Source organism: Theropithecus gelada, chromosome 1 (genome assembly GCF_003255815.1).
Source record: "Theropithecus gelada isolate Dixy chromosome 1, Tgel_1.0, whole genome shotgun sequence".
Taxonomy (NCBI): domain Eukaryota; kingdom Metazoa; phylum Chordata; class Mammalia; order Primates; family Cercopithecidae; genus Theropithecus; species Theropithecus gelada.
Genome location: NC_037668.1, coordinates 60,557,400 through 60,623,617, shown reverse-complemented (window position 1 = coordinate 60,623,617; position 66,218 = coordinate 60,557,400). Strand labels below are relative to the sequence as shown.

The 66,218-nt window shown below is 46.2% G+C and overlaps 1 protein-coding gene and 1 pseudogene across 4 annotated transcripts; one reads left to right on the top strand and one right to left on the bottom strand.

Annotated features, from left to right (window-relative positions):
* Positions 1–12,653: 12,653 nt before the first annotated feature.
* On the bottom strand, positions 12,654–13,377 carry LOC112606992 (annotated as a pseudogene).
* Positions 13,378–29,408: 16,031 nt separating this feature from the next.
* On the top strand, positions 29,409–62,812 carry RNF19B (ring finger protein 19B). 4 transcript variants are annotated; one of them, XM_025368633.1, is made up of 10 exons: positions 29,409–30,617; positions 46,130–46,335; positions 47,543–47,687; positions 50,003–50,165; positions 50,940–51,054; positions 52,379–52,519; positions 54,376–54,583; positions 58,326–58,457; positions 59,592–60,081; positions 62,595–62,812. In XM_025368633.1, exons 1-9 carry the CDS (start codon positions 29,977–29,979, stop codon positions 60,043–60,045), a joined length of 2,205 nt encoding a protein of 734 aa, XP_025224418.1. In that variant the 5' UTR covers positions 29,409–29,976; the 3' UTR covers positions 60,046–60,081; positions 62,595–62,812. The 4 variants fall into 4 exon arrangements, with proteins under 4 accessions (XP_025224418.1, XP_025224426.1, XP_025224433.1 ...); XM_025368641.1 differs by lacking the exon at positions 62,595–62,812 and having other exon boundaries at positions 47,546–47,687; positions 59,592–60,417; XM_025368648.1 differs by lacking the exon at positions 62,595–62,812 and having other exon boundaries at positions 47,546–47,687; positions 59,542–60,417.
* The last annotated feature ends 3,406 nt before the right edge of the window (positions 62,813–66,218 follow it).

Here is a 66,218-nt window from a genome sequence, read left to right as displayed (position 1 = left end):
CAGGCTGGAGTGCAGTGGCCGGATCTCAGCTCACTGCAAGCTCCGCCTCCCGGGTTCACGCCATTCTCCTGCCTCAGCCTCCCGAGTAGCTGGGACTACAGGCGCCCGCCACCTCGCCCGGCTAGTTTTTTGTATTTTTTTAGTAGAGACGGGGTTTCACCGTGTTAGCCAGGATGGTCTCGATCTCCTGACCTCGTGATCCGCCCGTCTCGGCCTCCCAAAGTGCTGGGATTACAGGCTTGAGCCACCGCGCCCGGCCCTTCAACGCATTCTTTTTGTTTGTTTGTTTTTTGAGATGGAGTCTGGCTCTCTTGCCCAGGTTGGAGTGCAGTGGCATTATCTCGGCTCACTGCAGCCTCCACCTCGTGGGTTCAAGCGATTCTCCTGCCTCAGCCTCCTGAGTAGCTGGAATTACAGACATGCACCACCACGCCCAGCTAATTTTTTTTTTCTTTTTTTTTTTTTTTTTTTGTATTTTTAGTAGAGGTAGGGTTCCGCTATGTTGGCCAGGCTGGTCTCAAATGCCTGACCTCAGGTGATCCACCCACTTCAGCCTCCTAAAGTGCTGGGATTACAGGCACGAGTCACAACACCCGGCCTCCATCGCAAATTCTTATCCAGCCCCTTCTAACCTGACAGCCACACTGGGTCATGACTTCTGCTGGACCCTGGGAACACAGAAATGAATAAGGTGGACATGGTCCTGACCTGGAGGAGCTTAGAGGGTAGAGGGGCACTGTGTCATGTGTCTGATGCTATAACACAAAGATAGACATGGGACAGCAGCAAGACAGAGAGGGAGTGTGATGTATGGGAGCAGCAAGGCAGGGAAAGATACAAAGGAGGACAGCATCTGCCTTGGAGGAAGAAGGGAGCAGTAGTTGGCCAGATGAAGAGTTAATAGTAGCAACCCCAATACAAACTCTGCAGGCATTTACTGTGTGCCAGAAGCTTTATTCTCATTAATTTCTTTTTCCTTTTTCTTTTTTTTTTTTTTTTTTTTTGAGATGAACTCTCACTCTGTCACCTAGGCTGGAGTGCAGTGGCACGGCCTCCACTCAATGCATCCTCCGCCTCTCAAGTTCAAGTGATTCTCCTGCCTCAGCCTCCTGAGTAGCTGGGATTACAGGCATGCGCCCCCATGCCCAGCTAATTTTTGTATTTTTAGTAGAGACAGGGTTTCACCTGTTGGCCAGGCTGGTCTCGAACTCCTGACCTCAGCTGATCCTCTCACCTCAGCCTCCCAAAGTGCTGGGATTACAGACATGAGCCACCTCACCTGGCCCTCATTAATTTCCATCTTTACAACAAACCTGGGAAGCAGATATTATCAGCCCCTTTTTACAGATGAGGAAATTGAGGCTCCAAGAGGTTAAATGAATTTCCAAAGTGGTATAACTCAAAAGCACAAAAGCCAGAATTTGAACCAGGTTTGTCTATCTCCAAATTCAGTGCTAAATTTAGACCTAGAGTTAAGTTAAAAAATACAGGATGGTAACTGCAAAGGAGTGGAGGCTATATCCAAAAGATTAACAATGGTAGTCTCTGGGGGGATGAGTTTACATTGTTATGCATTGATGTACATTTGAATTATGAGACAAGAGATGTCCATATATGCTGGAATTCACAATGATTCCTATGGTACATTAGTTTCGTTTTCTCTGATTCTTTTCTTTGCCCCAGAAATGGAAATTGCCTAAGTGGGTGTTTTGTTTTGTTTTGTTTTCTTGAGTACAAAAATACAGGATCCTTTTTTTGAAAGTCAGATGTCAATTTTAGGATGACCATTACCAGTGAGATTTTTTCCCCTTTGTGTTTTCCTAACTTACTATATCAAGTATGTCTTTCATAATTTGAAAGTAATGTTATTTTTAAGAAATGAATTGCACACATCAAGGACTGGAGTGACCCAGCCGACGCAAGTGCCTGCAGTTCCTGAGAAGAAGGCTTGGGGGTTTTGGGTGACCTCAAACCAGAGTGAGTCAGCGGGGTGAAGTGGCTGCCAAAACACCAGGCAAGCAAGTAGAAACACGGTCCCAGATTTGAGAAGGAAACCTCCCCTGCTCCTCAGGGCTGATCAAGCTTCATTTGGGGCTCAGACATACAGGAGAGCTACCCTAAAGCTGAAGAGAGACCTAAGCACAGCTGAGGGACCTTGGAGAAGAGGCCTTTAGGGGAAGGTCTTTACAGTGCATACGCAGTTGGCATGCCTGTATGAACAGGCTTGACCAGGGGGTTTACCCTGCCCAGATAAATAGTGAGCTACCTATTACTGGAAGTACGCAAGGAAAGACCAGAAGACTACCTTATATTAAAGGGCAGCTGTGTGGGTGATAGACTGCATTAGCAGGCAACCCAAATATTAAGACAGACAGCGTTTGTAGGACATGAGGGGGAAAAGATAGATAACCAACTTAACATCTCAGAGGGAATATGCTAGAACTGTCAGTAGTAAGCAATAGTGGTGACAGAATCATTTGTTGAGTACCAATTGGGTACTAGGTGTATTACATAGATATCAGTGGTTTTCAAACTTGAACTACACCAGAATTTCCTGGAGGGTGTGTTGTAACACAAATTGCTGGGCCCCATGCCCAGGGTTTCTGATTCAGTATGTCAGAAGTGGGGCTACTTCACAGGTGATGTTAATGCAGCTGGTCTGGAGACTACACTTTGATATACATGATCTTATTTATTTGTCACACCCACCTTATAATGGAGGTTCTGTTATCTCTATTTTCCAGGTCAAAAAAAAAATGAAACAAAAACATCATCTGAGGCTTCTCAGAGTTAAAATTACTATTTATAGCTAGTAAGTGGTAGAACCAAGATCTTTGAATCCAGATTTTTTTTTAAGCAGGCTTAATTCATTTTATTTTTTCTTGTGTAAAAACTCTGTTGACCAGGGGCAGTGATTCACACCTGTAATCTTAGCACTTTGGGAGGCCGAGGCATACGGATCACTTGAGCCCAGGAATTCCAGACCAGCCTGGACACCATGGCAAACCCTGTCTCTACAAAAAACACACAAAAAATTAGCTGGGGACGGTGGTGCATGCTTGTAGTCCCAGCTACTAGGGTTGGGGAGTGGCTGAGGCAGGAGGATTGCTTGAGCCCTGGAGGTCATGCCACTGCACTCCAGCCCGGGCAACCCTGTCTCAAAAAACAAAACAAAACTCTATCTTGTATACATAGCTGGAACCTGGGTCCTCCGCACAGAGAGGAGATGGTCAGTGAACTCCTGATAGGGAAACTTGATGAGATGGTCAGTGAACTCCTGATAGGGAAACTTGATGAATATGGTGTCTCTCCAGAGGTTGGGGGTCAGATAGCTATAATTCTTGGAGATGGCATCAAAGGTGGCCTTGGCGAAGTTGCCCAGGTGGCAGTGCAGCTTTGGGTTATGCTATGCCCATGATTTCTCAGCTCTTTTTTTTTTTTTTTTTTTGAGATGGAGTCTCTGTTGCCCAGGCTGTAGTGCAGTGGCGCCATCTTGGCTCACTGCAACTTCTGCCTCCCGGGTAGCTGGGACTACAGGCGCATGCCACCACACCCAGCTAATTTGTTTTATTTTTAGTAGAGACAGGGTTTCATTATGTCAGCCAGGCTGGTCTCAACCTCCTGACCTTGTGATCCGCCCGCCTCGGCCTCCCAAAGTGCTGGGATTACAGGCATGAGCCACCGTGTCCAGCCGATTTCTCAGCTCTTAACAGCTCCAGGGTGCTCGTATTGTGGGCTCTCTGCTGGGGCAGTACTTTTTCTTTCTGTTACGATGGAATACACCTGGCTGAGGTGTAGCACTGGTCAATACTAGCCATCAGCAGCATCTTGGGCACAGGGACCAAGGTGACGCCATTGCCTCAGTGGAGCAGGGATAAGGCGCACCAGCACAGAGCCACGGCAGCCTGTCACCTTGCAAGGGATGGTGTGGGGGCTAACTGATCTTATTCCCCCAGTGGCTTCTCTGCACAGGGACAATGGAGAGCCTGACCAGGGTCATGGCCCCTCGGATGGCAGTGGCTACCTCCTCAGAGCACTTAACACCCAGACCAATGTGGCCACTGTAGTCCCCATTGGCAACACACACCTTGAGCCTGGTGTGCTGGTCAGTGCAGGTCTGTTTTTACACAGGCGTGGTCTTCAAAACCTCATCCTTGAAAGATGCCCCCAGGAAAATGTCAATGATCTCAGACTCCTCGATGGGCAGGGAGAAGAGCTAGATCTCCTCCAGGGACTTGATCTTCATGTCCTTGACCAGGTAGCCCAACTTGGTGACAGGCATCCATTCCTTGTCTTCACCCTTGCCTCTGCAAGCTCCATGGCCCAGACCCTGACCCCAACTACTACCCCAAGGCCCCATCGCCACTGCCAAAGCCTCCATGGAAACCACTATGACCTCCCATTCCTGGGCCCCCAGGGCGTCTGAGTCAACTCTCTGCACCAGTCATCTGCCATTTGGTGTTTTCTCAGGGAAGATGTTGAACCCAGATCTTTCTGACTCTGAAGTTCATGTTTAACTAAAACAGTTGGTTCCTTTTCTCAATTAATAAATAGAAATAAAGATTCTAGGCGGGGCACAGTGGCTCATGCCTGTAATCCCAGCACTTTGGGAGGCCAAGGTGGGTGGATCATCTGAGGTCAGGAGTTCAAGACCAACCCATCCAACATGGTAAAACCCTGTCTTTACTAAAAATACAAAAAATTAGCCAGTCGTGTAGTCCCAGCTACTCGGGAGGCTGAGGCAGGAGAATCACTTGAACCTGGGAGGTGGAGGTTGCAGTGAGCTGAGATCACGCCACTGCGCTCCAGCCTGGGCAACAGAGTGAGACTCTGTCTCTAGGAAAAAAAAAAAAAAAAGATTTAAATTGTTTAATAACAATAACACATGCAAGTTATTTCTTCAAGATATAAGAACAGAAATTTTGATCCCTGGAAGAGGTTGGAGCAGGAGTGACCAGTATCGGGGGAAAGAGAAACAGCAATGCCCTGAGTGTTGGGGAGCTTAGTGATTCAGCTCCTCCCCTGTATGTTGGGAGAGCTTTGGGTTATGCTATGCCCATGATTGCTCAGCTCTTACAGCTCCAGGGTACTCAGGTTGTGGGCTCTCTGCTGGGGCAGTACTTTTTCTTTCTGTTACGATGCAATTCACCAAACATGTATTGAGCATCTTGCTCAACAAAGCAAAATATGATATCCTGCGGTAGGCTGAGTAATGACCACCTAAAGATATCAGGTCCTAATCCCCAAAACCTGTGAAGGTTACCTCGGATGGTAAAGAGATTTTGCAGATATGATTACATTAAGGATCTTAAAATGGAGAGATCATCCTGGATGATTATCCTAGTGGGCCTGATGTAATCACAAGGGTCCTTATAAGAGAGAAGATAATGTATGAAGATAGAACAAAGAGAGATTTAAAGATGCTGTGTTGCAGGCTTTGAAGATGGAAGAGGGGACCACCAGCCAAGGAGTGCAGCCCAAGAAGCTGGAAAAGTTATGAAAACCAATTCTCCCCTAGAGCCTCCAGAAGGAATGCAGCCCTGCTGACACTTTGATTTTAGCCTCCATAAGACCCGTTTTGGACTTCTGACTTCCAGAACTGTAAGACAATAAAATCGTCTTGTTTTAAGCCACAAATTTGTGGTAATTTGTGAAACTGATACAGATGTAATTGCCAAAAATATTATAGAAAACTGGCTCCAGTTTTCACATAGTGTAGAGTGAATAAACACATACAAATCCACATTCACCTTCACTCTGCCTCTGGCCTGGTGTACTTGGAGGAACAGGTGCACAGTGGTGCCTATGTGCCTTCTTGTCTTGAAGAGTGAGAGCACCTGTAGCCACCTAGACCCACACAAACCACTCTGGTCTTATTTTCACAAGTAAGCATGTTTGAGTTGTTCCTTCAGTAAACATTTACTGAGTACCTGCTTTGTGTCCAGCATGATGCTAGGTGTGGCTACAGTGAGATGAGCCAAACAAGTTATCATGGGACTTTGGGTCTGTGGAGAGATGTGTGTGTAGAAATTCAATACTCTTTCATATTTATAATCATAATGGGGGTGTCTCTGAACGGGGTTCAGTTTTAAAGTCAGCAGTCAGGTAGAAAAGACATACCCAAAACTACATTTAAATCTCTTAGGGCTGGGTGCAGTGGCTCACACATGTAATCCCAGCATTTTGGGAGGCCGAGGCGGGCAGATCACCTGGAGTCAGGAGTTCGAGACCAGCATGGTCAACACAGTGAAACCCCGTCTCTATTAAAAATACAAAAATTAGCTGGGCATGGTGATGGGCGCCTGTAATCCCAGCTACTCGGGAGGCTGAGGCAGGAGAATTGCTTGAACCTGGGAAGCGGAGGTTGCAGTGAGCCGAGAGCACACCATCTCCAGCCTGGGCAACAGAGCAAGACTCTGTCTCAAAAAATAAAATAAAATAAAATAAAGCCCTTAAATTACCTGTACTGCATAATACTTCTTTTGTGTGCTCAATGAGGATTGGTTTTCATAACTTTTCCAGCTTCTTGGGCTGCATTCCTGGGCTGGTTGTCCCCTCTTCCATCTTCAAATTCTTTTGTATGCTAAAATAAGTAACTAAAGGAAAGGCTGTCTTGAGATACCTGGACATTGAAGCCTCTCTGCCTTTAAGAAAATGACCCCATCTCTAGGGATGCATTGAGGTTGAGCAGAGAATTCAGGAGTGCTCCTGGTATCTGCAGGGGTGACTCCAATTTGTTACTATATTCAGCATCTGTCAGCTTAGCGCATGCTAAAAGATGAGTTTGGTTTTGTGAGGATAATACCAAATTCTGGGGTGGCATCTTTGGAGGTCAGTGGTTGGAGGATAAGTTGTAAAGCTGGTGTTAGTTAAATGTGCCTCTGATATGAGTCCACAGGGCAAACCGAGGTCAGTGCTCTTATGGAAAAGAGCGAGGGCCATGAGAATCTATAGGGGTTCACAGAGGCCTTCCCAGAGGAAGTGACCTCGAACTAACACTTGAAGACAGGTAGTCATTAGCTAGGCGAGGCAGTTGAGGACATTCTGGACATACATATCACCTCCGCCAGTAGCTGCAGTTGCAGCTTCATCTGTAGGACCAAAAGAGTGACACCCACAGGCCCCTTACTGCCTAGAGGAATGCTGGGACTCTGCCCTAACCTCAAGAACCTCTGTGAGATCCTTGTCTTGTGAACCTCGTGCACTGTTTGACTTCCTAGGAAATGCTATGGATTTCTTAAAATAAGATTTCTGATTTATCCGCTGCTTCTGCCTGGGGTACTTTTTGTTTTCTGGAATAGTGTGGTGAGCCTTTGAGCAGAGTGGTCCTAGAATCTGCTCTAGCATTAACTTGTTACATGACCTTGGACCAGTCACTTTTTCCCTCTGGGCCTTGATTTATCCATCTGTAAAGTTGGGAGCAGGTGGAAACCCTTCCAGCTCTGATGCTGTCTGGTGGGACTGTGAGGAAGCAGTGACCTGTAGTGGTTAAACCCCAGGCTGTGGCCCTGAGTGGGAGTCTTGTCTGCACCATTTACTGGGACCTTGGGCAAATCACTTCTCCTCTCTGAGGCTCCATTTCCTCATCTGTACAATAGGACCTTCATTCCTATCCCCCTGAATTATATGAGGATTAAATGAGATTACAGACATAAAGCATTTGAGGCTGTGCCAGGCCCAGCAAATGACAGCTGCTGTCATATTTTGTAATGGATGTGAAACAGAAAATGTTAACTCTTCTGATTGCTGCGAAACACACCACCCTCAGGGTTTACCATCAGTGCAATCCCTGCAAACTGTCAGAAGGTCCTCTGATGGGTGTCCAGGGAAACACCCAAAGCTGGGTAGCTTCACTTCAGCAGGAACTGAGGAAACTCCCCATGGGGAAAAGTTGGCCGAGTAGGTGGTGGCTGTGCTAATTTGTGGGTGTGAAGACAATTCCTAGACTCTGAGCTGCAAGGTTGAGCCTGGGATGGAGTCTGGGTGGCCTGAATTAGCTCAGGGTGGGAAAGGAAATGTCCCTTGCCCCTAGCTAGTAACCAGAGTCAGGATAGCCTAGGGCAGGATGGAAAGGAGAACTGAGTCTTCCCTCACCCATGACCTGCCCCGGTCCTCTGCCTGTGCCATACTATCACTCTAATTCTGACCACCTGGTGCCTGTTCATCTTGTCACTTGTAAGTCTGACTGCTCTTTACATAAAAGATGGGAAACGAAGGCTCAGAGAAAGGCAGGGACTTGCCCAAGACCACACAGCAAATCAGAACCAAAATCTAGGTCTCCAGGCCTCAGATCCAGCTATCTCTGTCAGCATCAGACAGCCTCCTTGATTCTGGCAAGAGAGTGAATGGCTGGTTGTTGCCTGGCAACCACAGCCCCCCCAGATGTTTTCTATCTCCACATTTTCATGAGAATCAGGCCATTCCACGATAGCTGGGCTCAGACCTCACAGAGAAAATGTCTCTGGTCTTAGGGGCAGTAGGGACAGGACTCCTCATGTTGAAGCACTTACCTAGGCAAGGCCTATGTTCCCCTCCAGGTTCTAGAACTCTCCCAGGCTGCCCCGACCCATTTCTCTTTCTTGCTTAGGGACCAGATTCACATGATTTCCTCGCTTCCGGCTGAACTGAGCTGTGCTTTGTCATCACTGACAGCAAGTGCTGGAGGAGAAAATCCTGCTGGGGCCTTTAATCACATTGAGAAAGCAATTTAGGAGTCACCCTGGGCCTGAACCCTGGTTCTGCCAGTCATTGGCTACATGACCTTGATCAAGTTACTCCACCTCTCTGAGCTGGTTCCTTCATCTGTAAAATGGGGTTAATGTCTGCCTCTCAGGTCTGTGTAAAGAGTTAATGAAATAATGAATGGAGGCCCAGCGCAGTGGCTCATGCCTGTAATCCCAACACTTTGGGAGGCCGAGGCAGGCGGATCACGAGGTCAGGAGATGAGACCATCCTGGCTAATACGGTGAAACCCCGTCTCTACTAAAACTACAAAAAATTAGCCGGGTGTGGTGGCGGGCACCTGTAGTCCCAGCTGCACAGGAGGCTGAGGCAGGAGAAGAGCGTGAACCCGGGAGGCGGAGCTTGCAGTGAGCCAAGATCGCGCCACTGCACTCCAGCCTGGGTGACAGAGCAAGACTCCATCTCAAGAAAATAAAATAAAATGTAAGGTATCAGGCATAGAAATAGGTATTCAGGGCCACGCGTGGTGGCTCACACTTGCAATCTCAGCACTTTGGGAGGCTGAGGCAGGTGGATAACCTGAAGTCAGGAGTTCAAGACCAGCCTGGCCAAGACGGTGAAACCCCGTCTCTACTAAAAATACAAAAATTAGCCGGGCATGATGGCAGGTGCCTGTAATCCCAGCTACTTGGGAGGCTGAGGCAGGAGAATCGCTTGAACTTGGGAGGTGGAGGTTGCAGTGAGCTGAGATCATGCCATTGCACTCCAACCTGGGTGACAGAGCCCGACTGCATCTCAAAAAGAAAAAAAGAAAAAGAAATAGGTATTCAGTATTAATATCTGTATCATTTAACTTTCTCAATTGCAAGCAATAAGATTCCACTAAAGGTTGTCTAGCAGAAAAAGGCCAGAGGATCAGGCTGCGAGGGCTACACAGCAAGAACAGTATCCCCAGAATGTCACTTCAGTGAAGACCCTAGGGCCAATCCCAGTTGCCAACACACAGCACAGATGTGGCAGCACACATTAGGGATGTTCTGTAGCCTCACCATAGCACCCCTTGCCCTTCTCTCTGCCCTTTTAGGATCTGGTACAGGAGGAAGGAAGTGGTCTCCTCACGCTCATGGCTAGACTGCATAGAGAAAACACATACATAAGCACTATACCCCTGGTGCTGTTTATACTGCTTACAACCCTCCTTTAGAGAATGATACTACTGTTTTGCCAGTTGATAGATATGATGCACAGAGAGGTTTTTCTTAACTTGCCTGAGATCACACAACCAGTAAACAGTAGAACCAGAACTGGAACCCATTGCAGTTTAACTGTGTTGCTAATGTCCTGAACTAGAACTCTCAGGGTAACCAGTGCTACCCTGAGAAATAGTATTCTACATTATGGGAAGATTCTGTCATAAGTGTGACTAGACGGATGGATGGATGGATGGATGGATGGTTTACTCATTAATTCAACTTTAAGTGCTTTCTATGTCCCAGGCTCTGTGGTCAACACCAAGTAAAACTAACGTGTTCTCTGACTTTAAGGAACTTAGGGCTAGTGAAGGAAATGAACAATAAATAAGCAAACACTCAAGTAAATTAAATACTTGGAAATTATGAGAAGAGCAAGGAAGGAAGCACAGAACAAGGTATAAGAAAGAATGACTGGGGCAACATTGTGGGTAGGGAGGACTCTCTCCCTGGCCACTGTTCAGCCATACTAGCCTCCTGGCTGCTCTTTGTTTTTTTGTTGTTTGTTTGTTTGTTGTTGTTGTTGTCTTCGAGGCAAAGTCTTGCTCTCTCGCCAGGGTGGAGTGCAGTGACACGATCTCCGCTCTCTGCAGCCTCCGCCTCCCGGGTTCAAGTGATTTTCCTGCCTCAGCCTCCCGAGTAGCTGGGACTACAGGGGCGCGCCACCATGCCCAGCTAATTTTTGTATTTTTAGTAGAGATGGGTTTCACCATGTTGGCCAGGATGGTCATGAACTCCTGACTTTGTGATCCGCCCGCTTCAGCCTCCGAAAGTGCTGGGATTACAGGCGTGAGCCACTGCACCCAGCACTGGCTACTCTTTGAAACCACCAAGCACACTTAGGGCGTTTGCTTTGGCTGTTCCTTCTGCTTAATAAGGGTTTCCCCAGTTACCTGCATGGCTAACCTCACCTCCTTAAAGTTTTGTATGCATAGCACCTTCTCAGCAAGACCTTCCTTGACACCACTATTTAACAACTCATCCTGCCTCTTGCCTGCACTGATGCTGCATCAGCACTCCCTGTCTCCTCCCTGCTCTACTGTATCTTTCCCTTACCACTTTCTTTTTTTTCTCGTTCTGTCGCCCAGGCTGGAGTGCAGTGGCCGGATCTCAGCTCACTGCTGCAAGCTCCGCCTCCCGGTTTTACGCCATTCTCCTGCCTCAGCCTCCCTAGTAGCTGGGACTACAGGTGCCCCCGCCACCTCACCCAGCTAGTTTTTTTTTTGTATTTTTTAGTAGAGACGGGGTTTCACTGTGTTAGCCAGGATGGTCTCGATCTCCTGACCTTGTGATCCGCCCGTCTCGGCCTCCCAAAGTGCTGGGATTACAGGCTTGAGCCACCGTGCCTGGCCCCCCTTACCAGTTTCTAACACAATGTATTTATACTTATTTATAATTTATTTATTTATTATGTTTACAATTTGCTTTACCTTGTAGAATGTAAACATCACAAGAGAGCTGGGATCTTTGTTCTGTTCACTGAAACGTGGCACATAGTAAGCACTCAAAAGTATTTATTGACTGAATGTAAATAATGTCCCTGTTGTCACAGCTGGAAAGTGGCATTTCTGTGATTTGTAGCTAGTGTTATTTGGCTCCAAAGCTATAGAACCTTATCACTAGGGCTGTTACGGGGCTCAAATGGGTTCACGTGTCAGCCACTTAGCACAGTGCCTGGTTGGAAGATTAATGTGCCATAAACATGAAATAATAGTAGTCGTCATTATTAATTATTGAGAGGCCCCTCCCTCTTGGGCTCATTTTTCTAAATTTCATAACAGTACAGCGGCTCTTTGGGGTAAGACATCAAACCTGACTTGACAGACACACTGACATGACCCTCAGGAAGGAAAAATGCAGCTGTGCCAGCCCCAGTAGCCTGGAGCCCTGCCCCAGCAGGACCCAGTCCTCTATGTGGCCCAGCCTACTTCATAACTGAGCTGAAACTGTTCACCCACAGGGATTGCAAACAACACAGACTTCCTGTGTTTTGAGAAAGGGGAAGTCCAACCAGTGATTTACCTTGAGTCATTTGTTTCGAGAAGGAAGCCTCAGCAGTTGGCAGAAAGTAGCGGAAGGAGGAGGGCTGCCCAAGGCAAGAAAGGAGACCTGGATTCTAGAAGGAATGCCACTACTTCTCAGCTGACCACACTGAGCAGGTCCCCTCTCGGGCCTTAATTTTCTAATCTGGAAAATGAGACAATGATCTTTACCTCACTGACTTCTTTAGGCAGTGCTAATATCGATGAGTGCCTGTGTGTGAAGAGCTGGAAATACAAGAATGCATCAGCATCTTGCAACTGGAAGGGCAAAGTTCAGAGCTTAAAAATTTACAAACTATGAAGTCACTCAGATCTGGATTCAAATCCTGCCTCCGTCACTTTCTAGCTGTGTGTCCCTGGGCAAATAATGGAACCTCTCTGAGTCTCACGATCTTTGGTTTCCTCAGCTGTGAAATAATTTTTCTCCTAAACTGATTTTGAGGATTAACTGAGATATGCATATCAATGACTATGAAGGAACAAGGAATTGGGCTCAGAGAAATCCTTCAGGAATGGTGACTCTTGTTTTTAATCCTGGATGAGCTCTCACTTCTTCTCTGTGTGCTGCCAGTGCCCAGGACAAACACCTGCTGAGAGTATTTCTTTTTTTTTTTTTTTTTTTTTTTTTGAGACAGAGTCTCCCTCTGTCACCCAAGGTGGAGTACAGTGGTGCGATCTCGGCTCACTGCAACCTCCACCTCTTGGGTTCAAGCAATCCTTCTGCCTCAGCCTCCTGAGTAGCTGGAATTACAGGCACCTACCACCATGCCTGGCTAATTCCCCCCCCCCCCCCCTGGGGTGTTCCTGAGTTTATTTGAGGCACACCCGGGAGAGCGCCCTGTACCTAGAAGGTGTTGGGTCTCCTGGTGAAGCATGGCTTCTGCTGATGGCACAGCATCCAGTGGGGCAGCAGGAACTTGATCTTGGGGTCGTGGAATTGCTTGACAGCCGGCCACCGGCACTTACTGGACGTGATCTCCTCCACCTTCATGATCTGGATGAAGTGGGCCCGGGCGCGGTACCGGGCACCCAAGTCTCGGCAGCACTGGTGACAGCGCCCGTGGTGGTTAGGTCCCGGTATTCCCAGTACATGTTGTGGGTGCTGCTCCGGGAGTCATAGCGCAGCCAGATGCCGAAGTTCTTCACCCGCAGTGGGTACTTCTCAAACACCTGCCCACAGTTGACAGTCTCCCCTGAAGACTTCTTCATCTTCTTTAACTGAGATAGGAAGTACCAGAAGTGGAACTTGGCGACTACATGATTAGGCGCAAAGATTTGCATGCGGTAGAGGGGTGGTGGTTGGCATTTGGGGGTAGGCAGGCAGCGACCCACCACCTTGTACTCTCGTTGTGTGCCCGAGGCCTTCATGGCTTTCTTTCCGCCTTCGCCACCACCCGCAAAAGGAAAAGGCTAATTTTTGTATTTTTAGTAGAGACAGGGTTTCACCATCTTGCCCACTCCTGACCTAAAGTGATCCGCCCACCTTGGCCTTCAAAAGTGCTGGGATTATAGGCATGAGCCACTGCACCCAGCCTTCTTCTGAGTATTTAATAGAAATACCTCCATCTGTGGGACCACAAATAATTATTAAAATAGAGAATAATTTTATGTATTTATTTTTACTTATTAAAAAACTTAATAAATTCATGGCAGAAAAAAACTTAAGCTAATAAGTAAAAATAAGAAAATAGGGCCGGGCGCGGTGGCTCAAGCCTGTAATCCCAGCACTTTGGGAGGCCGAGACGGGCGGATCACGAGGTCAGGAGATCGAGACCATCCTGGCTAACACGGTGAAACCCCGTCTCTATTAAGAAATACAAAAAACTAGCCGGGCAAGGTGGCGGGCGCCTGTAGTCCCAGCTACTCGGGAGGCTGAGACAGGAGAATGGCGTGAACCCGGGAGGCGGAGCTTGCAGTGAGCTGAGATCCGGCCACTGCACTCCAGCCTGGGTGACAGAGCGAGACTCCGTCTCAAAAAAAAAAAAAAAAGAAAATAGAGATTACATATATCTTCATCACCTAGAGATAATCACTGTTAACAGCTGGGTTAACTCTCCTGGATTTCTTTTTAATGCATATGTAACACGATGTTAAATGCAAGTTTCCTGTCATTCTGGCTTTGGGGCAGAGGCAAGGACCACTACATCCAGGTATGCTGAAGGATGGAGAAACCAGTTCTACCAGCATTAATCCCATCACCCCCAGAGTGTGTGTTTGTGTGTGTGTGTGTGTGTGTGAGAGAGAGAGAGAGAGAAGACAGAAGAGAGAAGAGGGCTAGTTGAAAGAGATTTATTTTAGAGGCAATTATGTTTTTTTGTTTTGTTTTTGAGTCAGGGTCTTACTCTGTCACCCAGGCTGGAGTGTGGTGGCGCAATCACTGCTCACTGGCCCAACCTTGAATTCCTGGGCTCAAGTGATCCTTCCACCTAGCCTCTAAAGTAGCTAGGACTACAGGCGCCTGTTACCACGCCCAGTTAGCTTTTTTTACTTTTTTGCAGAGATGGGGTCTTACTGTGTTGCCCAGGCTGGTCTCGAACTCCTGGCCTCAAGCAGTCATCCCCGCAAGGCCTCCCAAAGTGCTGGGATTAGAGGCATGAGCCACCGCACCAGGCCTCTTTTGGACCAAATTGTTGATTGCTCTGTTCCCCACTACATCACCCGCCTCCACCCCCAAACAGGAGGGGTGAGGGGAACTTGTGAAGGGAGCCATTTGGAAAGTGTGAGATGTGCCTCAGGGGTCTTGTAGACCAAGGAGAAAAGCAAGTCTAAAGCAATGGCCCACTCCTCTATCACCCGCACTACCCTGCCCGCAACAGAGAGAGTTTACCATGCTGAAATGTAAATATCCATTGAGTTATCTACCTCGCCAGCTAAACCAGAAACCAGAGTCTGGGGCTTGTATCTCTTGGCCTCTGCAAAAGGCCTCTCACTTAATTGATGCTTGATAAATGTTCTGAAGAATGAAGGGAAGACTGAAAAAACTGGAGTAGAAAACGGAAAGAACAAGGATTTAGAATCACACAGATCGGAGTTCAAATCCTGCCTCTGCCACTTTCTAGCTGTGTTCCCTTGGGGAAGTCATATCATCTCTCTAACTTTATATTTCTCACTTGTAAAATGAGGATAATTTGAGTGTCTGCTTTGCAGAGTTTTGCATGAAATGAGATCAAGCACTGGTACATAGGTGTTCCATCAATGAAGAATGAATGAAGATATGGTAGTTTTGGGAACACTGCAAACTGGCTATGTCTTCTGAGAATTTCCTGTCTGAGCTGATACAGTTCTGGAATTTCTAGATCCTGGTTTCCTTCCCTGCTCCTTCCGCAGTCCTCATCATCCTCGTCATCTTTGTAGAAGCAGCAACAGCTGCCATTTGTATGGCAATTTATAGAAATTCCATGGCCTGGTCTCATTTAAATATCGCAATAACCCTGTGAGATGTATATTATAATCCCCATTTCACAGATAAGGGAACTGAGACCCAGAATGACTTGCCTAAGGGCACAAAGATCTGAGACTCGAGGGTACCTCTATTAGCTTTCCTAAAGGGATTTATTTCACATGTATGCAGCACCCACTGGTATTCTGGGCATTTGCAATTAGCAGCTCCTGTCCCCTTATATGGTAGTGGAGAGGACAGACAACCAAATCAAAACATCGTCTATATCTCTTCATGGTAAGATGGTAAGTGCTGTCATTGAGTGGGCAGAAACACCAAACAAGATGACAATTTCTGCTGAGGGCAGTCGTCTGGAGAGCAGATCCAATCCACCGTTTGCTATCTCTGGCCTTGGGTAAGTCACTTCACCTCTCTGGGCCTTAATTTCATTTGCCAAATGTGAGTTATAATAATAGTACTTCCCTCATAAGTCACTGTGGGGGGCCGGGTGAGGTGACTCACACCTGTAATCCCAGCACTTTGGGAGGCCAAGGCAGGCAGATCACCTGAGGTTAGGAGTTCAAGACCAGCCTGGCAACATGGTGAAAGCCCATCTCTACAAAAATACAAAAATGAGCTGGACATGATGGCGGGTGCCTGTAATCCCAGCTGCTTGGGAGGCTGAGACGGAAGAATCACTTGAATGCAGGAGGCGGAGGTTGCAGTGAGCTGAGCACTGCACTCCAGCCTGGGCAACAGAGCGAGACTCTGTCTCAAAAAAATAAATAAATAAATAAAAACTGTGAGGGTAACAGATAAAATGTATGTAGCATTTAACACAGTGTGTTGCACAAGCAAGTGTATACAACTTTTTTTTTTTCTTTTCTGAGACAGAGTCTCACTCTATTGCCCAGGCTGGAGTGCAGTGGTACGATTTCGGCTCACTGCAACCTCTGCCTTCTGGAGGTTCAAGTGATTCTCCTGCCTCAGCCTCCCAAGCAGCTGGAATTACAGGTGCCCACCACCATGCCCAGCTAATTTTTGTATTTTTAGTAGACATGGGGTTTCGCCATGTTGGCCAGGCTGGTGTCAAACTCCTGACCTCAAGTGATCCACCCACCTCTGCCTCCCAAAGTGCTGGGATTACAGGTGTGAGCCACTGCGCCCGGCCACTTCTCAACTTATGTCTCAATAAACCCATCATATGTTGAAAATATTGTAAGCAGAAAACGCATTTGATAAACCTAACCTACTGAACATCATAGCTTAGCTTAGCCTTTCTTTTTTTTTTTTTTTTTTTTTTTTTTTTTTTTTTTTTTTTTTTTGAGACGGAGTCTTGCTCTGTGCCCCAGGCTGGAGTGCAGTGGCGCGATCTCGGCTCACTGCAAGCTCCGCCCCCCCCCGGGTTCACGCCATTCTCCTGCCTCAGCCTCCCAAGTAGCTGGGACTACAGGCGCCCACCACCTCGCCCGGCTAATTTTCTTGTATTTTTAGTAGAGACGGGGGTTTCACCGTGTTAGCCAGGATGGTCTCGATCTCCTGACCTCGTGATCCGCCCGTCTCGGCCTCCCAAAGTGCTGGGATTACAGGCTTGAGCCACCGCGCCCGGCAGCTTAGCCTTTCTTAAACATGCTCAGAACACTTGCACTAGCCTTCAGTCTGGCAAAATTATATAACACAAAGCCTATTTTTAAGTAATGTGTTGAATATCTCGTGTAACATATTGAAAACTGCACTGAAAATGAAAAACAGAATGGTTGTTTGGGTACTAAAAGTATGGTTTCTAGGCCAGGCACGGTGGCTCACGCCTATAATCCCAGCACTTTGGGAAGCCAAGGCGTGCGGATCTTGAAGTCAGGAGTTCGAGACCAGCCTGGCCTATGGTGAAACCCCATCTCTACTAAAAATACAAAAATTAGCCAGGCGTGGTGGCGCCCACCTGTAGTCCCAGCTACTTGGGAGGCTGAGGCAGGAGAATTGCTTGAACCCGGGAGGCGGAGGTTGCAGTGAGCTGAGATCGTGACACTGCACTCCAGCCTGGGCGACAAAGCAAGACTCTGTCTCAAAAAAAAAAAAAAGTATGGTTTCTACTGAATGCATATTGCTTTCACACCATTGTAAAGTCAAGAAATCAAAAGGTGGGGACTGTTTGTACTCAGTTAATAGTAGTTGGTCTTTTATTAATGTAACCTGGATGTCAGCCAGGGGCCTTCTGACCCCTTGAAACCTTCAAAGGATGGACCCAAGCACCCATTACAAAACCCCTTTCCAGGATTACTGCAAATTCCTGGGAGACTTTGTTTCTCCTGCTCCAATTCCTACTTCAGCCTGTACTATCTTTGGTCAGCACTGTACCAAAACAGATGTAAAAGTTAGCCCCTTCAGCTGTTTCCACCAACACCCCAGTCAGGGCAGCCTCCATGAATATAGAAGATCTTTCTTGAATATGTCCAAGGATAGGAGGCAGAGACATTCACATCATAGCTGTAAACCTCAGGATGAACAAAAACAAAAACAACTCTCGGTTTCTAAAACAGCCTTTTCTACTTTCCTCCATAGTGCCCAGCCTCAGCCACAAGCCATCTCTTGTCTCCTGCTAAAGTACATTTGCCTTTGGCTATTCATTCCACTCTCTCTTCCTAAGGACCTTTCAGATTTCTCTTCCAGGCATTATCCCATTGTGTGAAGCCTCAGGGTTGAGGGGTTGGTTTTCTCTCCTATCTCCCATCACCACCATCATCAAGTGAAAGCTTTACAGGGCTCCTCTTTGGCCTTCATGTAGTCCCCACAAGGATAGGAGGAAACATTTGCTGTCATTCTGGCCCTCTGTGGCTTCCTGCTGCCCACCCCTCCCCAGAGCCCTCGGGTCCTGCCCATGTCCCAAATCCAGTCCTCCAGATTCTGGTAGAATCTCTGAGCCCTCAGTAGCTTCTCAGTGTATGTATGACCTCTTGTTTAAAACATCCAGAGCCATTGGGGAACAGATCCAAATATAAGTTATCTTCCTTTTTTTTTTTTTTTTTTTTTTTTGAGATGGAGTCTCACTCTGTCACCCAGGCTGGAGTGCAATGGCATGGTCTTGGCTCACTGCAACCTCTGCCTCCCGGGTTCAAGCGATTCTCCTGTCTCAGCCTCCCAAGTAGCTGGGACCACAGGTGCGTACCACCACACCTGGTTAATTTTTGTATTTTTAGTAGAGATTGGGTTTCACTATGTTGGCCAGGCTGGTGTCAAACTCCTGACCTCGTGATCCGCCCGCCTCGGCCTCCCAAAGTGCTGGGATTACAGGCGTGAGCCACCGTGCCTGGCTGCTGCTTTGTTGCCCCCAGAACAGCTGCCTCACAGACATTCAAGACCACACCTTTACCCTAGTTTTCCAAAGTATTTTCCTAACGAAAGCCATCTTCTTCTCTAAGGGTGGAGGTCATGCACTGAGGGTTTATGACATGCATCTGGCTCACAGGGGTGTTTTTAAAAAGTCAAATCAACATTTAAAAATTGATGAATTACACATAAAAGTCCAGATTTGTGACTTGTCTTATAAATTCAGAAAATCTGGCATCACAAGACCCGCATTTCTCCCAAGGAGCATATTGGCCTAAATGAAGAGCTGCCCTTTCGACAGGTTTTTCCTTTGTTTTTTCTTTCTAAATACTGTACTTCATGCCATAAGACAGGTTTTTCTTATGCCCCGATGCACCAGCGTATTTCTGTCTCCTGCTTAACTCCTGCAGGCTTTCACCTTTGTGACCTTTGCTAAGCGCCATTTTTGTGCCAGTTTCTACCCTCTGTTGCTTTATTATAATTAAGTAGGGTCTAGGAATTCGCTAGGCTCACAAATGGGGAAAGGGGATCCTACAGCAAGAGCAGTCACAAGTATACAAGTGATGGCTATCCCTGGAAGGGCCAGGGGTCCAGAGGGATGGGGTCTCCCGTGCAAGGAGGCAGTGGGACTGGTGAGGGTGAAGGTGAGTCTTGGTTATGAAGGCTCTAAATGCTCTCTCATCGGGCACGGGGAGCCAGCGTGGGGTTTAAGGCAGGGCGACACACCATGAGCTGTACGTATGAGAAAGGTGGCTGGGAAGCTCGCGGCGCAGAATCTATTGAAACCCTCCCATCCCCCTCTGTGTCTGCTGGAAGCCCAGTGAGAGGCAGGGGCAGTGGTCCGAGGAAGGCTGCCTCCGGATGAGTGGCAAAGGCGGTGGGAACGGCTGGGAGGACTGCAAGGGAGGGATTTCGGAGGCAGCCTTTCAACGAGTGGGTATGCTTGACCTTGACGGAACACACTGCGGGAGCTGCGGCAGCAACTCGCTCGCCTCCGCTCCGCTCGCGTCCCCTGCGCCGCTACGGACTGCGGCGGAATCCCGGCCCCTCGCCGGGCGCCCTCCCGCGCGGATGCGGCACGCGAGGGGCGGGGACGGGATGGCGAGGGTGGCGGGGCGGCGGGGATGCCGGTCTTCCCTGGAAGGCCAGGGAGGGAAGGGGAGGCTGGTCACATGGCACCGCCACCGGGCGCAGCCGGATTGGCGGGTTGCGCAGCCAAGCAAGCCAACGCTGCTCGGATTTCCAGGCACTAAGCGGCCCCCTCCCCTCGTTCGAGCGCCGGAGGAAAGCGCTGGCCCTGCCCCGGGCAAGGGAAGACGCGAGCCGTGCTCGTTCCGCAGTGTGAAACGTACAGTATCGCCGCAGTCCTAGGGAGGTCTGATTATTGGGAGCTTGGCACGTCTGATTATTGTGTGGGAGCAATTGTCTGATTATCGTCTGACTATTGTCTTGGGAGGTCTGATTATTATCTGGGAGGTCTGATTATTGTCTCCATGAACACCTCTCGTCCCCCTTACCCTCTCTGCTTTTCTCCTGCCTTCCCACACCTGCCCTTCTTTCTACCTTACCTACCTGGAGGCCAGCTTTATTTGCAGGTTTCCATTATTTGCTCTAATTTTTCAGCTTTGAGTAAATCGACCTGCGGGAGGTGGCAAAGATTAAAAGAGAAATTCCACAGATGCCTCAAGTCCCACACATCCAGCCCCACCTATCTCCCCAAAATGCTCTTCTCTGTTTCAAGCAAAAACCTGAGAACCATCTCCATCTCGCTGTCCCCAATCAAATCTATGAACAAAACCTATTAAATTTACCTCCAAAATATTTCTTACACCCCACACCAAGTATTTTTCCTTCTTACCATTTATCCTGATTTGTAACTGTGTGTTTATTTGTATGGTTGTTTTTGTAAGGGTTTTTCCCACTGGATTGTAAGCTCCATGTCAGCAGGGACCTTGTCTGTTTTGCTCATTGCTGTATCACCAACACTGTCAGGCACATAGTAGGTACTCAATAAATGTTAATTGATTGATTGAATGAATGAATGAATCCATGTATAACAAGTCCTGGGGAGGGGCACAGATTTTAAGATAAAACACACAGTATCTATCCCTAAGAAGTCACCTATCCGATGGGTTTGGTGTCATGAAGCCTGTAGTCCCAGCTACTTGGAAGACTGAGGCAGGAGGACTGCTCAAGCACAGGAGTTTGAAGTTGTATCATACTATGATTTTGCCTGTGAATGGGCACTACTCTCCAGCCTGGGCAACATAGCATGACCCTGTCTATAAACAAAACAAAAAAAGAAGTCATCTATCCAACAAACATGTCCTGAGGTCTTTGCTACACAAGGCCCTGGACAGAGACCAGTGCATGCAATGAGTAAGATTCCATTTCTACCTTCCGTCTTTGTCTTAAGAGTTCACATGTCACTAACCCAGACAAGACCCTGTGGTATTGGAGGTGCCAAGGGTGGAGTCAGAGTCCAGGATTTAGAATCTGATGAGCTGACTGTGTGGCCACAAGTCTCTCTCTGAGGCTCCATCTTCTCATCTTGAAAACGGGATAGCAATACCAAGCTCACAGGGCTGTTGAGAGCAATGAATTAGATAAATGAAAGCACCAACTGCGGGTTTTACAGCGATGTCGGGTGTAGGTGGGTGATCATATCTTCCAGTTTGCCTGGAACAGATCTATTGACACCTGTTAAACCAGCGCAAATTAATAGCATTCCCTTTCTTCCTTCCAAATATCCTGCTTTGGACAGTAAAGTATGTGGATACGCTAGTAATACATGTAACTCTAGAGTTATCTACACTGTCCCCTGGGGACACAAAGGATGGAGGGAGGTGGGTCTGACTGTAGAAAGGTGGATGGGCCGGGCGCGGTGGCTCAAGCCTGTAATCCTAGCACTTTGGGAGGCCGAGACGGGCGGATCACGATGTCAGGAGATCGAGACCATCCTGGCTAACACGGTGAAACCCCGTCTCTACTAAAAAAATACAAAAAACTAGCCGGGCGAGGTGGCTGGCGCCTGTAGTCCCAGCTACTCGGGAGGCTGAGGCAGGAGAATAGCGTAAACCCGGGAGGCGGAGCTTGCAGTGAGCTGAGATCCGGCCACTGCACTCCAGTCTGGGCGACAGAGCGAGACTCCGTCTCAAAAAAAAAAAAAAAAAAAAAAAAAGAAAGGTGGATGGTAACCATGGAAATGAGCCTGAAATATGCAAAGGATTACACCAAGTGAAGAGGGATAGGAAGGGCATAAGAAGCAGAGGGACCAGCATTTGCAAAGAAGCAAGGCTTAACAATCCTGGGCATACTTAGTTAGATAACATAAAGAAGGCAAAATGGCTTGAGTCCAGGAGACATGCAAGAAGATGAGGCTTTCTGCAGTGAGAATTGGAGAAAGTTTTTGAGTAGCGGTAGACATGAGCCAATGGCTTCACAAAAGAGACCAATTGAGGGGCTGGGGTCAAAATTGAAGCAGAAGAGATAATGAGGCTTGAACAGGGCAGTGCATGTAAGCCCAGGGAGAAAGGTGAGATTCCATAAGCATTTTGGAGATAAAACAGATAGGACTTCGATGTGAGCATCAGAGGACAGACAGGTCAGAGGCAGGAAGACTTCCAGATGGATAAAGAGGCCACTCCCTGAGGCAGGCAGAGAGAGGACAGGCCAGGAGACCCAGAAAATAGGAGGTGACCCAGATCAGGCTGACTAGGCACAGAAGCTCATGATCCAGAGGGAAAAATGGAGATCACATCAGGTAGAGGTGACTCCTGAAGCCAGAGGAAGGAGCTAGGAGCCTCAATATTCATGTGACATCTAATTAAAATTAGCTTTCAAAGCAACCTTGAAGTCAGGCGCTGTGGCTCACGCCTGTAATCCCAGCACTTTGGGAGGCTGGGGTGGGTAGATCACCTGAGATCAGGAGTTTGAGATGAAGCTGGTCAACATGGTGAAACCACATCTCTACTAAAAATACAAAAATTAGCTGGGCCTGGCCGGGCGCGGTGGCTCAAGCCTGTAATCCCAGCACTTTGGGAGGCCGAGACGGGCGGATCACGAGGTCAGGAGATTGAGACCATCCTGGCTAACATGGTGAAACTCCGTCTCTACTAAAAAAATACAAAAAACTAGCCGGGCGAGGTGGCTGGCGCCTGTAGTCCCAGCTACTCGGGAGGCTGAGGCAGGAGAATGGTGTGAACCCAGGAGGCGGAGCTTGCAGTGAGCTGAGATCCGGCCACTGCACTCCAGCCTGGGTGACAGAGCGAGACTCCGTCTCAAAAAAAAAACAAAAAACAAAACAAAACAAAAAATTAGCTGGGCGTGGTGACACACACCTGTAGTCCCAGCTACTTGGGAGGCTGAGGCAGGAGAATTCCTTGAACCTGGGAGACAAGAGGTTGCAGAGAGCTGAGATGGCGCCATTGCATTCCGTCAAAAGCGAAAAAGTGAAACTCCATCTCAAAAAAAAAAAAAAAAAAGGCTGGGCGTGGTGGCTCACACCTGTAATCCCAGCACTTTGGGAGGCAGAGGTGGGCAGATCACTTGAGGTCAGGAGTTCAAAACCAGCCTGGCCAACATGGCAAAACCTCGTCTCTACTAAAATACAAAAAAAAAATCAGCCAGGCATGGTGATGAGCGCCTGTAGTCCCAGCTATTCTGGAGGCTGAGGCACGAGAATCGCTTGAACCCCAGAGGCAGAGGTTGCAGTCAGCTGAGATCACGCCATTGCACTCCAGCCTGGGTGACAGAGTAAGACTCTGTTTCAAAAAAAAAAAAGGTCAAGTGCGGTGGCTCATGCCTATAATCCCAGCACTTTGGGAGGCCGAGGTGGGTGGATCACAAGGTCAGGAGATCGAGACCATACTGGCTAACACGGTGAAACCCCATCTCTACTAAAAAAAACACAAAAAATTTGCCGGGCATGGTGGCGGGCGCCTGTAGTCCCAGCTACTCGGGAGGCTGAGGCAGGAGAATGGCATGAATCCAGGAGGCAGAGCTTGCAGTGAGCCGAGATCACACCACTGCACTCCAGCCTGGGCAACAGAGCGAGACCCCATTTCAAAAAAAAAAAAAACACCTTGAAAAACACAAGAGAAAGCTCAAAAGTAGAAAAGTAGAGCCTAGGCCTGGCGCGGTGGCTCAAGCCTGTAATCCCAGCACTTTGGGAGGCCGAGACGGGCGCATCGTGAGGTCAGGNACCCCATTTCAAAAAAAAAAAAAACACCTTGAAAAACACAAGAGAAAGCTCAAAAGTAGAAAAGTAGAGCCTAGGCCTGGCGCGGTGGCTCAAGCCTGTAATCCCAGCACTTTGGGAGGCCGAGACGGGCGCATCGTGAGGTCAGGAAATCGAGACCATCCCGGCTAACACGATGAAACCCCGTCTCTACTAAAAAATACAAAAAACTAGCCGGGCGAGGTGGCGGGCGCCTGTAGTCCCAGCTACTCGGGAGGCTGAGGCAGGAGAATGGCGTGAACCCGGGAGGTAGAGTTTGCAGTGAGCTGAGATCCGGCCACTGCACTCCAGCCTGGGCGACAGAGCAAGACTCCGTCTCAAAAAAAAAAAAAAGAAAGAAAAGTAGAGCCTCAAGTAAGAAAAAAAGCAGGTTTTGTAGTCCAATTTCATTGTATGTATGGCTCTCCTTGATTTAAACTGTCCCATAATACCTCCTAGACTAAAGGCTGAGCTCCTCAACTGGCACTCAAGGCTTCCTGTAGCTGGGTCTCAGCCTATCTCTGATGAACATTTCATATTTCATCTACTCATGTTTGGCCCCTCCCTCCTTCCTTGTGAAAAAGTAGCTCCTTCCTTTTGGAGAATTGCTCCTCCCTTTGGTCCAGCTGTATGGTTTAGGTACGGCCTATCAATCATAGTATTCCATCCCCCATGACCACAGATGTGAGTGAGTATGCAGCCAAACCTCGTCAATCAGACTTCTTCTGAAGAATTTTGAGAATCTGGAACAAAGTGAAGATAATTACTCCTCTCTGGTGAGGAAGCTAGGACGCGTAAGCTAGGGATTCTACAGTTCCAGCAAGAGAGAAAAGTAGACTGAAAAAATAAAGTGGGGAGAAGAGGGAGTTAATGCTTAATGGCTATGGAATTCCAAGCTGGGAAAACGAAAAAGTTCTGGAGATGGATGGTGGTGATGGTTGCACAATAATATGAATTGATTTAATGTTACCGAACTGTACACTTAAAATTGGTTAAAATGGTAGATGTATATAAAATATACATTGGTTAAAATGTATATTTTACCACACACAAAAAAAGAAGAAGCTAGTATGCAGAGAAGCAAAGATGAATGATGGAGTGCAGGATCTGGGGGCTTTCCTGGGTGCAGTTGCTGTGGTACATAGGGTTCAAAAGGTTATAGAAGCCAAAAATCACTCCTTTGGCCTAGCCTCATTCAAGTTAGGCTTCTGGTTCTTGCATCCAATGGAGCCATAATACAGAACCTTTCCATTTTCTTTTTTGGTTTTTTCTTTTTCTTTCTTTTTTTTTTTTTTTTTTTTTTTTGAGACGCAGTCTCACGCTGTCGCCTAGGCTTAGAGTGCAGTGGCACGATCTTGGCTCACTGTACCCTCTGCCTCCCAGGTTCAAGTGATTCTCGTGCCTTGGCCTCCCAAGTAGCTAGGACTACAGGTGAGTGCTATCACGCCTGGCTAATTTTTGTATTTTTAGTAGAGACAGGGTTTCTGCATGTTGGCCCGGCTGGTCTCGAACCTCCCGACCTCAAGCGATCTGCCCACCTCAGCCTCCCAAAGTGCTGGGATTATGGCGTGAGCCACTGTGCCCGGCCAGAACCTTTCCATTTTCATTTCTTGCTCATGTCCTTTCAAACATTCTCTTCTCCTGTCAACCCTGCTGCTCATACTTCCTCAGACTTAGCCTGTGTTTATACACACTCTGCCTTTCCTCCCTGCTCCCCACGCTTGGAATGTCCTTTCCCCTTCTTATGACTTTGTCAACTCATGTTCATCATTTGAGATCCAGCTCAAAGGGCTCCTCCTCAGGAAAGCCATCCCTGACCACCCTAAGCAGAGCTTGCCATGCCCTCTGTTGGTCTGTCATAGCTTTTTTGTATTTGTTCTCATCACCTGGTATCTCAGTGATCTACCATCTTGTCTGCAACCCCCAGTAGATTATGTTTTTCATATCCATGACCCTGGCAGCTGGCAAAGAGCCTAGCACAAAGTAAGTATAAGAAATCTTTACTGAATGAGTGTACAGATGAGTGAGAATCTTTTTCTCCCTCATGCCATCTCTGAGTCACTACTCAGTTTCTATCAAGAAGAGACACATAAGGAAATGTGGGAGGAATTGCTTTAGTCCCTTTATTCAAGGGTGATAGTCTCAGGAAAGAAGAAAACCCAATCGAATTGGGGCCATTGCAAAGTCTAGTGGCATTTAAGAGAGGTGATTTCCCCCAAAGCACTGATGGTGGCAGCTTTGAACTGAGGCCGAATTTGTTTGGAAGCCAGAGCCAAGACAAGCAAACATTTGGTAGTGTTGAGCCTTCCAGCAAGCTGGGATTCTGACAGCTGTTTCTGTCAGCTACACAAGGAGAAGCATCTAAAACGCATCTGGATCTACCTGCAATTGGGGGTCCCCATATCTTTTAGCACAATCTGACCCAAGAAACAAGGCAGCCTTCTCTCCCACCCTCCATTCCCACCATATATACCTCCTCTAAGGGGGATCTGCAATTGATTAGGACCTTGCACACTGAGAACAGAGTCAAATATGACTATAGAGAACTATGGCAGAGATGATACTATTGCTTACTAAATGACTTACGGTTTCTTCCTACATTTCCCAGCTTCCCTTGCAGTTTGTTTTTGTTTGTTTGTTTGTTTGTTTTTAACACAGAGTCTTGCTCTGTTGCCCAGGCTGGAGTGCAGTAGTGTAATCTCTGCTCACTGCAACTTCCACCTCCCGGGTTCAAGCAATTCTCCTGCCTCAGCCTCCTGAATAGCTGGGATTACAGGCGCCCCTACCATGCCCAGCTAACTTTTGTATTTTTAGAGATGGGGTTTCACCATGTTGGCCAGGCTGGTCTCGAACTCCTGACCTCAGGTGATCCACCCGCCTCGGCCTCCCAAAGTACTGGGATTACAGGCGTGAGCCACCGTGCCCGGCCTCCAGCTGTCTTTTTGAGGCAATACTGAAAGCTTTGCATTGAGATGGTGCAGCCCAAGACAGAAGTAGTCTGGATCTCTGAGTTACCCAGGAGAGTTGAGGACAGCTACCCTGGAGAGTGCCTTAACCCATAGCCAGCTTTGCATGAGTGGAAAAGATATACCATTGTTATGTTATGCCATTGAGATATTTGGCTCGTTTGTTACCATAGCCAAGTCTACCCTATTGTGCCAGATAAATATGGACACTAATTGTTGTTTTAGCCATCCAGCATCAAACCTCCTTCCTATTTGAGGATTAAACTCTCCCTCTCCTTTAGGACTATTTGGTGTTGCCAAATCCAGTGGTCACATCTCTGTTTTTATCTTTCTTGATTTCTCAGCAGCATTTGTCACAATTGACCACTCCCTTCTGGGAACATATTATGTTGGTGTCTGTGACATCATGCCTGCTTAATTTTTCTTTTATGTCACTGGCCCCTGCTTTTCAGTTTTCTTTGTTGGCTCCCCTTCTTGTTTTATGTCAAAAGTTTGAAGTTCTGGAGACCTGGTTTTAAATATCACAGCTGGTTTCCACCTTTTCAGACAGTGTCTTTTTGTGTCACCCAGGCTGAAGTGCAGTGGCACAATCACAGCTCACTGCAGTCTCAACCTCCCAGGCTCAAGCATTCCTCCCACCTCAGTCTCCCAAGTAGCGGGGACTACAGGCACACTCCATCACACCCAGGTAATTTTTCTATTTTTTGTAGAGATGGGGTTTTGCCATGTTGCTCAGGCTGGCCTCAAACTCCTGGGCTTAAGAAATTCACCTGCTGGCCGGGCGCGGTGGCTCAAGCCTGTAATCCCAGCACTTTGGGAGGCCGAGGCGGGCGGATCACGAGGTCAGGAGATCGAGACCATCCTGGCTAACATGGTGAAACCCCGTCTCTACTAAAAATACAAAAAACTAGCCGGGCGTGGTGGCGGGCGCCTGTAGTCCCAGCTACTCGGAGGCTGAGGCAGGAGAATGGCCTGAACCTGGGAGGCGGAGCTTGCAGTGAGCCGAGATCGCGCCACTGCACTCCAGCCTGGGTGACACAGCGTGAGACTCCGTCTCAAAAAAAAAAAAAAAAAAAAAAAAAAAGAAATTCACCTGCCTAGGCCTCCCAAAGTGTTGTAATTACAGGTGTGAGCCACAGCACCTGGCCCATCTTACCATTCCTTATTAGTAACAGAACAGTCATTGTTAGCTGGGCACATTGTACCCAGTTAAGAGAATGTTTCCCAGGCTCCCTTGCAGCTGAGTATGGCCATGTGAATATGTTTTGGCCAATGAGATGTGAGCAAAAATGTGCAGGACTTCCAAGGCAGTCTTCTTTTTTTTCTTTTTTTTTTTTTGAGACAGAGTCTCGTTCTGTTGCCCAGGCTGGAGAGGCTGGAGTGCAGTGGCACGATCTTGTCTCACTTCAACCTCCGCCTCCCAGGTTCACACCATTCTCCTGCCTCAGCCTCCTGAGAAGCTGGGACTACAGGCACCCGCCACCACGCCCGGCTAATTTTTTGTATTTTTAGTAGAGAGGGGATTTCACCATGTTAGCCAGGATGGCCTCGATCTCCTGACCTCGTGATCTGCCTGCCTTGGCCTCCCAAACTGCTGGGATTACAGGCATGAGCGTGAGCCACCGCCCCCGGCCCCAAGGCAGTCTTCTTAAAAGGAAGAGGATGCATCTTTCTTCCCTTTTTCCTTCCCACTGTTTGGAATATGGACCATAGTGAGGTGACCTTAACATTGGAAGCCAAATACTGAGGATGGCTGAACAGCCCTGAACTGCCTACTTTTGGACCTAAATTTCATGGAAAGAGAGAAATTTCTGGCTGGGTACAGTGGCTTATGCCTGTAATCCCAGCACCTTGAGAGGCCAAGGTAGGAGGATCACTTGAGTGAGCCCAGGAGTTCCAGACCAGCCTGAGCAACACGGGGAGGCCTCATCTCCACGAAAAAAATAAAAACAATAGGCAGGCCTGGTGGCGCATCTGTGCTCCCAGCTACTCCGGAGGCTGGGGTAGGAGGATTGCTTAAGCTTGGGAGGTTGAGGCTGCAGTGAGCTGTGATCACGCCACTGCACTCCAACCTGAGTGACAGAGGAAAACTGTCTCGGGAAAAAAAAAAAAAAAAAAGGATAAATTTCAATCGTAAGCTATTTTTTTCTTTTGTTATTTGCAACTGAATGTAATCCTGATACATTCCTGTTGTTGAATCTGTTTGCCTGCCTCCCACTAGGAAGCCTAAGGGTCCAGATCCTCCCCCAGTCAGAGGAATGGGGAACTAGAAAAAGAAAGTCAAAGGCACTGCCAGGCAAGAAAACGCTGGGTCTCCTTCCACAAGTTTGGGTAAGTAAGCAAGATACCAGGAGGACTGAATGGTAAGTGAGCCTAGAAATAGATTATTATATACATAGAGTTTATTAAATACATAGAGTTTATTAAATACATAGAGAACACTGCTAGACTAAGAAATTTGGACTTTATTCTGTAAATTCCTTGCAATGGGGGACCTTATCTGTTTCATTTAGTAATGCCTCGCACTTTGCAGAAGCTCAATGAATGAATATATTCTTTATTAATTACTGCTGTCTGCTTAATAAACAGAAATGTTGGAAGGTGGACCAGTTGGGAGTCACCATCTGAACAACCCCTGTGTACTTTTTATAAATAATGTACCTGAACCATCATTTACTGGAAGTGGCAATCAACCTATGAGGAACTGCAAACGAAAAAGTCCACCTTGAGTGTCGACGTGATGGAATTGGGGGCGGAGACGAGGGAGAGCAGTGGGCTAGGATCGCTCAGTCTCCGCAACATGGCGGCCCTGGAACCACCTGACCTGCAGGAGGCGGAGCTCCGCCCCAGCTCGCCCGGCCCCACCCCGCTCGGCCCCGCCCAGCGCACCCCTCGACCGGGGCGCGAGGGTTGTGAGGTGTTTGAGCGAAGCGCCTGCGCAGGGCAGCGGCGCGCGGGGCGGAGGCTTTATAACCACTTCGTCGTTGCTGCTCGGCTTCTAGCTCCGGGAGGGCGGCTGAGGCGGTGGCGGCGGCGGCCGGGCGCTGGCTGAGGGGCACTGAGGCGGGAGCTGTGGCGGCGCTGGGCGCCCCTGGCCCCTCGGCCTCTGCGGGTCATGGGCTCCGAAAAGGACTCCGAGTCGCCGCGCTCCACATCCCTACATGCGGCCGCGCCAGACCCCAAGTGCCGCAACAGCGGCCGGCGCCGGCGCCTCACCTTCCACAGCGTCTTCTCCGCCTCGGCCCGCGGTCGCCGCTCCCGGGCCAAGCCGCAGGCCGAGCCGCCGCCCCCAGCCGCGCCGCCGCCGCCCGCCCCGGCCCCTGCCGCGGCCCAGGCCCCGCCGCCCGAGGCGCTGCCCGCCGAGCCGGCCGCCGAGGCCGAGGTGGAGGCCGCGGCGGCGGCGGCGGCGGCGGAGCCGGGGTTCGACGATGAGGAGGCGGCGGAGGGCGGCGGCCCAGGCGCGGAGGAGGTGGAGTGCCCGCTGTGCCTGGTGCGGCTGCCGCCCGAGCTGGCCCCGCGCCTCCTCAGCTGTCCGCACCGCTCGTGCCGGGACTGCCTCCGCCACTACCTGCGCCTGGAGATAAGCGAGAGCAGGGTGCCCATCAGCTGCCCCGAGTGCAGCGAGCGACTCAACCCGCACGACATCCGTTTGCTGCTCGCCGACCCGCCGCTTATGCACAAGTACGAGGAGTTCATGCTGCGTCGCTACCTAGCCTCGGACCCCGACTGCCGCTGGTGCCCGGCCCCGGACTGCGGGTGAGCGCGGGGGCGTGGCGCGGGGGGCGGCGGGCTGCGGCCGAGGGGCGTGGCTGGGGCAGCGGGGACCCCGCGTGGGGCTGGCCTCCAGGGCCGGTCCTCGGCGCTGCGTGTGTGTCCCAAGCAGGGAAACCAGCAAGGCGGCAATTTCGGCGGGGTGGTAACCGGTAACTAACCATCAGGCAAGCCCAGACTAGTAGGGTGAACGCACCCGACACCCCGCCCCCTGCCCCAGGGCTCGAGGTGGCTGCTGAGCATTCGGTGAGGGGAAGGGAGCTGTCCATCAAGTTAGGATACAGGGAGAGGCGGATTTTTTGTTGGGGGGATGCCCTCTGTCCAGAGGTGGGGGCAGTATCTCTATTTTTTTTTTGCGGGGGGGGCAGGTAGACGGAGTCTCGCTCTTTTGCCCAGGCTGGAGTGCAATGGCGCGATCTCGGCTCACTGCAACCTTCGCCTCCCAGGTTCAAGCGATTCTCCTGCCTCAGCCTCCCGAGTAGCTGGGATTACAGGCGCCCGCCACCACGCCCAGCTAATTTCTTTGTATTTTTAGCAGAGATGGGGTTTCACCATGTTGGCCAGGCTGGTCTCGAACTGCTGACCTCAGGTGATCTGCCTGCCTCGGCCTCCCAAAGTGTTGGGATTACAGGTGTGAGCCACCGCTCCCGGCCAAGGTGGGGAGTATCTCTCAGTAAGAGCGGGGAAGGGATATTTGACCAAGGAGGGAATGAGAATATTCTGAGGGGGGCAGCGCATCGGAGGGGTGGGTCTACTTGGCTAGGGGCAGACTTAGCAGCATTGCAGAAGAAGGCGTGTTCGCCCAGAAAGTTAGGATGGAGGTGACCAGGGAATAGGCGTGGGGTACCCTGAGCACTGTGTGTTCTGTGCCACGTTATCGGGAGGCACTCTGTCGTTCTTACCTTACTGCGTTGGGTAGGGTGAGGGATGGACAGACATGTTCTTTGTCCAGAGACTCAGTGGGGCACTGAGAAGAAGAATGTCCAGAGGTTGGTGTGGTAGGATAAATTGTGTTTCTGAACCCCTTTGATCTTGAGTTCTTGATGACAGTCTTTTTAATGCACCATGTATGCTGAATTTTAAAGGGCAGTAAATTAAAATATGCAATATCTGCAGAGACATAATACACCAGATTTTCCTATCTGAAGCATTCAGTGGAGACCCTCCTCGCCCTCCCCACCTTTAGAAGTCTAACTGATTGTTACTGTCGGTATATCCCATGAATGGTTGCACACAGGAAGAGGGGCTCATTTAAGTAGTTGGGAGTCAGACAGCCATTACCTGCTCTGTGACCTTGGGCAGATAATTTTATTCTTGTGTGTCGTGTTTTGGCGACAAAAAGATGCTAGGGACTCCTTGCAGTGTGTAAATGTAACGCTAGTAAAAAGTTGTGTGATCTTTAGCTTCAAAGGAGTTAAGGACTTTTAATTGTAGCCTATATATCCAGGTTGTTTTGAGATCTCCATGATCCTGCTGGTTGTCTCCTTTCAAAAGGAGCTGTCTTAGACTGTCTAGAAGGGTAAGAAGAGTTAACTTCTGTTTTTAATTCTGCCAGACTTGTTTAGAAATGGGTGTGTTATTTAACCTCACTGAGATGGGGTTTCTAAATTACTTTGAAGTGTTGTGGTCAAAGGAGTGGTGTTTATGGTGGCTAACTTTCACTTTCAGTTAATAAGTATCAGGAAGGACCTTTTAGGTTCATGGAACTGTTTATGTCTGGTGATCTTACTGGCCCTCTGCGGTTAATTTATATGATATTAAAGTTTTACAGATACTGTTGATCTGTTTTTTTAACCAAACGAATATTAAGAGAACACAGGCCAGGCTTGGTGGCTCACGCCTGTAGTCCTAGCACTCTGGGAGACCAAGGCAGACGGATCACCTGAGGTCAGAAGCTCGAGACCAGCCTGGCCAACATAGTGAAATCTTGTCTCTACTAAAAATACAAAAATTAGCCGGGGTGGTGGTGCACACCTGTAGTCCCAGCTACCCAGGAGGCTGAGGCAGAATCACTTGAACCCAGGAGGCAGAGGTTGCAGTGAGCCGAGATCAGGCCACTGTACTCCAGCCTGGGTGACAGAGAGAGATTCCGTCTCAAAAAAAAAAAAAAAAAAAAAAAACACGCCGCATAGTTAATTTTGGAATAGTACATTAACTCCTTTCTGAGTTGTTTCCTTGAGTTCTAAGAAATGTGGCAGATCATCTTTCTGGAAAAGGTCCGTTTTTTAAATTTTTCTAAAGTCAGTTTCTGTCTTTGCTCACATCAATAAAAATGCACAGAAAATAATTTTCAGAGACTCCGTCAAAAAAAAAAAAAAAAAAAAAAAAAAAAAAATTAGGCCATTTCTTATTTTAGTCAAGTATTATGTTAGTATCCTCCAGATTTTATTTCTTAATTAGTTAAAAGAATGATAATCATATGTATAGTAATATATATAAGCTATGTATTTTTAAATATGTATCATCTACAGACTTAAGGTGGAGTTTGGGGAAAGAAAGAAAGCTGGCCTCTCAATACCTGTGCGCCAGGCATATATAATTTAATTTGATCCTCACAACCTTGTGAGATAGGTTTGATATAGTTTTACAAATGAGGAAACCAAAGTTTAAGGAAATTGAATGACTTGTTCAGGGTCATATAACTAGTAAGTGGTGAAACCAGGCTTAGAACAGGGGTCTTAATTCCAACCAAGGCCAATGTTCCTTCCACTCAGCCCCTGTTTTAAAAAGCATTGGCTTATCAACGTAGCCCCATTATTGAGGATGCTGCTGCTTGGGTGCATTTCATTAAGTGTAGCCTGAGGACAACATTGAGAAAGCCAAAGATACTAGAGTCTAGTTTCCTTTCTGATTCCTGTTGTTAACAGCCTCCTACCTACCTTATTTTTCTTATCTGAAATAGGCCTAATTCTTTCCTGACTTGAGAGATTTAATTAATGTTTACACAGTGTTTTGAGATCTTCAGTTGAAAGTGGTTACAGGGAGTAACTTTAAAATTCTGTTAGTTGCCAAATAGATGCCTGAGTTCTCCCTTGGGATGTGGCTAGTTGCTTTGCATCATTTTTTTTGGTGGGGACAGGGTTTCACTCTGTCACCCAAGCTGGAGTGCAGCAGTGGTGCAATCATGGCTCACTGCAGCCTCAACCTCCTGGGCTCAGGTGATCCTCCTGCCTCAGCATCTCAAGTAGCTGGGACCACAGGTGCATGCCACCAAGCCTAGCTAATTATTATTATTATTATTATTATTATTATTATTATTATTATTTGTAGAGACAGAGTCTCCCTATGTTGCCCAGGCTGGTCTTGAACTCCTGGGCTCAAGCTGTTTTCCCGCCTTGGCCTCCCGAAGTGCTGGGATTATTGCTGCCTCTTTTTAATGCCAGGAAAAAAAATAGCTTCTGTGTTCTTACGGGATGTCATAGTTCCCTTGTTTTGTTTTGAACAGTGTTGTTTTGTTTTGTTTTGTTTTAGAGAGGGAGTCTCAACTCTGTGCCCAGGCTGGAGTGCAGTGGCATAATCGTGGCTTACTACAACCTCGAACTCCTTGGCTAAAGCAGTACTCACTCCCACCTTAGCCTCCTGAGTAACTGGGATTATAGGCACGAACCACTGCACCAGCTCCTTTGTTTTACTTTTTTTTTTTTTTTTTTTTTTTTGAGACGGAGTCTCGCTCTGTCACCCAGGCTGGAGTACAGTGGCGCGATCTCCGCTCACTGCAAGCTCCGCCTCCCGGGTTCACGCCATTCTCCTGCCTCAGCCTCCCGAGTAGCTGGGACTACAGGCGCCGCCACCTCGCCCGGCCAATTTTTTTGTATTTTAAGTAGAGACGGGGTTTCACCGTGTTAGCCAGGATGGTCTCGATCTCCTGACCTCGTGATCCGCCCGTCTCGGCCTCCCAAAGTGCTGGGATTACAGGCTTGAGCCACCGCGCCCGGCTTGTTTTACTTTTTAAACAAATTATTCTATTCTTCTGGGGCTGGTAAAGGTCACGGATAAGCATTAGAAGAGAAGTTCAAGTCCCAGTCACCTCCTATTCCCATACTTGACCATCTTTACTGCCCACAGATAAAGTTCTTGCCAGCCAAATTGATCAGGTCTCCCCTCTGCTTTGTTTGTATGTGCATTTGGTAGGGTGAGGGGGGCGTGTGAGCAATCTTACTGGTTCTGATCGTTAGTTTTACTGTAATTACTCATAATAACAAGAACACCATGCATTCAGAGATTCATGGTTTGTTTACAGAGTATTTGTAGGATAGAGCAAATTTGGATTTTTCTTTTCTTTTTTTTCTTTTTTTTTTTTTTGAGACGGAGTCTCGCTCTGTCACCCAGGCTGGGCAGTGGCGCGATCTCGGCTTACTGCAAGCTCCACCTCCCGGGTTCATGCCATTCTCCTGCCTCAGCCTCCCGAGTAGCTGGGACTACAGGCGCCCACCACCACGCCCGGCTAATTTTTTGTATTTTTTTAGTAGAAACGGGGTTTCACTGTGTTAGCCAGGATGGTCTCGATCTCCTGACCTCGTGATCCACCCGTCTCGGCCTCCCAAAGTGCTGGGATTACAGGCATGAGCCACCGCGCCCGGCCGGATTTTTCTTTTCTTATACTCAAATATGATTTTATTTTATTCATAAATAAGGGAACCAATTTCAGTGGGAAAACATTCACATTATGATTTCTTTTTTTTTTTTCTGAGACGAAGTCTCACTCTGTTGCCCAGACTGGAGTGCAGTGGCGCCATCTCCACTCACTGCAAGCTCCACCTCCCGGGTTTGTGCCATTTTCCTGCCTCAGCCTCCCAAGTAGCTGGGACTACAGGCGCCTGCCACCACCCGGCTAATTTTTTTATTTTTTTATTTTTTGTATTTTTAGTAGAGATGGGGTTTCACCTTATTAGCCAGGATGGTCTCTATCTCCTGACCTCGTGATCCGCCCACTTTGGCCTCTCAAAGTGCTGGGATTACAGGCGTGAGCCACCGTACCCAGCCTCACATTATTATTTAATATACTAAGAACAATATGGCCTAGTATAATCTTAAAAACAAGGTGTCAAATGAGATAAAATTAGTTCAAAATACAAATAACTGATTTTTTATAGTTCTTTATAATCTTCAGACTATAATCTCATTCAGACATAATTTCATTTTAGTCTCATCCAGGTAGATGTTGACAAATGCATTTTATATACAAGAAACCAGTTCAGAGAAGTTTAAATATGGGGCCTGGTGTTTCATTGCTAATAATTGATGTAGTTGATCTTTTACCCTTTTGAGTCTCTGCCCAAGTATGTCTCTTCAGAAACCCCCAAATCATGTAACTGTAATGTTTTCCTCTCAAGTGTCCTGTTGCTAATCTTAAAACCCTGTCAGAATCTTTAGGAGACTGCTGGTGAGCAAAGTAGGCAACAGAAAATTTCCTAGTATACAGGCTCAGATCTTCTGTACAGATGAATAAGAAGGGATAAGGCTGTCTTGACCTAAATTCTTTTTTTTTTTTTTTAAAGACAGAGTTTCACTCTCATTGCCCAGGCTGGAGTGCAATGGCACAATCTCAGCTCACCACAACCTCCGCCTCCCAGGTTCAAGCGATTCTCTTGCCTCGACCTCGCTAGTAGCTGGGATTATAGGCATGTGCCACCACACCCGGCCAATTTTGTATTTTTAGTAAAGACAGGGTTTCTCCATGTTGATCAGGCAGGTCTCGAACTCCCGACCTCAGGTGATCCGCCCACCTCAGCCTCCCAAAGTGCTGGGATTACTGGAGTGAGCCACCGCACCCAGCCAACCTAAATTCTTTGTGCAGGTCCACCACTCCAGCCTTTCATTGCTGCGTCTGTCCCCTGCAGAATCCTTCCTCCCACCTGATCCCAGGAAATAGTAGCAGCTATTGGCTTTTTCAGACAACTAGACTGGACCATTCCATAAACAGGAAGCTTTTGTTCATCCCTAGCACATTTATGAGGGAAGAGCAAGCAAGCTCTTTGAACAAGACAAATTTCAGTAGATGAAGGAGGATTTTTGCTTTCTGAAGCCTCCCTGAACCTCTTCTCTTGATTTGGCTCCATACCTCCTGTTCCACAACTTTTCCCTGCATTCCCCAACTCCACATCACCCCCTCCTCTTGTGCACGTACACCATCCTCCATCCAGCCCAATACATCTGTCTCAGATTTGCTAAAGTACTTGTACTAAAGGAGAACATCTGTATCGCTCCTCTGCTTAAAACTATTCATTGACTACCTAACCTATAAGATGTCTTTGAGAACTTATTTGATCTATCCTTATCATTTAAGCTCCTTTACAGTCTCCAACCATCTTTTTTTTTTTTTTTTTTTTTGAGACAGAGTCTCACTCTGTTGCCCAGGCAGGCTGGAAAGCAGTGGCGCGATCCCAGCTCACTGCAAGCTCTGTCTCCTGGGTTCATGCCATTCTCCTGCCTCAGCGTCCCGAGTAGCTGGGACTACAGGCACTTGCTACCATGCCTGGCTAATTTTTTGTATTTTTAGTAGAGACGGGGTTTCACCGTGTTAGCCAGGATGGTCTTGATCTCCTGACCTCGTGAGCCACCACACACTGCCATCTCCAACTATCTTTTAATTTTATTTTCTATTTTTCACTCACATCACTATTTCCTAAGGTGTGTTATAGGCATTACTTAAAAGAAAAATGTTTTGTAAGGAAATAAGCTTGGAAAATATTGGGTTAAACAAAATAAAACAAGTTTATGAGTTTCTAAATCTTTAAGAATCTTAAATCCTTAAACATGCTAATATACTAATATGTAGTATAAATCTTTAATATAATATAATTTCCCCAATTTAGATCACCAGGAAACAAGTTTTTGTTTTTTCTGTAGCATCTTTAAGGCTTAACTCAAACTTTCCCTAAAGTTACCATGCTGGCCTGCCTTTGGTTAGTGTCCTTATTTAACCATAAACCTTATGCTCTGAATAGATTGAGAGCTCATGCCTCTAGACTAGGATATCTATATTCCAACCATTTCTACAACTCTGTGTACAAAGTCTTTCAATTAGGTTCTAGAAGAGTGTGGTACATAGGTGAATTTTGATGAGAAAGATAAGAAATATAAGCAGCATAGTTCTCAGAGGAGGAATAGAGATGAGAGAGGTAAGCAAGAATAGGATAGACAGGTGATCATTCAGTTCAACATACAACTTTTTTTTTGAGATGTAGTCTCGCTCTGTCGCCCAGGCTGGAGTGCAGTTGCGCCATCTCAACTCACTGCAACCTCCACCTCTCAGGTTCAAGCAATTCTCCTGCCTCACCTTCCCGAGTATCTGGGATTATAGGCACGTGCCACAATGCCCAGCTAATTTTTATATTTTTAGTACAGACAGGGTTTCACCATGTTGGCCAGGCTGGTCTTGAATTCTTGACTTCAAGTGATCCACCTGCCTCAGCCTCCCAAAGTGTTGGGATTATAGGCGTGAGCCACCACACCAGGCTTCAACAGATACTTTTGGAATGATACAATGTTGAACTCTGGGTGAGTACTGGATATTACAAAAAGAACTTAGACATGGTCTTCTTGATAAGAAATTTTTTTTTCTTTTTTTCTTTTTTTTTTTCTTTTTTTTTGAGACGGAGTCTGGCTCTGTCACCCAGGCTGGAGTGCAGTGGCTGGATCTCAGCTCACTGCAAGCTCCGCCTCCCAGGTTTACGCCATTCTCCTGCCTCAGCCTCCCGAGTAGCTGGGACTACAGGCGCCCGCCACGTCGCCCGGCTAGTTTTTTGTATTTTTTTTTTAGTAGAGATAGGGTTTCACTGTGTTAGCCAGGATGGTCTCGATCTCCTGACCTCGTGATCCGCCCATCTCGGCCTCCCAAAGTGCTGGGATTACAGGCTTGAGCCACCGCGCCCGGCCAATTGGTAGGAAATTTCACCTGGTAGAGGAGACAGATGATTGATACATAGATAGGTAGAGAATTATACAAATGTCGGTGATAAATACTAAAGAAAATACAGGTGTTCTTAGATAGATGAAAGAACAGTAGATTTTGCATGACGGTTTCAAGAAAGACTTCACAGAGGAGCAGGCATGGTGGTGTGCACCTGTGGTCCCAGCTACTCAGGAGGCTGAGGTGGGAGGATTAGTTGAGCCCAGGAATTTGAGACCAGCCTGGGTAATAGCAAGACCCCATACCTGGGAAGTGACTAGAGATCAACCTGAAAACGTGGACTGGATTCAGGTTGATAGGCCTGTGTAAGCTGTGGAAATAAGTTTTGGGTTGAAGCACTTTTTTTTTCTTTTTTCTTTTTCTTTGAAGGATTTTTTTTTTTTTTTTTTTTTTTTTTTTTTGAGACAGAGTCTCGCTCAGTCGCCCAGGCTGGAGTGCAGTGGCCGGATCTCAGCTCACTGCAAGCTCCGCCTCCCGGGTTTAGGCCATTCTCCTGCCTCAGCCTCCCAAGTAGCTGGGACTACAGGCGCCCGCCACCTCGCCCAGCTAGTTTTTTGTATTTTTTTAGTAGAGACGGGGTTTCACCGTGTTCGCCAGGATGGTCTCGATCTCCCGACCTCATGATCTGCCCATCTCGGCCTCCCAAAGTGCTGGGATTACAGGCTTGAGCCCACCGCGCCCGGCCGCTTCTTTGAAGGATTTTAAGCAAAAGAGTATAACCTTCTAGAATGGAATTTGGATGGAGTGGGGAATAGGGAGACCAGATAAGGAGGCTCTTGGAGTTGTCTAGCCTAGAGATGGGTCTTAAATGGGCAGGAAAAATGAAGATGTTAAGGGTGCAGTTCATTGTGACAACTTGGCGCATGTCTACCACCCTGATGCCTACTAGGGGTCTATTTGTAAATGGGTAACCTAGTTATGTTGCATGACTTGGGGATGGAAATTACAGACATAATATAGGAACACATTTCTTTAACCACCGAAGTCTGTTGGAGCATAATCAAATTTATACTAATGGAAATCTTTTTTTCCAGGGCTGAAGCTAAGTAATGCTGTGGTCTAGTTTGTCACTTTATGATGTTTCTGAAGCTTTAGGAAATTAATAAAATGAGGAAAAGTTGTATGAACTTAAGCAGTGGGGGCTGTGGGGGGCGGTCTGTAGTCTCTTTCTTTTTTATTCTTTTTTATTTTTTTGAGTTAGGGTCTAACTCTGTAACTCTGTTGCCTGTGCTGGAGTGCAGTAGTGCGATTTCAGCTCAGTGGAACCTCAACCTCCCAGACTCGGGTGATCTTCCCACCTCAGCCTCATAAGTAGCTGGGACTACAGGCATGTGCCACCACATGACACCATATCCCACCACACTCGGCTTTTTTTTGTTGTTGTTATTCGAAGAGAGAGTCTCACTCCGTCACCCAGGCTGGAGTGCAGTGGCGCAATTTCGGCTCACAGCAACCTCTGCCTCCTGGATTCAAGCGGTTCTCCTGCCTCAGCCTCCTGAGTAGCTGGGAGTAGCTGGGACTACAAGTGCATGCCACTACGCCCAGCTAGTTTTTTTTTTGTATTTTTAGTAGAGATGGGGTTTCGTCACATTGGCCAGGCTGGTCTCGAACTCCTGACCTCAGGTGATCCACCCACCTTGGCCTCCCAAAGTGCTGGGATTACAAGCATGAGCCACCGTGCCCAGCCTAATTTTTGTATCTTTCATAGAGATGGGATTTCACTATGTTGCCCTGGCTGGTCTTGAACTCTCAGGTTCAAGTGATCCTCCTGCCTTTGCGTGACAAAGTTCTGGGGTTATAAGCATGAGCCACTGCACCCAGCTGTGTCTGTATTCTTCACAGCATGTAATTTTCTACACCTTTCTTTTAGTTTCTAATTAGCAAGCCTGAATGGTTGGTTAAGCTAAAAGAGCAGAGTAAGAGAGATGCACCAGCATGGGACATGGAAGAGAAGGAACAAGGTGGACAGGGCAGATTGGGTCTCAAGGATGAGGTTTTTCTTTTTTCTTTTCTTTCTTTTTTTTTTTTTTGTTTTTTTTTTGTGTGTGTTCTTTTTTTGTTTGTTTTGAAACAGGGTCTAGCTCTATCTCCCAGGCTGGAGTGCAGTGGCGCAATCTCAGCTCACTGCAAGCTCCACCTCCTGGGCTGAAGCCATCCTCCCACCTCAGCCTCCTGAGTAGCTGGGACTACAGGCATGCACCACCATGCCTAGCTAATTTTTTTCTTTTTTTTTTTTTTGGTAGAGATGGCGTTTTGCCATGTTGCCCAGACTGGTCTTGAACTCCCAAGCTTAAGCAATCCACCCACCTTGGTGTCCCAAAGTGCTGGGACACCAAGCACTTTTTATGGTGTGGTCCACCATACCCAGGCAAGGTTTTTTTTTTTCAGCTATTCGAGAAGATTATTCAGAACTTAGGAGTTTACCACTAAAGTGGGTTTATATGAAATTTTAGGATTAGGTTACAGTACCTGGTGTATAATAAGCCAATAGATACATGGATACATTAAAAAGATTGCTTTAGAGGAGAGTGATGGCCTAGGAGAAGACCTAGAATGCTCTGGGAAAGTCAAACAACCAAAACAAGAGAGGGTCTCTGTCATTCATGCAATACAGTTATTTTGAGCATGAACCAGTGTACTAGACTGAGGTTAAAAAGTGGATGATATGTCTCCTTAAGTCCAGTGTGGTTTGGGAGGCAAGCATATAAACAGATAGTTACAATATAATGTGATAAGTGTTATAATTGTGCACACCCACGATGTAGGCAACCAGCTGCCTAGAGAGGTTAAGTATATTTTACAGAGAAGATGACACTTGAGTTGGTTCTTAAATGGGTACTTGTCAGGGCAAGAAGTAAGGACAAGGCATTTCTAGGTAGAAGGAATAGAGTATGTAAAGGCCAGGAGGTAGGACATAGTGTGCGATGTTTTTACACCATACGTCTTTCAGGACAAGGTCTCTCGTGCAGTTTTAGAACTTGTTAGCTACGTTTGAATGTGACAAGCACCTATACCTCCATTTGGTGGAACAGAAGTTAAGGTTTGGAGATTTTTTTTTTTTTTTTTGAGACGGAATTTTTCTCTTGTTGCCCAGGCTGGAGTAAAATGGTGTGATTTTGGCTCACTGCAACCTCCGCCTCCTGGATTCAAGCAATTCTTCTGCCTCAGCCTCCCGAGTAGCTGGATTACAGGCTTGCACCACCACGCCTGACTAATTTTTGTATTTTTAGTTGAGACAGGGTTTCGCCATGTTGGCCAGGCTGGTCTTGAACTCCTGACCTCAGGTGATCCACCTGCCTCGGCCTCCCAAAGTGCTGGGATTACAGGCGTGAGCGACTGTGCCAGGCCGGTTTAGAGATTTTAATAGCTCCATGTCATGCAGTATGAGTCACAGGCAAGAGCTCAGACCAGGTACCCAAAAACAGAAATGCCAAATCTCATGCCCTGAGTAATTCTGTGTCGTAGTAATAGAATGCTGTGGATTCATGAGTATTTGGGGTTATTTTACTTCCTTGGCACCAAATTAAACACTCGAAGTTGACATTGTCAATCCTATCCAACACTCTTTTTAAGAAAAAAAAAAGTGGGCCGGGCACGGTGGCTCACGCTTGTAATCCCAGCACTTTGGGAGGCTGAGGCAGGTGGATCACTTGAAGGCCAGGAGTTCGAGACCAGCCTGGCCAACATGGTGAAACCCCATCTCTACTAAAAATACAAAAAAATTAGCCAGGCATGGTGGTGGGCGCCTGTAAGCCCAGCTACTTGGGAGGCTGAGGCAGGAGAATCTCTTGAACCCCGGAGACAGAGGTTGCTGTAAGCCAAAATTGCGCCATTGCACTCCAGCCTGGGTAACAAGAGTGAAACTCCGTCTCAAAAAAAAGAAAAAGGCGGGGGCTGGAGGAATGTTAATAAACATTTACTTCTGCCATATAAGGTAGGAATGGATGATGAAGTATTCAAGACTCCCTACTGGCTGTCCACTTAATTTGTATCTTTAGAAGTTGACTTAATGCTTTTCTGAGGTCATCCAGTAACTTTCCCATTTAATGCAAAATAACAAGCTAGTCACTGTCTTGAGGAGACAGTTGTTTATCTTTAGTAGTTATTTTGTAGCTAGGTGGGGTAAATTTGCTCAGAACTCCTACAGGATATGAATCATTTGCATTCATAGGTTGACCTATTCTCACTTTGTTCTTTCTGAGAAGAGTTTTAATACAGCCTGTATTATATAACATAGAGGATACATCGTCATTTATATTTTCAGTGTCATTCTCAAATCAATTTGCAGAATCTATGATAAACGTGAGAACTTGAGTTGCTGTAATTAACATCTCATGTACATTCAAATAAACAAGCAAACTGAAGAATAAATCCCAGAAAATGTTATTAGCTTTTTGTACAAGCTATTTGAGGTCTTCGAATATTGCAGGAGAGTGTGGAATGGAGGACAGTGTGCAGATGGCAACACGGAAACCTGCAGTTACTGATCTTTTTAAAAATGTGTGTGATAGACCAAGCTTGGTGGCTCACGTCTGTAATCCCAATGCTGTGGGAGACTAAGGTGGGAGGGTTGCTTGAAGACAGGAGTTCCAGACCAGCCTGGGCAACATAGCAAGACCAACCCTGTCTCTACAAAAGAAAAAAAAAAAATGAAAAAGTTAGCTGGGCATGGTGGTATGCACTGCTACTTGGGGAACTGAGATAGGATCACTTGAGCCCAGGAGTTTCAGGTTGCAGTGAGCTATCATCACACCACTGTCTAGAAGCTGGGCAACAGAGTGAGATCATGTCTCCTAAAAAAAAAAAAAAAAGAAATTATGCGATGAACTTTCATAACTTTCAGTTTATTTATTTATTATTTTTTTCAGACAGAATCTCACTCTGTCACCCAGGCTGGAGTGCAGTGGCGCATATGTGGCTCACTGGAGCCTCAACCTCCCAGCCTCAAGCAATCCTCCCACCTCAGACTCCCAAGTAGCTGTGACTGCAGGTATGTGTCACCATGCCTGGCTGATTTTTTTTTTTAGAGAAAAGGTCTTGTTGCTGTGTTGCCCAGGCTGGTCTCAAAATCCTGGCCTCAAGCGATCTTCCTGCCTCAGCCTCCCAAAGTGCTGAGATTACAGGCATGAACCACCTCACCTGGCTAAAATTTTATTTTATACAAGTATTATATTTTCTTATTAGAGTAATCTGAGCATTTAATTGACATATTTGGAATTAATCAGAAAGGCTAATAGTTATATAAATATATTGGATTGTTTGTGTGAGACTAATTCTTGGTAAATCAACATGAACTACAAGAAATGGTCGACGTTAGTGCTGATAAATTCTGAATCTTTACATGAAGAATATGTGTCACAACTGAGTGCAGTGGCTTACGCCTGTAATCCCAACACTTTGAGAGTCTAAGACAGGCAGATCACCAGAGGTCAGGAATTCAAGACCAACCTTGCCAACATGGTGAAGCCCCGTCTCTACTTAAAAAAAAAACTAGCCAGGCGTGGCGGTGGGCGCCTGTAATTCCAGCTACTCGGGAGGCTGAGGCAGGAGAATCACTTGAACTTGGGAGGAGGAGATTGCAGGGAGCTGAGATCACGCCACTGCGCTCCATCCTGGGCGACATAGCGAGACTCCGTCTCAAAAAAAAAAAAAAAAGAATATGTGTCAGAAGAAAGGGAGGTATGGCATTAATGCTGTATTAATTTATAAGATAGAGGCATGGTATTCTTGGATTCTGGAGCCTATCAGGACATTCAAGGTATTGATTTGAATTGAAAAAGTATGGAAAGATAAAATGAACTTTCAAGAGGGATGCTGATCATAAGTCCATTTAGGGTTATTGTCTCTGTGTCTATGGTCAGACTGGCCTCACTGTGGAACTTAAGAATGAAAAAGGCTGGGCATGGTGGCTCACACCTGTAATCCCAGCACTTTGGGAGGTTGAGGAGGGCGAATCACAAGGTCAAGAGATCGAGACCAGCCAAGCATGGTGGCTCACGCGTGTAATCCCAGCACTTTGGGAGGCCGAGGCGGGCAGATCACGAGGTCAGGAGATCGAGACCATCCTGGCTAACATGGTGAAACCCCGTCTCTACTAAAAATATAAAAAATTAGCCAGGTGTGGTGGCGGGCGCCTGTAGTCCCAGCTATTCAGGAGGCTGAGTCAGGAGAATGGCGTGAACCCAGGAGGCAGAGCTTGCAGTGAGCCGAGAGAGAGCCACTGCAGTCCTACCTGGGTGAAAGAGCGAGACTTCTGTCTCAAAATAAATAAATAAATAAAAGAGATCGAGACCATCCTGGCCAACATGGTGAAACCCTGTCTCTACTAAAAATACAAAAATTAGCTGCACGTGGTGGTGTGTGCCTATAGTCCCAGCCACTTAGGCAGGAGAATCTCTTGAACCCGGGAGGCAGAGGTTGCAGTGAGCCGAGTGGCACCACTGCACTCCAGCCTGGCGACAGAGCGAGACTCTGTCTCAAAAAAAAAAAAAAAGAAAAAAGAAAAGAAGGAAAAGGTAGCATGGTGGCTCATGCCTGTAATTCCAGCACTTTGGGAGGCTGAGGCAGGCTGATTGCTTGAGTCCGGAAGTTTGTGACCAGCCTGGGCACAGGGTGAAACCCCATCTCTAAGGAAATTACAAAAATTAGCCAAGTGTGGTGGTGCACACCTATAGTCCCAGCTACTGTGGAGGCTGAGGCAAGAGAATTGCTTGAGCCTGGGATGCGGAGGTTGCAGTGAGCCAAAATTGTGCCACTGCATTCCAGCCTGGGTGACAGAGCGAGACTCCATCTCAAAAAAAAAAAGAATTAAAAAATAAACTTTCGTTTTTGCCATAGCTCTTTATTTCACTAATGTTCTGTTCCTTCATACAAACGAATACTAATCTCTCTAAATATAGCAAACTATCAAAAGGAAATAGTTTTGTACCCTGTTGTTTATGAAACTTACTATGACAAACTACTCCTAAAGCAGCTTCAGCTATGATTGAATAAATGCTAGAAATCCAGGATAAATATGATACTCCACCTCCACTTTTTAAAGGAAATAAATGATTTGTGTTTTTGGAATCTCAAGAAATTTACAGCTGGGCATGTTGGCTCACTCCTGTAATCCCAGCACTTTGGGAGGCCGAGGCAGGTGGATCACCTGAAGTCAGGAGTTTGAGACTAGCCTGGCCAACGTGGCAAAACTCCATCTCTACTAAAAATACAAAAAAATTAGCCGGGTGTGGTGGCTTGCACCTGCAATCCCAACTACTAGGAAGTCTGAGGCAGGAGAATTGCTTGAACCTGGGAGGTGGAGGTTGCAGTAAGCCAAGATTACACCACTGCACTCCAGCCTGGGTGACAGAGCAAGACTCTGTCTCACAAAAAAAAAAAAAGAAAAGAAAGAAAGAAATTTACTTTCTCACATGGGATATATTTTACAGTTGGTCAAATGTGCTTGTGTGTGTATGTGTATTCTTTTCTCTGTATCATATGTGATAGTGGGGTAGTGCCAAACATTGTTAACTCTGATGAATAATGTCTCTTTTGGTTAGATCATTCTTACCTTACTGGTATCTCTTACTGTTTCCTTACCTAGTTATGCTGTTATTGCCTATGGCTGTGCCAGCTGCCCGAAGCTAACTTGTGAGAGGGAAGGTTGCCAGACTGAGTTCTGCTACCACTGCAAGCAGATATGGCATCCAAATCAGACATGCGATATGGCCCGTCAACAGAGGGCCCAGAGTTTACGAGTTCGGACCAAACATACTTCAGGTCTAAGTTATGGGCAAGAATCTGGACCAGGTATAAGTTGGCATTATCTCATTGTCTCTTTATTTGGTATTTCATGATGTGAGCCCAAAGCTGAAAGAGATTATCTTGTCGTATAACCCAAGTGCTCCAAAGGATCAGAGAGCAGAAAATATCATTTGGTAGTATTTTCAATATTATAAAAGAGATAGCACTTCCCTCTCTGACCATTATAGGTTATCCAACCCATATAAAATTAAAATGCAACAAAATTGAATTATGTAGTTCCTACTTTCTTAGTAATATGTCTCAGATTGAAGAGCAATTAGTTTGTTTTGTTTTGCTAGGGGCTTTTTCAAAACTTTCATTGTGAACAGAAAGACATTTAATTAGTATTAAACCTGTACTGTTTGCCTTCAAGCTGGCTTAAGTGCCTCACTGCCTTTGGAAGTAGAGTACAGATTGAAGAAAAGGAAATAATATTAGTATAGATTAATGATTAACCGTAAAAGAAGGAATGTCACACATTCAGCTCCAACATTGAACAGTCAGAGTAAACCTATTTTAAAATGTCAGTGGATTTATTGCTTTGTACTTTTATTTTACTGATGTCATTTGGGAGAGGCTAGTAGGAAAGATTTTGCCATTCACTTTTTCCTGGCACAGCATAATTTCCTAAATTGTCATTTTATTATGATAGTTCATAACTTGCTCTGAAAATTACCAGGTATATATGCTACATAGCATACCCAGTTGTTTTTAGGTTTTGAATTTGAAAGTATCAGGGTAAGGGATTGTGAGCTATGTTAACAGCAAATCACAGTGATACATGTTGAACCTGAAAAATAAATTTCCTGAACTAAAGTTTTTAAAAATGTGAAGCTAATTCCAGGCTGCAGGCTATTCTTTCTGTAGGATTCTTCTTTTAAATCTGCCAGCCTATCGACTGGTAGAAATTTCATTTTTCTTGGAAACATCTTTCTCCCTAAGGAAGTCTCCTTGCTAGAATGTGGTTCAAGTGCTGTGTAAGATGCCAGTTGTTGGGATAGGCAGCTCAATGAGAGATAGGATTTGTTTTATGAAAATTCCTGAGGTCTAGACATAGCCAACCTTCCAGTAAAGTGGGTTGTACAATTTGGAGTGTTCAGTGAAGAGTGCTTGACTGCTGCCTCATTTCTTATATATACTCCTCGGAATAATTAAATCAAACTGGATTTAACTAGGGGTGTTTTTCTACCCATTCTTCCTCCCCCACTCATAGCAGATGACATCAAGCCATGCCCACGATGCAGTGCTTATATTATCAAGATGAATGATGGAAGCTGTAATCACATGACCTGTGCAGTGTGTGGCTGTGAATTCTGCTGGCTTTGTATGAAAGAGATCTCAGACTTGCATTACCTCAGGTAAGATGGGAAATGCATCCATTCCTTTCGTAGTCTTATTCTTTACTGATATAGGGAAAAGGATGTCAAAAAGACACAGCCCTTCTCTCATTACAGATTAAGGAAGCTGTGAAAAGTTCTTCTGATATGCTCCTTTTATGTTTTCACCAGCTACTATTCTAGTTCTTTCCACCTTTCTTTGCTTTTATACGTGCCATATTCCAGGTAGTCTGGATTTGCTTTTCCCCTTTTGCTGTCTTGCCTCCATACTTGTTCATGTTCTTTCCTTTGCCTAGAATGCTTTCTGCCTACCTTCCAGTATCCTCCTTTTATCTCAACTTGTTCAGTTCTTGTCTTTTAAGAGCCACTTACATGCCATTTCATCCATGATGCCTCACCTTTTTCTGCCTCATTCTTTGACTTTTTATCTTTTGTCATAAATATCATCAGTACTTTATACTTCATGTACATGTCTTTTTTTTTTTTTTTTTTTTTTTTTGAGGTGGAGTCTCGCTCTGTCGCCCAGGCTGGAGTGCAGTGGCCGGATCTCAGCTCACTGCAAGCTCCGCCTTCCGGGTTTACGCCATTCTCCTGCCTCAGCCTCCCGAGTAGCTGGGACTACAGGCGCCCGCCACCTTGCCCGGCTAGTTTTTTGTATTTTTTAGTAGAGACGGGGTTTCACCATGTTAGCCAGGATGGTCTCGATCTCCTGACCTCGTGATCCGCCCGTCTCGGCCTCCCAAAGTGCTGGGATTACAGGCTTGAGCCACCGCGCCCGGCCGTACATGTCTTATCTTACTAAACTGTAAATATCTTGAGGCTAGAGTTGTGACTTTTTTACAGTTTTTTGCATTTAGTGAGTTCCCAAGGAATTCATTGAGTGAATTTTTAATTTTTTTTTTTTTTTTTTTAAGACAGAGTTTCACTCTGTCACCCAGGCTGGAGTGCAGTGGCTAGATCTTGATTCACTGCAACCTCCGTCTCCCGGGTTCAAGTGATTCTCCTGCCTCAGCCTCCCAAGTAGCTGGGATTACAGGCGCCCGCCACCACACCTAGCTAATTTGTGTATTTTTCGTGGAGGCGGGGTTTTACCATGTTAGCCAGTCTGGTCTCGAACTCGAACCTCAGGTGGTCCGCCCGCCTCGGCCTCCCAAAGTGCTGGGATTACAAGCGTGAGCCACCGTGCCCAGCCTCATTGAGTGAATATTAAAATATTGTTGTGGAGGAGTTAATATTTACAAGCAAAATGTTTGCTGATATTTACAGAAAAAAAATGTGTTAATATTTACAAACATTCATCATGTAAATGAAACACAACACCTTCATTTCCAGTTTTTCAAACATTTGAGTACTTACTGTGTACTAGTCATTGGGGACATACAGGTGAATAAGACATGATCCCTATTTTCAAAATTGCTTATCCCTTCTAATAGAGAAGATAGCACAAAGAGAATGGGCAAAAATGATTGGGCACAGAAGGGCTGAATGTAAAAGTAGCCAAACCTCAGAATACCAAACTGATACAAAGGTTATGATGAGGTCTTTTTATATCCTCTCCCAGGAACATGGTTTGCAGTATCTATTAGGTATGGTAGGACATATGCCAAGAAAACTACACAAATCAGAGTGTTCATTAGCTGAAGGGTGCAGTGTGTCTGGATGGGGTGTCAAGTTCATAAGGCTATGCAGCATCCCAAGTATTGTCAGTCATGGAAGCTAGATCAGTTTTGGTGGGTTAGGGAAGACAGAATTCAGCAGAGAAGAATGGAAAAGGAGTTTCAAATCTGGAAGCCTGTCTTTACAACAACAACCAAAAAAGTTAAAGAGCCCAGAGCTCTAATAGTCTGGCCTTGCCCTTTGCTCTCCCTTGTGTAATATATTCATTTCCCGTAAACTTTTCTGTTAATCACTCTTTTTTTTTTTTTTTTTTTCTTTTTTTTTTTTTTGAGACGGAGTCTCGCGCTGTGTCACCCAGGCTGGAGTGCAGTGGCGCGATCTCGGCTCACTGCAAGCTCCGCCTCCCAGGTTCACGCCATTCTCCTGCCTCAGCCTCCGAGTAGCTGGGACTACAGGCGCCCGCCACCACGCCCGGCTAGTTTTTTGTATTTTTAGTAGAGACGGGGTTTCACCATGTTAGCCAGGATGGTCTCGATCTCCTGACCTCGTGATCCGCCCGCCTCGGCCTCCCAAAGTGCTGGGATTACAGGCTTGAGCCACCGCGCCCGGCCCTGTTAATCACTCTTATTGAAAAGAAGGCTGTTGCTGTTATCAGGCCCTTTGATAACAATAGCTGCATTTGTAATGTTGACATTAACTTCAGTCTGTTTCCCTTGCAGCCCCTCTGGCTGTACGTTCTGGGGCAAGAAGCCATGGAGCCGTAAGAAGAAAATTCTTTGGCAGCTGGGCACGTTGATTGGTGCTCCAGTGGGGATTTCTCTCATTGCTGGCATTGCCATTCCTGCCATGGTCATTGGCATTCCTGTTTATGTTGGAAGGAAGGTAAGAAAGACATGCTGGTTTCTGTGCTTGTTTCAACTTTAGGTTTGTTGGTAAAGGTTTGAGGGAAATGGGAAGGAGCTATGTTTCAGAGCTGCCTGAAAACCAGCTGGTTCTTAGATAAAAATAACCTTCCTTTCTTAAATTGATTTTCATAAACCCCCATGAGATCTGAAAGTTCTGATTAACATCCTGAGCCTGGCTTGTCTCAGTGACTTAAAGGTAGAATGCTGGGCTGGGCATGGTGGCTCACATTTGTAATACATGACCTAGCACTTTGGGAGGCCAAGACAGGTAGATCGGTTGAGCCCAGGTGTTTGAGACCAGCCTGGGCAACATGCAAACCCATCTCTGCCCCCAAAAATAGAAAAATTAGCTAGGTATGGTGGCATGTGGCTATAGTCCCAGCTACTAGGGAGGCTGAGGTGGGAGGATTGCTTGAACCCAGGGAGGTAGAGGTTGCAGTGAGCCAAGATGGCACCACTGCACTCCAGCCTGTGTGACAGACTCCAAAAACAAAAAAGAAGAAGAAGAAGGTAAAATGCTTACTTCATTCCCCTGAGTTATTTTGTCTCTTTTTGGTTTAACTTTGTCTGTATTGTTTTATATCTTCTAGGTCTGAGTTAGGTTAAAATTTGAGAAAGATGCCTATTTGGGGTAGAGGATATGTTTTAATATATAGATAACTTACAAATGAACAGTCACCTGTCCTTTTTTTCTCTGGCAAAAGATTGATGTCCTAACCTGCTGACCTGGATTTTCTTTTTTTGTTCTTAGATTCACAGCAGGTATGAGGGAAGGAAAACCTCCAAACACAAGAGGAATTTGGCTATCACTGGAGGAGTGACTTTGTCTGTCATTGCATCCCCAGTTATTGCTGCAGTTAGTGTTGGTAAGCTGGTCAGGACCACACACCTCTTCTCTCTCAGCTTTCTGACCATAGTAGTTTAGCCAGATGGCCAGATGTTTCTCAAAGACTCCTACATTTTATGCCAACCCACCTTGATAGTTAATTCTATTAGGCACCATGATTATGATTATTTTTAAGTTTTTCAGCCACACCAAATTATCAGATTGTGCGATCTTTTGTTCTTAAATTAATGCCTAGAACTGCGTTTGGCACATAGAAAAGGTTGAATAAACTTATTTTAAGCCCTAGTTTTCACCTTTCATCTTCCTTCTCTACTTGCCATGAAATCCACAAAACAAAATTACTTTTGTTTTGATTTGTTTAATGCTTCACATTATTTTGGGAGGCATAAGAGTTTGTTTTAGAATAGTAGTAGTGTAACATTTAATGTGGCTCTTTGTGTGCCAGGAGTGGTTCTGAGAATTTTGCATATATTAATTTATTTAATCCTCACAAAAGGAAGCACAATTTTAATAGAAAGGTGCAGTAATTGGCTGGGTGCAGTGGCTCACGCCTGTAATCCCAGTGCTTTGGGAGGCTGAGGTGGGCATCCTGAGGTCAGGACATCGAGACCATCCTGGCTAACACGGTGAAACCCTGTCTCTACTAAAAATACAAAAAATTAGCTGGCTGTGGTGGTGGGCGTCTGTAGTCCCAACTACTCGGGAGGCTGAGGCAGGAGAATGGCGTGAACCCAGGACGCAGAGCTTGCAGTGAGCTGAGATCGCGCCACTGCACTCCAGCCTGGGCAACAGAGCGAGCCTCTGTCTCAAAAAAAAAAAGAAAGGTACAGTAATTTTCCCAAGGTCACTTAGCTGGGACATGAATCAAGTTAATCTGCCTTCAGATCCTGTGCTCTTAACAGGTAAATCATTCTACCTCACACAGCAGTAAGATTTTGGAATTAACATCCTGAGGAGATCCTAAACTCCAAGCAGTAGTCACTTATTTAATATTTGATTCTTGATTGGGTTAGCATTTCAGCAGTGATCAGAAGAGGGGAAAATGAAAGCAACATATATTTACTGTGCAAGGCACAGTACATAACATTCTCATTTGATTATTGACAACCCTGGAAGATAGGTCCAAGGTTATACAGCTAGTAAATGGAGCCAAGAATGTAATCCAGACCTTTCTGATTTCTAGCCTGATCATCATTCTGTCACACCAGGCAACCTTTTTGGGATAGCCATTTTCTGTCTTTTTTTTCTTTATAAAGTAGTTTGTCCGTGCCTGGACTGGGAAGAAGAATTCAGGGCACTTGCAACCTAATAGCCAGCTGACATGTTTCCTTCTCTTCCCCCAGGTATTGGTGTCCCCATTATGCTGGCATATGTCTATGGGGTTGTGCCCATTTCTCTTTGTCGTGGAGGTGGCTGTGGAGTTAGCACAGCCAACGGAAAAGGAGTGAAAATTGAATTTGATGAAGATGATGGTCCAATCACAGGTAAAAAGCAGGATGTTTATTGTCATTTGAATTTATGATATACAAGATAAAAATCAGTAAAATTCAGCACATTTTACAGGGAGATTGTCATTGGATTACTTTGGATAATGAGCTTTGTAGGGGGTAAAGTATTTTTAGCTTTTCATTTCTTTGTTCCAAAGTTACTAGGTTAATTCCCCTGGTACTTGCCTCTGTGTGGCAGGTACAAACTAGTAGGATTCCAAGTAACTCCAAGTATGCTGGTAGTAGTAGTGATTATAATAACGTCTCTATATCTGCACAGTATTTGATAATTTTCAGAGTATTTTACACAATTATCTCACTTGCTTTTTACAACAAACAGCTCTCTGACTAGGGAGGATGGGACTATTATCCCCATTTAAATGGAAATTTCTTTTTTTTTTTTTTTTTTTTTTTTTTTTGAGACAGAGTCTCTGTCACCCAGGCTGGAGTACGGTGACACGATCTCTGTTCACTGCAACCTCCGCCTCCCAGGTTCAAGCAATTCTCCTGCCCTAGCCTCCCAAGTCGCTGGGACTACAGGCACGTGCCACCATGCCTGGCCAATTTTTTTTTTTTAGTAGAGACAGGGTTTGGGGTTTCACCGTGTTAAGCCAGGATGGTCTCAATCTCCTGACCCCATGATCCGCCCACATTGGCCTCCCAAAGTGCTGGATTACAGGCGTGAGCCACCACACCTGGCCTAAATGGGAATTTTTTTAAGCTTTTGTCTCACTATCTGTTAAGAGCTTCACAGAGCTGAGACTAGAGCAAGTCTTCTGACTTTTACTTTATTTATTTATTTATTTATTTTTCTGAGACAGAGTCTCGCTCTGTCGCCCAGGCTGGAGTGCAGTGGCCAGATCTCAGCTCACTGCAAGCTCCGCCTCCCGGGTTTACACCATTCTCCTGCCTCAGCCTCCCGAGTAGCTGGGACTGCAGGTGCCCGCCACCACGCCCGGCTAGTTTTTGTATTTTTTAGTAGAGACAGGGTTTCACCGTGTTAGCCAGGTCTCGATCTCCTGACCTCGCGATCCGCCCATCTCGGCCTCCCAAAGTGCTAGGATTACAGGCTTGACTGACTTTTACTTTAATGTGGTTTCTACTTACCGTAGTAACTAACGTAGGGCACAGAGATCCCCAAAGGTTCTTCTAGCTTTCTACTGGAAGCTTCCTATTAAAATCAGCACATGACCCAAACATATTTTTTAAATCTTCACATTTGGTTACATGGAAGCAACAGTGTAGTCGAAAGAATAGTGGACTTAGAATCAGAGTTATAGTTTCGTGTAACTGCCATGGCCTTGGACAAGTCATTTAGTTTTTTTTTTTTTTTTTTTTTTGAGACGGAGTCTTGCTCTGCCGCCCAGGCTGGAGTACAGTGGCCGGATCTCAGCTCACTGCAAGCTCCGCCTCCCGGGTTCACGCCATTCTCCTGCCTCAGCCTCCCGAGTAGCTGGGACTACAGGCGCCTGCCACCTCGCCCGGCTAGTTTTTTGTATTTTTAGTAGAGACGGGGTTTCACCGTGTTAGCCAGGATGGTCTCGATCTCCTGACCTCGTGATCCGCCCATCTCGGCCTCCCAAAGTGCTGGGATTACAGGCTTGAGCCACCGCGCCCGGCCAAAGTCATTTAGTTTTAAATTTTAGTTTTCTCACCTAAAATTGAGGCTACTAATGCCTAGTTATTTGGAGGATTAAATATGAACATATGTTAAAACACTCGATATGTGGCGACTGCACACAGTACCTGTTCATTAAGTGAATACATTAGTACTCTGAAAAGTCATTGCAGGAAAATGCCCACTGTTCGGATGCTCTGCTGTCTTGATTTGAGATGTCTGGTTCTATCCCCAGTGGCAGATGCCTGGAGAGCCCTCAAGAATCCCAGCATTGGGGAAAGCAGCATTGAAGGCCTGACTAGTGTATTGAGCACTAGTGGAAGCCCTACAGATGGACTCAGTGTTATGCAAGGTCCTTACAGCGAAACAGCCAGCTTTGCAGCCCTCTCAGGGGGCACGCTAAGTGGCGGCATTCTCTCCAGTGGCAAGGGAAAATACAGCAGGTAAACAAATAGATAATTTCTGACAGAAATGGTTAGAATTATAAGAAGTAATGCATTGAGCCATTTCTCTATGCCAGGCTTGTGCCATATATCATCTTATTTTGATTTCATTGTTGATGGTTTTTGTTTTGTTTTGTTTTTACTTTTTTTTTTTTTTTTCTTTTTTTTTTTTTTTGAGACGGAGTCTTGCTCTGTCGCCCAGGCTGGAGTGCCGTGGCGCGATCTCAGCTCACCTCAAGCTCTGCCTCCTGGGTTCAAGCAATTCTCCTGCCTCAGCCTCCTGAGTAGCTGGGATTACAGGCGCCCGCCACCACGCCCAGCTAATTTTTTGTATTTTTAGTAGAGACGGGGTTTCACTATCTTGGCCAGGCTGGTCTTGAACTCCTGACCTTGTGATCCACCAGCCTCTGCCTCCCAAAGCACTGGAATTACAGGCGTGAGCCACTGCACTCAGCCTTTTTTTTTTTACTTTTGCAAATAGGAAATAAGCTTAGAAAAAAAGGTTACATCAGTTATGCAAAGTTCAGTGTTCTTTGCATTGCACCATAGCTGCCGCTATATAAAGGATAATCCTGACTTCGGATTCTCCCTTGACTGCCCGAGGCTGACTGCTTCAGGAAGGGAGAGTAGGCATTTTTATAGAATTCCTAAAGCTGTGGTCTCCTTTAGGCTTGTCATTGACTTTCAGTAGCATTTATGCTGTATCATGGCTTATTTATTTTATTTTATTTTTTGAGACGGAGTCTTGCTCTGTCGCTGGAGTGCAGTGGCGCAATCTTGGCTCACTGCAGCCTCCACCTCCTGGGTTCAAGTGATTGTCCTGCCTCAGCTTCCCGAGAGGCTGGGACTACAGGCACGGACCACCATGCCCGGCTAATTTTTGTATTTTTAGTAGAGACAGGGTTTCACCATGTTGGCCAGGCTGGTCTCAAGCTCCTGACCTTGTGATCCACCTGTCTCAGCCTCCCAAAGTACTTGGATTACAAGCGTGAGCCAGTGTGCCCAGCCCATTGTGGTTTATTGATAGTGGGCTTTGGGGGTATTTTTTTGTTTTTTTTTTCTCACTCTGTAATCCAGGCTGGAGTGCAGTGGCACAGTCATGGCTCACTGCAGCCTCAACCTTCTGGACTCAAACAATCCTACCACCTCAGCCTCCTGCGTAGCTAGGACTACAAGTGCACACACCACACCCAGCTAACGTTTTAAATTTTTTGTGGAGATGGGGTCTTGCTCTGTTGCCCAGGCTGGTCTTGAACTCCTGGCCTCAAGCCATCCTCCCAACTCGGCTTCCCAAAGTGCTAGGATTATAGGCATGAACCATTGCTCCCAGCTGGTTTATTGATATTGCAATCCTTATTACCTTTCTTTTTCCATTTGCTAGGTAAGGGAAATCAATTCTATGTACTTGTGTTGAAAATATGTAAAGCTTTGTAACTAAAAAGGTTGTGACTTGCTTGGTTATTTCACTAGTTAGGCAGACCAGAGTATATATTTTCAGAGGAGCATAACATGTTGCCTGAGAAGCAGTTAGTTGAATGCAATGGAGAAGAAAGGCCTGGTGGGGGTAAAGGTAGAACAAAGCAGGATAGGAAGAGGGAGATGGTTGCCTTCAGCTATCTGAAAGGACCTTCAACTGTGAAAAGGATTAGACTTCTATGCCTCATACCAAAAGGTAGATTATAGTCATGTATATTTATGACTTGACAGAAGCTAAAGGGAAACTAATTTTTGTTCAGTATAGTGAATATAGGGAAAAGCAACATGAAAGCCCAAAGAGGAAAAAGGCTACCTTAGTAGATACTGAGCTGCCTATCCCTGGAAATGTTTACAGTGAGACCAGATGGCCATTTGGCTATAAGAAGGATTCGAACAACAGATGGCAGGTGGACTGGATCTCACACCTGAGTGCCTGTCAGTCACCTGGGAGCCTCCTAAAAATAGACTTCAGGGCCCCATCCCAGAATTTATAACTTAGAATTTCCTGGAGTGGCACCTAGGGGGTGATCTGTGTTTTGAAAAAGTTCCCCAGGTAATTCTAGCACAGCCGTTGCATGAACCAGCATCTGAGAACCATGTAAGTAGGAGGCCTTTCTGAAAGACTCTTCCAACTCAGAGTGATTCTGTGGCAGACCTGAAACTAGACCCCAGGTCTCTGACACTATGCACTTTCCATGCATTCCCTCATTTCCCTGGGCCTTGGCACATTTTTGAAGGGCACCTGAGGCTGGAGCAGCAGAGCAAAGGCTCAGGCAGTAGGATGGAAGCTGCTTGAATGTGCAGCTGCAGGCTGCTACTGACCCGTCTGTGCATCTCATGACTCTGGTTGTCTCTTGTCAGGGGATCCCGCCCCCACATGCTGGCGTATTCACTGCTGTGCTTTCTTAAAACCAACACCCCTGTAAATAAGCAGACAGACATAATTGGAGACTGACTTGCTGAAACTGCAGCTTAGCCAGTCCAGCTGTTCTAGTTCTGTGAAAGCCTTTATTTTATAGGAAATGAATGAGTCAGATGGGTTTGACTGTGAAACCCATTATGAGGAAATACTTAAGTGTGCAACAAAGTGGTGTTGGAGCCAAGAAAGGAAATAGTTATGGGCTCTGAGATACTACTGGGAAAGTTTGCTGCTCCAAGAGGAGGGAAGAGGTTGGCTCCTATATGTCCTTCAGTCTCATTCCCTGGCGGTAATTTGATTGTTAAATGTTTGATTTGCTATTATGTGCAAGGCAGGGAAGGTAAAGTATGAATGAGTTGTGGTTTCTCCTTTTGTGGAGTTAACAGAGGAGTGAGAGATGCATAATAATGAGTAGGCAGGGCCTGCGCATGCCTGTAATCCCAGCACCTTTTTTAGGTGGGCGATCACCTGAGGTTAGGAGTTCAAGACCAGCCCGGCCAACATTGTAAAACTCCATCTCTACTAAAAATACAAAAATTAGCTGGGTGTGATGGTGGGAACCTGTAATCCCAGCTACTTGGGAGGCTGAGGCAGGAGAATCGGTTGAACCTGGGAGGCAGAGGTTGCAGTGAGCCGAGGTCGTGCCACTGCACTCCAGCCTGGGTGACAGAGTGAGACTCCCTCTAAAAAAAATAATAAGTAGGCAGGTGCTATGGGAGTACTTAGCAAGAAGTGAATGGTTTGCTGGGATGAAAGGGGAAGTGATGTTTCCTTTGTTGTTAAGGACTGAGTATAAGTTTGTCTGGTAGAGAAAGGAAATGTCTAGAGAGACGGAATAGCGTGTGCAAAGTCACGGAAGTATAAAATGTATAGGTATTTAAAGAAAGAAAAAATTCAGAGTGACTATGATTTCGGATCTATAGGGAGTAATAGAACTGGACAGAGAGCTTCCTGGCAGATCAGGAAGATCTTAAATGCCTGTTGGCAGTAGGGAGCCAAGAGTTAGAGAATTGTTAGAGTGATTGGTTCTTTATTCACACTGGCACTGTTCTAGAGGTTGTTTGACTTGGACTTAAGGGCTACTGGAGAGGGAGCCCAATTGTTGTCATCCAGGCAGGAGATGATGAAAACCTGAAGTTAAGCAGTAGCTGTGGGGATAGAAAGGAGGGGACGATTTCAATAGATATTTAAGAGAAAAAATGTATGGCATCTATTTGCGCTGTTTGACAATTGGAGATCAGACAACCACAGTTTGCAGGAGAGTAATGGAAGAGATGTGTGCCAGGAAGCAGACTGTCTTGGAATACTCAGGTCTCATATTAACTTGAACGTCCCCTCTTTACACAGGTTAGAAGTTCAAGCCGATGTCCAAAAGGAAATTTTCCCCAAAGACACAGCCAGTCTTGGTGCAATTAGTGACAACGCAAGCACTCGTGCTATGGCCGGTTCCATAATCAGTTCCTACAACCCACAGGACAGGTATGTGAACAGTCAGATGTCCAGGAGAGGTTGCATTTTTTGGTTGGGTACTAGGTCTTCAGAAGTTCAATGCCTCATGTTAGAGTTCTGTGTACCATTTTGTGGGATATATAGTGTAACCTGTGAATTCATTTGAGCAAGTTCTTGGTACTAGAGTGTTTGGCATCTCTTGATTCTTCTTGTTAGTACTTGATTTTTAGAGATTTCTTTCTTCCTGTTATATATTTTTTTCATTCTTTTTTTTTTAATTTTTTGTCGTTTTTGGCTATTGCAACAGTGTATAATTACATGGAACTTAAAGAGCTAGATTGGGGTTCATTGATGTCTTCGAGTCTAGGGTTTCTGCTTGCCCTTTGCTTGATAGGGTTCCCATAGCTTCTTTCTCTTTCATTTTGAGAAACTAGTGTATCTGGGATGGTGTGATTGTGGTACTCCCACTGGTAGGTATTCTGGCTGCTTCTACTTGTGGCATGGTAGTAAAAAACTTTTACTTTTCTATTTTGAGTAAGCTAGCGTGGGGCTCTGACCCTTAGTTGAATTTTGGCAGCTCTTTCTATATGTTAAAAGAGATTGGCTGAGATATATGTGTGTGTGCATCTGAGCACACGTGTGCATGTATAGTTAAATCAGCAAAAAGGACCTAATTCCTCTTCTCCATGTAATTTATTTTTATTTTTATTTTTTTAGAGACAGGGTCTTGCTCTGTCAACCACGCTGGAGTGTAGTGGCACAATCATAGCTCACTGCAGCCTTGAACTCCTGGGCTCAAGTGATCTTCCCACTCAGCCTCCCGAGTAGCTGGGACTACAGGATGTGCCTCCATGCCCAGTTAATGTTTTTTCATTTTAGAAACAGGGTCTGACTTTGTTGCCCCAGCTGGTCTCAAACTCCTGGACTCAGGCGATCCTCCCACCTCGACCTCCCGAAGCACTGGGGTGATAGGCATGAGCCACCACATCCAGCCTCCATCTCATTTGAGTGTTAGATTAAAATGTTATTTTTGTTAAAAGTGAGCTCTAGCTCACTGTTTACCTATCTTTTTGAAATTCCTAATCCTGAACCCACAAACTGCTTTTACCAACAGGTTTAGCATGACCCATGCATGACTCAGCAAAGTGGATTTTGTCTCCACAGAGAATGCAACAATATGGAAATCCAAGTGGACATTGAAGCCAAACCAAGCCACTATCAGCTGGTGAGTGGAAGCAGCACGGAGGACTCGCTCCATGTTCATGCTCAGATGGCAGAGAATGAAGAAGAAGGTAGTGGTGGCGGAGGCAGTGAAGAGGATCCCCCCTGCAGACACCAAAGCTGTGAACAGAAAGACTGCCTGGCCAGCAAACCTTGGGACATCAGCCTGGCCCAGCCTGAAAGCATCCGCAGTGACCTAGAGAGCTCTGATACACAGTCAGACGATGTGCCAGACATCACTTCAGATGAGTGTGGCTCCCCCCGCTCCCATACTGCAGCCTGCCCCTCGACCCCCAGAGCCCAAGGTGCACCGAGCCCAAGTGCCCATATGAACCTCTCTGCCCTAGCCGAGGGACAAACTGTCTTGAAGCCAGAAGGTGGAGAAGCCAGAGTATGAAGTGGAATGTATGCTCCTGTTCTGAGAAGCACACTTGTAACTGCATCTTTTGGATTTTTTTTTTTTTTTTATTTATTTTTTTTTTTGGCAAGGGGTAGGGATTTATGTATTTTATTTCAAAGATTCTCTGGTCACAGGTTTTCACCCAGGGAAATTCTGAGAAATTCACAATTTCTTACCAGATAAAACATGAAAAGTTTGGCGTTAGTCCCCCTCCCCTCCCCTCCCTCTTTTTAGTTTTAATTTATTGGTTAAACTGATGGCAGCAATCCGTGAGGTGTGTCAAAGAGTGTACATATGTATGTGTGTATATTGAATGCTAAACATATTACTGAAAGACACATTTTAATAAAGATTTCTGTCATAATTCAACTTAACTCATTTTCCTTGGCTTGGATAGTCCCACAGAGCCAAGTGTTTGATTGAAACAGAGCACCATCTTTGACAGTCTCTAGACCTGAATTTTTCTAATCCCAGGGAAGAAGGATTGTATTCAAATCCAACCACAGTAGTCATCTATAAACCTGACTCCTAGCATGACAGGAAGCAAAGCTAGGTTTGTTTTGGACTTTGTAGTCAGACTGAAGAATTATTAGCCGAGTCAGCTGAATAGGGAAGCAGTAGATTAAAACTAACCTTGTTTGCCCTCTAGAGGCAACTGTGCAATTTACTCTTAAAGCTTTATCTACCCTTTTCTTCATTATAGTCACTATTAGTCATATGCTTCAGAGGAGGGAAGGAGTGGCAGTCCCAGGTAGCTCTTAAGAGAATTCTCAGTGGCCAGGCACGGTGGCTCACGCCTATAATCCGAGCACTGTGGGAGGCCAAGGCAGGTGGATCATTTGAGGTCAGGTGTTTGAGACCTGCCTGGCCAACATGGTGAAACCACGCCTCTGCTAAAAGTACAAAAATTAGCCAGGCAGTCGTTGTGCACGCCTGTAATCCCAGCTACTCAGGAGGCTGTGGCAGGAGAATTGCTTGAGCCTGGGGAGGCAGAGGTTGCAGGGAGCTGAGATCCCTGCAACTCCAGACTGGGTGACGGAGACCCTGTCTCATAAAAAAAGAGTTCTCAGTGAATGTTGCATGGTTACAAGTTGGAGAACAGAATATTCTGTTACTAGAGGAAGAAATATACTGATGCACATAATCACAAAGCAATGACATAGGTGTTTGCTGTGCTCTCAGGTATACCACTCCATGTTCTAAAAAACTTTCTCAGGTTTTCTAATCTGGTTTAAATAAAAGGGACTAAGGAATGTGAGATTTGTAATGAAAGGAGGGGATATGCCCTCAAAATCTCTAAACATATTTATCTGATCTTACAAATTTGTCAAAATTGAGCTAAGTTTGTACTACGAGGAGTTTTGGCTCTGTATAAAATAATGTCCTGGCCAAGCACAGTGGCTCACGCCTGTAATCCCAGCACTTGGGGAGCCCGAGGCAGGCAGATTACTTGAGGTCAGGAGTTCGAGACCAGCCTGGTCAACATGGTGAAACCCCCATTTCTACTAAAAATACAAAAGTTAGCCAGGCCTGGTGGCATGTGTCTGTAACTCCAGCCACTCGGGAGGCTGAGGCATGAAAATCGCTTGAACCTGGGAGGTGCTGGTTGCAGTGAGCTGAGATCACCTACTGCACTGCAGCCTGGGCGGCAGAGGGAGACTCCATCTCAAAAATAAAAAAATAATGAGCCAGGGGCAGTGGCTCATGCGGGCAATCCCAGCACTTTGGGAGGCTGAGGCGGGTGAATCACAAGGTCAGGAGATCAAGACCATCCTGGCCAACATGGTGAAACCCTATCTCCACTAAAAATACAAAAATAAGCTGGGCATGGTGGCAGGTGCCTGTAGTCCAGCTACTCAGGAGGCTGAGGCAGGAGAATCACTTGAACTCAGGAAGCAGAGGTTGCAGTGAGCCAAGATCGCACCATTGCACTCCAGCCTGGGCGACAGAGTGAGACTCCGTCTGAAAAAATAAAATAATGTCCTTAGAAATTAAAGCTTATATATACTATAGCAAGAAAATTAGAAGACTCGTGAAACCTGATGTCAGATTCCAAATCTTGCAGTGACTTACTTTGACTATATGAGTCCGTTTCATGCCCCTAACTTCCCCAACTTTTAGATCTTATTTATGTATTTAGAGATGGAGTCTGGCCCTGTCCCCCAGGGTGGAGTGCAGTGGCATGATTTTGGCACACTGCAACCTCTGCCTCCTGGGTTCAAGTGATTCTCAAGTCTCAGACTCCCGAGTAGCTGGGATTACCGGTGCGTGCCACCACGCCCAGCTAATTTTTTTTGTATTTTTAGTAGATACGGGGTTTTGCCATTTTGGCCAGGCTGGTCTGGAACTCCTGACCTCAAGTGATTCCCCCGCCCTTGGCCTCCTAAAGTGCTGGGATTACAGGCATGAGCCACCTCACCCAGCCCTCAGATTGCATTTAAAGAGCTTCCAGTGTCAGACCTCTATCACCTTAGCCCTGGGCCCAGAGGAAAAATTGAAATCCTCCTTTCCCTGAGGACCAGATGGCTTTCTGTTTCCTTTCACAGATGCACTTTTGTCTTCCTGGCCAGTGTTTTACTACAATGAGGAGGGCAAGTCTGGACAACAGCCAGCTTGGAAGATTCTTATCTCTTGGGCACTGCAGCCAGACTTCACACGTTTCCCTGCACCTAGGACAGGAAATGCTGTTAGTGGACTTTGGATTTCTGGAAGAATGTTCCCTGAAGGGGGCGTGTACTTGTGTGAAAAAGAGAACTTGTTGGAAAAAGAGGCAGACAGCCTGGAGATCTCTGAAACGCAAATTATCAACTCAAAACTTGGAATTAATTCTCTTGAAGCCTCAAGAGAACAATTCACTTCTTTGATAAATCAAAGAAGTCTGTTGGAGGGGCAGTAGTTTATGGCCAAACCTGTATTTCTTATCTGGGTTCCACTTACTACGGCTGTGAGATTTGGGCAGTTTACTCTCAGTCTGTTTTCAATTAGCCAAAATGGAGATGATGATCCTAGTTATGGGGTTGTGAAGACTGAGATGGTATACTGAAAATGTTTTGGTAAAGGCCCATGTTTTTTCCTCCTGCAGGAATAAGAAGAAATGAGTTAAAGGAGATTTTAGATATCAAATAAGAAAGGAAGCCTAGGCCGGGCGCGGTGGCTCAAGCCTGTAATCCCAGCACTTTGGGAGGCCGAGACGGGCGGATCACGAGGTCAGGAGATCGAGACCATCCTGGTTAATATGGTGAAACCCCGTCTCTACTAAAAAGTACAAAAAAAAAACTAGCCGGGCGTGGTGACGGGCGCCTGTAGTCCCAGCTACTTGGGAGGCTGAGGCAGGAGAATGGCGTGAACCCGGGAGGCAGAGCTTGTAGTGAGCTGAGATCTGGCCACTGCACTCCAGCCTGGGCGATAGAGCGAAACTCCGTCTCAAAAAAAAAAAAAAAAAAAAAAAAAAAAAAGAAAGGAAGCCTAGACCTCTAGGCCAGAGGCTATGAAACATTTAAATTCATTCTAATCCTTAGCAACACATTAGCAGATGAAAAGGCCCATCATCACCACCTAGAGGTGAACACAAGTAATGCATTAGAAAATTTATAGTAGCTTACAAAATGGGGAAAGTTTAATTTCCTCCTCATACAGCCTGCATTCATTCTGAAATACCTACGGCATTTCAGGTATAAGATGTAGCAATGACTAAAATTCCAAGTTCCTGTCCCCATGGAACTTAGACTCTAGTGGGGGAAAGCAATCAGATATATAATCTGGATTGAGGATAAGTACTCTGAAGAAAAACGGAAGACAGAGTGGTAGATAGTGCTACTTGACATGACCAGGTTGGGCCTCCTTGATAAGGTTCCATTATTATTAGAGCCTTTAATGGAGCAAGGAAGATATAACTATGTGAATATCTAGGGGAAGCACATACCAGACATGAGGAATAAAGTACAAAGGCCCTTTGGTAGAGCATCCTTAGTCTGTTTCCAAAAAAGCACAGTATAAAGGCCTATATGGCTCGAACAAAGTGGACCAAGATGGGGAGAGGAGTGGATTAGGTCAAAGATGTGGCTGGGGCAAGGTTGTGTAGATTAACTCTGAAGACAAGGAAATTTTAGATTTCTCTGGGCCAGGAAGAGGTAGTCTTCAATGCCAGACAGATGCAGTGCTTGCAGGCAGCTTTCAAAGGGGCTGAAACTGGGAGGGGGCATGTCTGATCACTAGTACTACTTGGACAGGCCAATGTGAAGAAGTTTGTGGATATGGTAAATGAATACTTATTTATTTTCACCTAAGGTACCTTCTTATGCTGCAGAGGCTGGAAAACTAAAACCTTCATGTCTTAGATTTCCTTGAAACCAAGGTTCTGAAGGTAACCTAAGGTTGAGTTTTGCCAATTAGATGCACAAACAAGATGTGGAAGAAGGAGTGATTCAGGGGTTATCTTTAGCTACTTTGGCTATTGCTCCTGCAAGATGTAGGTTTCTCTTTAACTGCATTCTAATATCCATCAGTAGCTTTGTGGGTGTTGAAGGGTGTCTGGATCCATAGATAGCAGTTTGTGATGTTTTCTTGTAGTCAACCTGTAGTGGCCTCCTAATTCCTCATCTCCCCTTTGGTGGCAGAGGTAGCAGCTCACATGGAAGGCTAATTCCGGGTCTGGGAATCTCCTGGAGGCCCAGCCTATGGCCATGTTCCCCAGGCTTTCCAACGCTTTTGTAAGCACCTAATTGACCTGTATTGAATCCTTTTCTACTTAAAATTGGTAAAGGGGTATTGTTTTCTGCAGTTACTGAATCCTGGCTAATATAATATTTGGTTCCAAAAGTGGTTATTAGCAACAGGACCTCAAAGATGGGCCTCTTAGAATAGTTATGACTAAGCTGCATTTGAAGGAAATGTAGATCTAGTCGCCACTGGAAAATGATAAACTGGTAGGCAAATTGCTTACACCTGTGGTCACCTGAAATGAAATGTCTTTTGAAGAAAAGACATTGGCACCTCAAAGGGCTGCCATAATAGATCATCATGTAAGAAATGGGGACAAATGATGGTGACTACACTAGAGGGGTTAGAGGAAAAAGATGAAAAGCTCAAAAGTTTGACATTTTCAGCTCAAGGCATAGTATGGGAGAGACCCAAAAGAATTTTATCTTTTGTAGCTGCAAGGCTCATGTACATCAAAATCAAAGGGAGATTCTGGATCACTGAATTACATACAACATAAGTTGAATTCGTAGCTTTACCAGGCCTCTTATGTGAAAGTGGGGCCCTGAAATGAGCAGTGGGGACCCTTGAGTGGATTTGGATAAATTCGAGTGCTGTCAACTCACAGACTCCACTTCTCTTAAGCAGCAGAAGCAGCCCTTCTTCCCCTCATACATATGGCTGGTTCTGCTGCTTGAAGATCTTGGGGTAGTTGTCCTAAAAGGGAATACTAATACTTCTCATGTCCCACCCCCTACCCCTCCTTGCTACCAGCTCTAACTAGAGTCAGATCCCAGTATGCTTCTGGAAGGCAAACCCAAAGTCTGATCTGAGAGAAGACTTACAGAAGAGTTGTAAGACTTTGCTAATTTGTATCAGCAGAAACAAGGGGAAAATATGTAGAGTGTATTCCAAAGATGTTGGACCAGGAAGGTAGGAATATACATTTATTTTCACTTGAGTTGAATTTATCAATATGGGGATACTAGAGGTTCTGGACTCAGCATATTGGCCTTAGCAGCTAAGAATTTTTTTTTTTTTTTTGGAGACAGAGTCTTGCTCTGTCACCCATGCTGGAGTGCAGAGGCGTAATCTCGGCTCACTGCAACCTCTGCCTCCCAAGTTCAAGCAATCCTCCCACCTCAGCCTCCCTAGTAGCTGGATTTACAGGCACATGCCAGCACACCTGACTACTTTTTGTGTTTTTACTAGAGGCAGGGTTTTACCATGTTGGCCAGGCTGGTCTTGAACTCCTGACCTCAGGTGATCTGCCCACCTCGGCCTCCCAAAGTGCTGGGATTGCAGGCGTGAGCCACTGCGACCAGCCAAGAATGGCTCTTAACAGGTTGTTGGATGAAACCTGGACTTAAAAGTGGCCTATACAGAGATGGCAAAAATTCCTTAGTGTAGCATTAGAAGAAGAATCAAGGCCAGGCATTGTGGCTCATGCTTGTAATCCCAGCACTCTGGGA

Coding starts and splice junctions, on each gene's coding strand:
- RNF19B (XM_025368633.1), top strand. CDS start 29,977: ATGGGCTCCGAAAAGGACTCCGAGTCGCCGCGCTCCACATCCCTACAT. Junction 50,166..50,939: donor CTGTTTATGTTGGAAGGAAG/GTAAGAAAGACA, acceptor TTTTGTTCTTAG/ATTCACAGCAGGTATGAGGG. Junction 54,584..58,325: donor GGCAAGGGAAAATACAGCAG/GTAAACAAATAG, acceptor CTCTTTACACAG/GTTAGAAGTTCAAGCCGATG.